The 72,089-nt window shown below is 46.4% G+C and overlaps 2 long non-coding RNA genes across 2 annotated transcripts; both read right to left on the reverse strand.

Moving 5' to 3' along the window:
* Positions 1-24,847: 24,847 nt before the first annotated feature.
* On the reverse strand, positions 24,848-27,278 carry LOC127347411 (uncharacterized). Its single transcript, XR_011756626.1, has 4 exons — positions 27,073-27,278; positions 26,776-26,971; positions 26,045-26,110; positions 24,848-25,071 (listed from the first exon to the last, which is right to left on the reverse strand). It is a non-coding gene; the product is annotated as an uncharacterized lncRNA (long non-coding RNA).
* Positions 27,279-29,780: 2,502 nt separating this feature from the next.
* LOC127294632 (uncharacterized) lies at positions 29,781-31,836 on the reverse strand. The gene is made up of 3 exons (XR_007846852.2): positions 31,627-31,836; positions 31,330-31,525; positions 29,781-30,664 (listed from the first exon to the last, which is right to left on the reverse strand). It is a non-coding gene; the product is annotated as an uncharacterized lncRNA (long non-coding RNA).
* Between the last annotated feature and the right edge of the window lie 40,253 nt (positions 31,837-72,089).

The following is a 72,089-nucleotide window of genomic DNA, read 5'->3' on the forward strand; positions in this document are numbered from 1 at the left end:
CTTTCACAAGCAGCGTGGGACAGAGCCGCGAGAGCTATGAACGGTATAGAACCAATGGCTACCACGGCCACACCAGAGGAATTACAAGCATATCAATATAGGCTCGCACGAGCTGCCAGGGAATTGGAAAAACAGACAGCTGAGTTGAACAGGAGAAAGGAGGCAGCTTCTGCATCCAGCCGGAGAAGGGCAGATCTAAGTCGACAATCTAGAACTTCGGGTGATAGCCACAGGGAGGCGCGGAACAGAGCAAGATCAAGGCTGCAACACATACCCGAAGCAGAAAGAGAACACTTGGTCCAAAACCTCGACATGTCCTTCATGTCGATAGATACAAGAGGAAACATCATCCCTAAGACACCAGAAGCTGGGTATATGGCGACACATGCTTTTATCCTTGCATCTAAACCACCTCCAGGTGATCCAAGGGAAACATTGTACAATATGGCGGTAGCAGGAGTTGGAGCTATGGGGACAGCGTTTGTATCAACGCCTCCCGAAGGAGCGGCAAGGCAAAATAGTCCACGACCTGCAGCAGAAGAACAGCGCAAAGACTTTGAAGGACCAAGTGGAGCAAGAGACACGGCAGCACAAGCAAGGGTCGACGAGCACGGCAAAGCGAAGGGATCATCGGCAATCTCCGAGCTTAACGACGAAGAGATGTGCGGCTTACCATGCTTCACGAGGAGAGTCCGAAAAACTCGAGTCCCCTCGGGATTCAAGTTACCCGATAATTTCAAAAAGTTCGACGGCCTTCAAGATCCAGAGGATTGGCTAGTCGACTATCTGGAGACGGTGAAGCTCACAGGAGGAACCAGGGCAACAGCTATGCAAAGCATCCAGGTGCATTTGAGTGGAGCCGCACGATCTTGGATAAAGAAACTCACTCCAGGATCCATCGACAGCTGGGAAAGTTTCGAGGACGTGTTCGTCAAGAACTTCAGATCCACGTGCAAAAACCTGCGTCGTTAGAGGAGTTGAGAGCATGTCGACAAAAGCCGGACGAGCCAATGAGAAAGTATATCCAAAGGTGGAATATCATCAAAAACTCGGCAGAAAATATATCCGACGAGAGAGCAATAGATGCGTTTGTCGCAGAATTAGGCGTGGAGATTTTGTCGAGGACTTGGGAAGGACCAATCCAAAGACGTATCCGCGTTAATGGAGATAGCAAACAGATGGGCAGATGGAGAAGATGCTGTCCACAACAAACGGCACAGGTCACCAGAGGAGGACCGCGGTCGAAACTATCAACCAAGGCGACGATTTCCTCGGCAGTATCCGAACTATGACGCTCCAGGGCAAATTTCGGCAGGCTTTCGGGCAAACACAGGAGGAAGCAACGAGAGATGATTATCGGAGAAGCAATGAGCAGCGAGGTGATAACAGGGGATGATTCACGCAACGAGGCAAAATAAGCGGGCCTAGATTCCCAAGGCCTTTTGTGTCCCCTGAAGAGATGATGAATGGACCGTGTCAGATGCACTTTTTCCTTGATAGCAACGGTAAAAGACAGTCAGGGCACCTGCAGAAAGACTGTCGAAATTTTTAGGCAATATTGCGGTATGCAGAAAACGCTAACGCGCGAGCAACACAGAGAAATCCTCGGGAACCCAGAAGCGAGATTCACTTGCCGCCTCCTCCCGCGATTACAGACGACAATCGGCATCAGCTCAGAATAGCGGTAGCACCTACACCACCACCTTATGTTGATCCTAACTGCAACGGAGCGGTGTCGATGATTCAGAAGGGGAGGCCGTCCAATAGAGCTCAGAAAGTAATCTCACGACAGGTGTTTATGGCAGAAAAAATGCCTCCACCAACAGTTGAGTATCTTAATTGGTCAGGACAAGATATTGGCTTCACCATAGCAGATCATCCGCAGCAAGTTCCTCGACCAGGGCAGTTAGCACTTATTCTGCCAGCAGTTATCGCGGGATTTGATGTCTCTCGAGTGTTCATAGACGGCGGCAGCAGCCTAAACCTTATGTATGCAGATACATTGAGGAAGATGAACATATCCTTAGCAAACTTGAAACCAACAGACACAAGGTTCCACGGCATCACACCGGAGAAACCAAGTAATCCATTGGGGAAGATCAATCTTGACGTTCAGTTTGGGACCCGAGAAAATTATAGAATCGAGAGGCTCGAATTTGAAGTCGTGGATTTTCCGTCGCAATACAACGCTCTGTTGGGACGACCAGCATATGCTAGGTTTATGGCGGTACCACACTATACATACCTGCTGTGGAGGTTGCCTGGACCAAAGGGACCAATCACAGTCAAAGGAAGCTTTGCCTTAGCCGATAAGTGCGATAAGGACTTTCACCGGTATCGAAACTTTCGGGATGCAAGCTGAGTACTTGGCGTCAAAAAGCATGACCGATTACGACGTCTTGCCCGCGGACGTTGGAAGGCCAAACAAAGAATCAACTTTCAATACCGAGAAAAATTCAAAAGAAGTGCAGATTCACCCGACAGACCCAAAAAAGACGACATCTATCGCAAACGACATGGATATCGCATAGGAAAGTGCGCTCGTCAAGTTCCTCCGTGAGAACTGGAAAATCTTCGCATGGTGTCCAGCTGACATGCCAGGAGTACCCAGGGAACTTGCCGAGCACCACCTAAACTTGGATCCAGTAGCGAGACCAATCAAACAACCTTTGCGGCGTTTTTCGGAACCAAACCGCAAAGCCATGCTATCAGAAATAAATCGACTTGAGGAGGCTGGTTTTATCAAAGAGATATCTCTGAAGCCACATGGGTAGCTAACCCGGTGATGGTGCCGAAGAAACACACGACAGTCCTTCGCATGTGCGTCGACTTTACGTGTCTCAATAAACATTGTCCTAAGGATCACTTTCCCTCCCAAGGATCGATCAAATCATCGATTCCACGGCAGTGTGAACGTCTTTCCTTTTTGGATGCATACTCCGGTTATAACCAGATCAGATTAAAAGAAGATGATGAAGCCAAAACAGCGTTTATTACACCTTACGGCGTGTTCTGCTACAAGACAATGCCCTTTGGTCTAAAAAATGCGGGAGCAACATATCGAGAGGATGATGCGAAGTGTTTAGCGACACGGATCGGGAAAAACGTGCAAGTATACATCGATGATGTCGTCATAACGTCAAAAAGGGGGCAACGCTGATCGAGGACCTCAAAGAAACTTTTGACAACCTCGACAAATTCTGCACGAAGTTGAACCCGACGAAGTGTTCTTTTGGCGTCCCAGCGGAGAACTTCGGGGTTCCTAGTTTCAGCAAGAGGGATTGAAGCAAATCCCGACAAAATACAAGCTATAGTAACAATGAGGAAGCCAACAAAGTTGAAAGAGATACAGCAGCTAATCGGGCGAGTCGCAGCTTTGAGCAGATTCGTCGCAGACCGGGAGAAAAAGCGTTACCATTTTACGCTCGATAAAGCAAGGAGATAAATTCCAATGGAACGAAGAGGCCGACGTAGCTTTCGAGGATTTGAAGCGCACAATTTCGACACCACCAATTTTGGTGGCGCCAAAGGAAAAGGAACCTCTCCTGCTGTATATTGCAGCCACACCCCAAGTGGTTAGCACGGTGTTAGTTGTTGAAAGAGAAGAAGAAGGGAAAATCCATGGAGTGCAGAGGCCAGTATACTTCGTGAGCGAAGTTTTGTCGCCCTCAAAACAAAGGTACCCTCAGTACCAAAAGCTAGCATATGGAGTGTTCACAACAGCACGAAAATTGCGCCACTATTTTTCGGCACACCCGATCATAGTGGTCAATGAAGCTCCCTTGTCAAATATACTAAACAATCCGGAAGCTACGGGTCGTGTCTCCCTTTGGGGAATAGAACTTTCCCCTCGGGACATCACGTATGAAAAAAAAAAGCAATCAAGTCGCAAGTTTTGCCAGACTTCATCGCAGAGTGGATGGAGTTGCAAAACACAGGACCTCCAGACTTGTCGAGAACCTGGACCATGAACTTTGATGGGTCCAAAAGACTAGAAGGGGCTGGCGCGGGAGTAGTACTCATATCACTGAAGGCGACAAGTTGAAGTACATCCTTCGGATGACGTTCCCTAACGCATCTAACAATGAAGCGAGAATATGAGGCTCTCATACACGGGATGAAGATGGCGAAAGCTGCGGTGCAACTCGACTAAAAATCTTTGGCGACTCACAATTGGTGGCTCAACAAGTTATGAACCAATGTGACGCAGTCAATGATAGCATGATGGCATACAAGGAGGTGTACAACGAGCTCGAGAAGTTGTTCGATGGATGCGAAGTAAATCATATTAGTAGGTTGAGCAACGACGAAGCCGATGTTCTTGCAAACATCGGGTCGCAATGCCTTGCGATCCCGCAGTGTATTCGGGAAGAGATAACGAGAGAGATCCACCAAATCGACAAAATCAAAAAGAAGGAGAAGAAACCCTCGGGGGCTACCAAGGAAAAGCAAGAGGAAGAAGAAGAAGATCAGGACCTGGTCATGGTGATACAGATACCATGGATGCAGACGTACATATCGTACATCCTCAGGAAAGAAATACCCGATGATCCAGTTGAGGCAAGGCGAGTAATTCGACGCTCCAAAGCTTTCACGGTAGTCAAAGGGGAATTGTACAAGCGGAGTATTTCAGGCATCCTGCAAAGATGTGTCACACCCGAAGAAGGAAGAATAATTCTGAAGGATGTACACGAAGGAATATGTGGCCACCACGCAAGTAGTCGAGCTATTGCAGCCAAGGTTTTTCGGGCAGGATTCTACTGGTTGACAGCAATCGAGGACGCCAATGACATAGTAAGAACTTTCGACGCGTGTCAAAGGTTTGCCGCAAATCCCCACTCTCCAGCCAGAGAGCTAGCACCAATACCATTGTCATGGCCCTTTGCCCAATGGGGACTTGATATGGTGGGAAAGTTACACAAATCCTGGCCAGGAGGAAAGGAGTATATGCTAGTAGCTGTCGACAAATTTACAAAGTGGATAGAAGCAAAGCCGATAAATTCACCAGACGGAGCATCCGCAGTAAAATTCATAAAAGGCCTCGTCTTCAGATTTGGAGTGCCCCACAGCATCGTCACAGACAACGGCAGTAACTTCACATCCCACGAATTCAAAGATTATTGCGAAGAGGTGGGTATCAAGTTGCACTTTGCGTCAGTTGCACATCCTCAAACCAATGGGCAAGTCGAGAAAGCCAATGGCATCATCTGCAATGGCATCAAGAAACGCTTGTTAGGACCACTGGAAAAAGCTCGACATACCTGGCTAGAAGAACTACCAAGTGTATTGTGGAGCATCCGAACAACACCAAACACAGCAACACAGGAAACTTCGTTTTTCTTGGTTCATGGAGCAGAAGCAGTATTACCAATCGAGATAGAGCACAACTCTCCACGCGTCGTCGAATATGACGAAGAAGTGTCGAGAAAAGCGCTAGAAGATGATGTCGACGCACTTGATGAAGCTCGAGATTAAGTCTTGTCTCGGGTAACCAAATACCAACAGGACTTGAAGAATTACCACGATCGACGTTTGCGGCCAAGATCTTTTCGGTGGGAGACCTAGTTCTTCGGCTCACGCAAAAAAGTCATGAAAAACTCGAGTCACCATGGCTTGGCCCTTACATTGTCACGAAAGTAATCGGAGGAGGAGCATACAGGATAAAGGACAAGAAGACAGGGGTGGAGGAGCCAAACCCCTGGAACGTGGCGCAACTCAGGCGGTTCTACGCCTAGAGTTGAAATATAGTCCTTGTAAAACTTCAATGTACTGAAACGCCTGCGAGTTTTCAGACGCACTCTTTTCCTTTTTCGGGGCACCGAGTGGGGCCGGGAAAGGTTTTTAATGAGGCGGGCTCGCGGTGCTGCAATATAATAAAGATAGTGTCAATATAACCTTTTCTTTATCGACATGCTTAAAGTCTCTGCTCCGACGAATTTCAATATAGTTCATCGAAAAAGAAAAGCCTTGCCTTGGTATTAAAATACCTCGTGAGTCAATAAAAACACAAAATAGTACTCAATAAAGAAGCTTGGGGGCTCATATTCGCCATAAATACATAAATGCCTTGGTTCAAAACCTCGCAATATACAAATACAGTAAAGAGTCACCAAAACACTCGGGGGCTAGACAAACATAGAAATATAATGATTGCTTCACAATATAATCATAGTCATGGGTCACAAAGAAGAATTATCTACAAGGGGAAAACAGCTAGCCTTGATTCAATATGTCATCAAGGGTAACTCTGTTTTCTTCAGGAGCAGCGCCAAGAAAATCAGCATAATGACCATCGGCAAAAAAATCGGCGTCCATCCGAAGAAGGTCTTCAATCATTTCTTCGGCTACAGGCGAAACCTTCGTGTTAATTCGGTCAACACCAACTCTTCGACGTTTTACCTTCTGATGAACTTTCGCGACAACTTGGGTAAGGTCAAGATTTGAGTGGCAGATCTGGAGCATGATAAGAGCAAATCTGGCGCCAGCTACCAATTGAGCTTTGACGAAGTCATGGATCCTGTGAGCTTCTTTGAATTTCTCCATTAACTCAGGAAGAGTTTTTGGTTGAATGTTCCGAGGAAACATGGAGTTATAAACCATAGACAAGGTCTTGGTACAGAAGTCAAGGAAGTCGCGAGTTTGAGAGGTGCGATCCTGAAACCTGACGATTTGGCGGGTCCTCTCCGGAGTAGCCCAAAATAGAGAACCATGGTCAAGGGAAAGGTTAACAAGGAGGTTCGTCCTAGTATTTACCCTCTCTTCCTCGGCAGCAGCATCAATAAAGGAACCTATCAAAACAACGAAGTAGAAACCTTTAAGAGACATAGCATGAAGATGAAAGATATCGGAGGATGAAACAAGCATACCCGACATATCTGTACTGGCTTCATTCATTAACTCGAGCATGAAATTTTCTCGAGTAGTCGCCTTTTCAGCCTCGGAAGCAGCAATTTCCTTAGCAGCCACGGCCTCGCGAGCTTGCTGAAGTGCAATTTTTTCGGCTTCAGATGACTTATGAGACTTCTCCATCATCACAAGTGTTTGTTTCTTCGCATACTGAAGTTGTTGTCGAAGTTCATCCAGTTCTTGCGACAAGGTATCTTCGACAGGTGCAGTATCAGCAAAAGCTCTCCTCGAGCGAGAAGAAGAAGGCGAAATATTGGAAGGAGCGGAAGACGGAGTATAGTTATCAAATATCAACTGAAATTTAGACAAGACAACATCAAACAACAAGCTCTCGGAATAATTACAAAGGCATTACAGTGGAGCTAAGGAAGTACGTGTCGCCAAATGACTACTTTGGCGACAAGAGCAAAAGAAACATAGAAAGAAAAATAGAGGCATGCAACTAGACCTCCGGCCTTGATGAGCTAGGAGTCGACGCTGGTTTGATCCCGAGATAGGCCAAGATCTTCTTCGTGTTGGGCTTGGCTGCCTTAATCAGCGACCTCCATCTTGATTGCTCTATCTGCTCGGTGTCGCCAACTTTCGTCCAATCAATAGCCTGTTGACTGTCAGCAACCAAAGCAACAGTGCTTTCGACGGCAATTTTCATATTTTCTTGGCGCATCTTCAGTCCAAGGTCTTCTGGTGAATTGAACATCTTGGCAAGGTTAAGGAAAGTCGAGGGCTCCTCTTTCTTCGGGAAGAAGTAGGGGAACAACGCCGACAATCCTGCATTAGCATTTGCCACGCCTTCACGAATTTCGGACCCATGCAGCTCCAGATAGGAAAGTGCGTCAAGGAGAGGGTCATCGACAGGATTCGCCAGATCAAAATCTTGGTTTGTTTGATCTGTCAAGAAAACAAAGCGTTGGTCAAACAATAAGAAACAACGGCTCTCATAAAAATAGAAGAAATCAATAATATTACTGAAAGTGCGGCGACTTTGTGTTTTCGTGCGCTTGAGAATCCCTCGTTCACGAGAAGCTTGTGCAGCTTTGTGCTCGTTTAAAGGCGGATGCGGTATCCTCAAGTTTTTCTGCAGTTCCTCGACACTAGCAGCTTTTGCCTTGGCTTCATCAGCCTCGGCCTTGGCTTCGTTAGCAACAAGTTCGGCTTTCTTACGAGCCGCCTCACTTTGCTCAAGTTTTTGAGCAAGTGCGTCGGCACGTTTGTTGGCCTCTGCAAGTTTCTCCGTCGAGATATAAAAAAGAGAGAGAAGAAAGATCAAAAATCCCCACAACCAACAGCAGCCAAAAGTCAAGGAAAAACGGCAAGTATAAAAGTTGTTACCTTCGGCTCTGCTAGCATACTCACGGTACCCAATAAATTGGGATCCGATGCGGAGAAGCTCTTTGATCATGGGCTGTTAAAGAAGAACACAGCAAGAGAAACATAGGCATGAAAAAGAGAGTGAAGGCGCGAAGAAGTAAAATAGCGGAAATATAGATATCGACAAACTTACATCATCTAAGAGCAGAGTCGACGAGCTGCCCAATTGAAGGGCAGGTTCAAGATTTGTTTCAATCCTTGTCCTTTTTGGTGAAGGAGCAAGGGGGCTTGCTGGTGGAGTTGTGGTGACGACGTTTTTGCCGAGGAGGCGAGGATTCTTCTCCTTCAACTAGCGTGTCCGAGGCAAGTACGTATATGACGTGCTTGTCCGAGGAGCTACGTCAACAGTTGGTACTTCTTCCTCGTCATCACTGTTGATCAAAAAATCGGCAGCATAAAAAGCAAGACAAGATAAATATTTCAAGTACAAACATAGGAAGAAATAAAGACGACTTACGAGCTGACGAAGGATTCAATATAAGGATCATAAGCTGCCTTCGGATGAGAAGGAACAACTTTTTCAGCCTTAGAAGTGCCAGAATCCTCGGCATCATTCCTTTTCCTTTTGTTCCTTGGGGAAACAGCAGGAGGAAGGGATTGCGTCGACTCACCGGCTTCGATTCAACTTCTTTTTCATGGGAAGCCGCAGATTTGTGAGAACCTGCGACTTCACTTTCAGGAATAGAAGAACCTTGGATGTCTTCGGCAACGATAGCCTGTTCTTCGACTTCTCCATCCTCAGGAAGAGGAGGAAGGGAAGTCATAGTAGGATGGTTCTGTAAGAAAATAGCGACAAACGAAAAATTAGAGCGATACCAATACAATGAGATGCAGGGAAAATTCGGAACAAGATAGAAACTCGAGAAGACAAAATACCTCGGGGAGAGGATTGGCGGAGCTGTATGGTTCCACGCGACAAGAGGAGGGAATAGGATCCTTCTTGGCCAGGCGGGAAACTCTTCGAATCAATTTCTCCAAGTCCTTTGCGTAAAGATCATCGGAGATTCTATTGGCGTCGTTTTCACCGTAATACGTCCAAAGGGGATTTTTGCGAGCACGAAGAGGCTGCACTCTAATCCTAAGAAAGTAGGCAGTGATTTGAACACCAGACAGCTCTTTGCCTCGAGTGTTTTGAAGCTGATGAATACGAGACATGAGTGCCTCTGTCGCCTTTTTCTCTTCATCGGAAGCTTCGGCATCCCAGGAGCGGCGGCGCTGAATTTTGGCACTTCCGTCGAAAGGATATATGTTGTGTTCAATAGAGTTGGCGCTTTCTTCGTGAATGTAGAGCCACCTTTTGCGCCATCCTTGGACAGAATCAGGAAATTTGACGTCGAAGTAATCGACATCAGTTCGGACACAGATAACAACGCCGCCTATGTTATAGGTGGCGTTGTGGGAGCCATTGCGGCGGAGGCAGAAAATGCGTTTCCACAGAGCCCAATTAGGAGGGATTCCGAGGAAGCATTCGCAAAGTGTGATAAAAATGGAAATGTGAAGGATGGAATTGGGGGTCAACTGGTGCAGTTGAATCCCGTAAACAAAAAGAAGGCCGCGGAGGAAATCGTGAATTGGGGCCGAAAGGCCGCGGATGAGGTGATCAACGAAACTAACCCGATACTCCATTGGAGGGTTGGGGTAGCTTTCTTCGCTGGGAAAGCGGATGGCGTCTTCCTTCTTCATGAGGCCAAGCCTCTTCAGAGTGTTGACGTCCTGGTTGGAGATTTTAGATCTCTCCCACTCAAGATCTTCGGCGGCCATCTTGGATTCTGGAGTGCTGTGGCGAGTGAGTCGCGTACGCGGTGGCATCAACGGCAATGGGCAAAGCAATGTTCGTGAGTGCAGAAGATCAGAGAGAGTTGGGTGCAGGGGAAGCTTTTGCGAAGAGGAACAGATGTGCGGCACAAGCGAGGGAGTGAACGGAGGTTGAAGAAAGGTTTATATAAGAATCGGGTGAAGCAATGCACCATTGGATGAAGAAATCGTGTGGTGACAACAAATCTTCTAGATAAAAGGGTAAAAAGGTATTTTTACTGAGATAAGCGTTACCGTACGTGCGCCAGGAAAAGCGGAGGACGTGTGTCCCCCACTTGCACGACGTGTCAACGTGGTAGAAGCAATGGACCCACAGGGCAGAAAAATCACGACTATTAAACAGAGATGAAGTAAATTTGATTAAGGGAAGCATGCCGACAAGAAAATAAAAGAAGATTGGCGACAGGAGGAGTTATTTGAATACTTCGGGAGCCTTTGATCAAATACAAGTTTTTGCCCAAATGCTCGGGGGCTACTTCGACAAAAAGTAAAATTTCGAGTATGGCAGTATAGAAATTGCGGGAGCCTACAACCAAGCACAAGTCCTTGGCTGTAGCCTCGGGGGCTACTCCCATCGGGAGCGCTGTTCGCGCACCCGAGAGATAAAAAGAAGATCATATTGGAACATAATGACAATATAGTGACAAGGTGGACTAAAATGTTGAGCCTACAACCAAGCACAAGTTCTTGGCTGTAGCCTCGGGGGCTACTCCCATCGGCAACCCAGATCGCGAACCCGATGAAGTTCAAAAATAAAAGATAGAAAAGCAAGAGAGTATATTTCGAGTTATAATTAACTCTACATATACTCCCATCGAGAAAGCAATATAAGTCATATTTGACTCGATAAAATGTGCCATTCCAACAGCCGGAAAAGCACTCGACAATATATTCTCAGAACGCCAAAGTTGCGATCAATTTCTGAATGCCGCAAATTTGCGAAGGTAAGACCCCAGATCCGTTCTGTGAGACGTGGCATCGCCAAAGACTGCGCTCTGCTACTTTTATCCGTATCAACAGATACGAAGAAAAATCCTAACGGACGCGTTAGGTACCCGATAAATTTGATCGGGACTCGACGAATGGTAAGACCTTAAGCGGCACTCGTCGAAGTTTACACCCGATATCCCGAGATCATGTCCAGGGACGTGATCTTGAAGTAGGTTTTTGCGGATTGCCACTAGAGCAGTTAACTAGTACCTGATCCGTCAGATGAACTAGCCCCAACTACCATTATCCCTGTACAATATAGAATTTTATGTGAAGAAGTATAAAAAGGTTAAAGCTTTCGAATAAAAATAAACAGTGGAGATTTTCCCTGACTCTACGATTCAAGCAAAATCTCGGGGGCTACTGACATAGGCATCCCAAATGGGCCTGCCGAAGATAGTACCCGGGGTTTACTGAAGGCCCACTACCCGAAGAATAAGAAGATTCGGGAGCCCAAGATATATTAAGGAAAGTTAAGAGTTGTAGTAGGAAGTGTTATTTGTAATCTGGCGGGATGAGTTAGAAACCGTCCCGAACTCTGTAACTTGTATAGCACGAATCCCTCGGCTCCACCTCCTATATAAAGGGGGAGTCGAGGGACGAAGAGATAATCGAATCATTGTCTACAAACCCTAGTCTTCACAATCGTCGAGTACTTTTCGGCTGAAACCTTCGAGATCTACTTACCCTCTACTTCCAACTAAACCCTAGCCTACAATCAATAGGCATTGACAAGTTGATACCTTGTCACCATGCGTCCTAAGTGAAGATAGTCTGTACAACCTCCATTAGCAGATTGCGCCCAATTTTCATAGGCGCCGTTGATCCGTTGGAAGTAGGTAATACCTACTTTTGTAAATATCTATTTGTTTTGTCATAAGCTCTCTATGTATTAATGTGGCGGGTGTCATGCTAGATAAGTGTCATATCGGGGAATTTTAGTGAGGTTTATTTTAGAGCATGGGATACTATAATTTATTTTGGATTCAAAACAAAATATACTTACATCTGTTTCTCCAAATTACATATCATTTTGAAAGTTGCATTCCTCTCATGAACCATATAAAATATTCATATGTTTCGACAGATTTTTCATACTCGGTAACTAATGTAGTTATACTTGGTGGAGTAGTGCATTTTTTAGTGCACGTGTACCCCTGGTTATCTGCACTTAAGACTAGATGCATGATGCATTGCATCGCTGTGTGCAAGCGTGCTCCACTTGTTAGAACATGCAGTGCATTGGTAATTGCACGTACACTGCACTTTTTTTTTTTTTTTGAACAGGGGAACGGTCCCGAAGGACCGAGAGCTTCATTGATTATCATCGGTGGAAGTACATTTTACAGATAGGGACTCAAGTGAAAAGGAAACTACAAACAACCCCTTACATTTTGCACAAAGGACCTCAGAAGAAAAACAAGGAAAGCAATCAGGTCCCGCTCCTTCTCCACCGCGATTCAGCAGCTCAACACAGTCAACCTCGACGTCGCCGGGGACAGAACCACTTGGGACGGGGAGGTGGGAGCACACTGTGTTGTAGCCAAAGGGCCTCCGATATGGCATAGTAGCCTGGAGGTTGAAGATGACCATCTGACGCCGGCCGGGAGAAGCAACCGTCACCAACGTCGGAGGTGGGAGTGGCCGCCTTTCGACCTTGAAGAATGACGACAGATTCGTCGCCGTGAGGAGACTCCCAAGAGAAGCACTTCTGCTCCCCATCTGCAGCTCCGGCCACCAAAAGTCACAGCCACTGGAACACCCTTCTTCCTCGTCTCCATGACGAACAAGAATAGGAGATCTGGAAACTTGACCTTGGCCGCCGAAACTACCAGGAACTTCACCCAATCTTTGTGCCTCCGCTCTCCTTCCGCCACCTCGGCGACTAGGAAGAACAGGACCACCAAAATCAGGAGCTCCATCTTTATTGAAGGAACAGAAAAGGAGAATCGTGGGAGCAACCGCCTCCGAAGAAGCAGGTCGCCATGGATCAGACATGCTGGTTCTGGCATAAGATTCACCTACAATCCTGCTCCATCCCTCAACCTCGTTACCTCCATGGCCTTGAAGGGGAGAGGATAGAGAAAACTGAGAGGTGGATCCGGATCCAGACGCCGATTTATTCGCCAAGGAGAAGAAGAAGACAAGCAAACCTACTACTACAGAAAACCGGGCCCCCCTCCCACACGACGCCGACCACCATGGCCGCCGGCGCCGGCGGGGAGAGAGGCCGGCGATGGGATCTGGAAGGAGGGTCAAGGAAGAGGAGACCACACGGGTCTATTCGCCACAGGGGCAAGTCTCTACGGGAGTAAACTCCACCTACGTATCCTACACCGTACACTGCACTTGTAAGTAAGTATATGCAGTGCGCCGGTAATTACACGCACACCGCACTTGGAAGTACACATAGTGCACTGGTAAGTATTTGAAGGGTGCACTTGTATTTCTCATATTTTGTGTGTACTTTTAATGTTTGTTCGTGTTCCATGTGCCATGGTTTTTGTATGTACCCCTATTTTGTGCATGTGTACTTGTTTTTGTCCTCCTCTCTGCGATTCATATTAAAACCCCCTCAGTAACTAATCTTTTGTATTGGGCTTTGGGAGAGCACCCCGTCCATAAATTTATGCGAATGGCGTGGCGTTGATGCCCATAATATCCATATTTGTGTTAGCATTAAGGATATCAGTCCCTACAATTTTGGACATTCTGTGTGGCAAGAAAATGATCATTCCCACTGAATGCACTGTAACCGGAAGCCAACGCTGGTATTAATTTTCACTGGTCTCCATACTTTTGAGTTCTTTATTGGTGAAATGTTTCATAATGGTTTGATGATGAATCAGAGCATTAATGGGTTCTTTGTGGATGCAATGTTTAAAAAGGAGACGATGCCAAGTTGGCAATGGCATCTAATATTTGAGATGAGGGGCTCTCTCATTTCCCCTTCCCCCCTCTCTCTCTGTGTCGGGGGGTGCTCCTCGACAATGCTCTCCGATTGGGGCTTAGGGTTGATGGAATCCTGTAGGCTGATACGAACCATCGGTTAACAGACAAGCGCGGAGAGCAATTTACCCAGGTTCAGGGCCCTCGATGAGGTAACACCCCTACGTCCTGCCTGTCTGATCTTGATTATGAAAATATCGGGTTACAATGGGGTGCCGAAGGTTTCGGCTATGATCTCGTCGAGAGGCTAAGTGCTACGGCGACCTAGCTCTAGACTTCTGGTGGCTAAAGTTGCTAAGATTGATTGTGCCCCTCGGCAGCCCCTCTCCCGGCCTTTATATAGGAGGCCAGGTCTCAAGAGATCTGTCCGGGTACGACTAGGTTTACAAGAGACCTAGCACTAAACTTTCCTTGTTCGGCTCTTCGTCTTGTACTTCAAGGAATCTTCTCCAGCACCGTCCTAGTGGCCCACCTTGCCATCGGGTATCTTCATGGGCCTCCAGTTGGGCCGTACAGGATAGGGCAATGTCGGTTATCCGAAGGGTAATGCCCACGTCAGTAGTCCCCGAGTGTCTAGCCGAAGATTTTTCGGGTAGAGACTAAAGCATGCTTCCACTGAACGTTCTTCTCCCATGATTGTTCTTGTCCATCTTGTAACAACTTCATCTTCTTTTATCGGGGGCGCGTCCAGCGCTCCCGATGGGAGTATCCCCCGAGTCTAGATACGGATGCTTGCAATTCATGTGTAGACTCAAGTTGTGCCACTCGAATGTCTTCTTCTGCCGAAGTTTCTTGCAAGTCTTCATAGGTCATCCGATACACGCATATCAGGGCTTGTACTTTTCAGTAAAGTTTGGACGCGTAAAAGATATTGAGTAACGTGCCCAGCTTTGCTGGTTAACTGCCAATGGCAAAACAACATTACCCTACATAGAATCAAGTCCCCGGGCATGATCCTGGAATGCAAAAAAGTTTTATCGGGTGCGCGTCCAGCGCTCCCGATAGGAGTAGCCCTTGAGTCTGGGCATGGGCGCTTGTGACCGGGTGCAGACTCGAGCTGAGGATACCGCTCTTTTGTTTAAATACTTCTTCACGCCCTTCTTTCTGGAAAAATCTTCGAGTCTTCGTTTATCGGGTGCGCGTCCAGCGTTCCCGATAGGAGTAGCCCCCGAGTCTAGGTGCAGATGCTTGCAATCCGTGCGTAGACTCAAGTTGACCACTCGACAGTTTCATTTCTTCGACTCCTCAATCAAAATTTTATGACGTCAGTGATGACTTCACCACTGTCGCAGTCCTGACATGACAGGACACGACCTGTTGGGCCCATCTTACTTCTGTGTGGTCCTATTTTTAAGAAATGACCGCTTCTCGCGTGCGGTTACCAAAGCGTCTCCTCGATTCCCGTGATTTGTTGATGAAAAAGAGACTATTTCAGTAAATTGGGGACGCGTGCCCGTTCGATCCTTGGCTTTGCATCTTATAATCTCTCGTTGCAAATCTTCTCCTCTTCACACTCCATCATTGCATCCTTTTCTTCCTCATTCATCTCCTGCACTCAAAACTACTGCGCCGCCGCCGCCGAATCCAGATCTCTCGTGAATCTGCAAGATGGGGAAGAAGAATATCTCCAACCTTGCTACTAGTGCTGCGAGCAGCGGCGCCGCCGCCAGATCTTCTCCAAACCCTCCGAAAAGGAGCGCCTCCCACGCTCCTCCTCTAGCTCCGGCGCCGCCAGCGCCATCAAGTTCTGCCGCTGGGTCCATCCCCGGCGATTGGCCTGCTTCCACCACCACGAAGCGTGATGAGAAGAAGGCTAAAAGCCTCGGATATATTCCTTCTGAAGAGGGGAATGTTATTCTCCCAAGTGCGATTTCACGGCCAATCCCCCTTCTGGTTTTACCGTGATGTTCTTATCTTTTTTGCATCGAGGTCTTTCGCTTCCTGCTCACAAATTCCTTCGCCATCTTCTCCGAGTTTACGAGATCCAACTATGGCAGTTAACTCCCAACTCAATCCTCCATCTTGCTATCTTTATAACTCTATGCGAATCATTCCTGGGCATCGAGCCACACTTTGGCCTATGGAAGAAAATCTTCTTCGTGAAAAGGTACAATAGCAGTGGCGGTTCCTTCGTTATCGGCGGAGTTGGTTTCGTTGCTCGTAAAAAAGTTAATTACTTCAATTTTCCGATGAGGGAGTCTGTGCAAGGATGGAGGCTGAAGTGGTTCTATATTAGAGACTCTCCAACAGCCGAACTCCAACTTCCTCGTTTTCCCGATGTCCTTGAAGCCAAGCCTAAACAATCTTGGAAAAATACCCTTTCTCACGACGAAAAACCAGCAGTCGATAGGTTATTTGCTAGATTCCTTCGGATCAAGGAAGCCGATGGCCAAACCATGATAGGTACAGAGGTAGCCTCCGTGTTCTTGAGACGTCGAGTTCATCCGATCATGGCCAGAGCCCACCCGATGTGGTTGTATTCGGGTCCTAAGGACGAGACTAGGATAAATGCTGCCGAATTATCCAAAAAAGAGCTACTTGACGAAGTTCTTCATCTTACTCACTTCAGTCAGGAAGATTCGATCCCTCTTACATCTTCCCATGTACCTTTTGACGTTGATCACCCGCCAACCGAGGTAATTTCTTTCTTTCACACTCTCATTGTGTTGTTTTTGTTGATTAACACGACTGCCATTGTACTTACTTGTTTTACCTTCGACAGAATCTCATAGATCCTGATTACTTGCAAGACCTGCCGAACGATATTTCCAAGAGAGGAGACTCCTCAGTCCCCGTGGGGTCTCACATTGAGAGAAATGCAAGCTCGGAAGCCGAACATGTTGACCTAATAAACCCTGAAGCCATCCTTATTGATCCCAAATTTGCAGCCAACGATATTAGCGACACAACGGGATCAATGCACGATGACGATGCTGATCACGCTGCCTTTGTTGATGCAGCTGCGGAGGAGGCCGAAGCGTTGCCTTCGAAGAGGTCATCCGGCGGCTTTGCCGATGAAGATGATCTTTGGGATCTGTAAGTCCTTGCTTTTTCTTCAAAACCTACATTTTTGCCTTTGCTATCCTCTGTTTTGACTTCGTCAACCATTTACTTCTGTAGTGATGAAGACTTCATCGAGCCTCCACCCAAAAAGTCTAAAACCGGCGCTGCCCCGTCGGATCTTGCAGCTTCCGAGGCTTCGGCCCCTGCTACAATCCCCGTAGCCCAAATATCGACTGCTTCTTCCCTTTCCAAGGGGAAAAATATTCCTTCAGCTGCCGCTGCCGCAATTCCTCCTTCAGGAAAACCCGTAAGTCTTTTCTTTTTTGAATCCAATAGCTCTTAAGATAAATCTTGAGTATTTCAGCCAATAAAACTTTTCCTTTAAGGACTTGCAAGCTGTTATATCTTCCTTGGAATCTTTCGCCTCCCAATACGCTTCTTTGGAGGTCGACAAGGCTCAGCTGCAGAAGGAGGTCGAGTCCTCCTCCTCGAAATTGGAAGGCGCAATTAAAATTGCTGCCGAAGCTCGTACAGAAATTGACGCTTTGAAAGAGGAACTGGGGGAGCTGAAGAGGAGGCTGAAGGATGAAGAAACAACCAGGCTCACTGCCGAAGCTCGGGCGATGGAGAAGGATGATCTTCTCCGCCAATCCTCCCTGGCTTTGCTCAGTAATCCTCTTTTTGTGCCCTTCTCGATTATTGCTTTTGCAAACATTGATTCTTTTGTTAATGTCTTTCTTCATGCCTCATCCTTCTCAGGAGCTGCTGATATCCCTGTTCAGGCTCTGGACGAACTCTCGAACAATTCTCCATCAAACACTCTATCGATGACGCTTGCGTCTCATTAGCTTGTTCAGGACCTTCTTCAGAAGGGCAAGGGAGCCATGGCGCGGATCCATTTGATGATTTTCCCCAAGATTAGTCAAGATAAGACTTTGGGGCAGCTGATCGACGCTTTTGCCGTCAACACCAAGGAGGTTATCGAGGTATTCAAACGTACTTCGCGTACCTATGGTGCCCTCCTAGCCTTCCAACTTATGATGGGTCATGGCTTCAAAGCTAATATTGAAGAGATGTCCAAGGAGCTGCCGAAGGGACCCGACGGAAAATTCGTCGATCTGAGTACCTTTAAAGCTTCGGCTCTTACATGTGCTCGCCAGCTGCTTGAGTTAGTCGAGGCAAAGAAATCATCAACAGGTCCCAGTTTATCAAACCAGACCCAAGCCCCCTTAGCCTTGTAACTTTGCTTGATCAAAATGATGTCTTGTCATAAAACTTTATGCAGTTGTAATGAACTTCATGCTGGCATTGTTGCCAGCATATCCTTGCTATAATATTTGTATTCCTACGCTCCCGATGGGAGTAATTTCCAATGTTGACTCCATGTAATCTGTCGCGCCTTTGAACGACATTTTGCAGGTTTACCCTGTGCCTGCTTTTGTCGATGACTCCTCGGGTGCTGTCCCTGAAAGTGATCGACTCCAACGCATGAAGGACCGGATCGTGCAGATGGAGAAAGATATGCGCAGCACTTATGCCTTAGCCGCCATTATCAATAAGAAAAATGAGATTGCCGCAGATGCTGAGCGCTACGCGCTTACTGAATTGTACAAGGCTACCGAAAGTTTGAACTGTAAGTGCCCCGGCTCTCTTGCTCTTTGTTGTTTCGTGAAAATCACTTTCTCATCTTCTGCTGGTTCCTTTGCTAGTCATAGCTCTGAACAAGGCTGAAGAAAGTAAGCGTATACATGAGCTTGTATCCGCACTGACCCAACTATCATCAGCAGACGAAGTTTTCTAGAGGGAACAGTCGAAGGCTTCGACTGTCGCGAAGTTCCAAGACCGGGTCCGACAAGTGCATCGTTTCTTCGACAAGTGCTACAAGGGCTAAGAGTAATATGGAAGACGATGTTTCCTTTGAACGCGGTCCCTCCCACGCTGTTGACTTTAATGTCAGAATTCAGCAATGCCAAGAAGATCCGAGACTTGGTGCAAGCTCAAGTTTTTGCGGGAGCTAGATTTACACTTGCCCTCGTCCTTGCGCGTTATCCTTCTGCAAACCTGCTGTCCATCACCAATGCAGTGGGTGATTTGGAGCCTCTGTACCCGAAGGTGATACTGCCTGCCAATATAATTGTCGACAGGCTAGAAAAGGACTCAAAGGCACCTGAAGAAAAAGAGACTCCGCAAGGGTAATTCAGGGTCATGCTCCTACTGTAAATAGAAGACTTTGGTTTCTTACTACATCCGAGTATTTTGGGTTTTTAAGTTTAAACTACTTTTATTGGTACGTGCATGTACATGCATTTTTACCATCTTAATGCTGTTGGCAAATTTTGAAGGAGCAAATCTTAACTACTCGTTTAAGCGTATGTGTATTCGTTGGTCAGTAAATTGTTTGAGTGATCAGCTCATGTTGCGGGTCTTGCTAAACGAGTTGTATGTGCAACTTTGCTTTCAACCGATGCATGGCTTGACAGCAGCTCCCGAATATACCGGGAACACTAATTCTGCTGATGACTTCATCGTTCTTTGGTACTTCCATAAGCAAAGTGCCGAACGTGGGTCGTTAGTATATGTGTTTCACGTCCCTTGCTATTTACGGCACTCGTTGAGGCATATTATAGCGAAAAGACAAGAGTTGGGTCCTCGTTTTTTTCGCATCCTTTAGCACTCATAATTTCAGAGGCTTTTTTGGGGTGCAATCTTTGGACGTGTTCTTCATTGCCCCAACGTTCGCCGAAATATACAAACGAGGCTCATGATGATGTGGTTCGGGTGTTCCGAACTTAAGTTCTCATTAATAAAGTAAGCAAGGGACTAAGGGGCGAAAAGGAGCCCTGTTGAAAAGAAAAGGAAAACTAAATGCTACCCATCCGCTTAAGCAAGAGGAGGGTTCTTCTTATCTTCTGGCTTGATCACCGCGTCAGGGATTTCGGAAGCGTCATTGGTTTTGCTAGGGGTCCCGGCAGTGGTTGCCAGCGTTTTGTGTTCTTCTAAGGCCGCTGTACCATCGGCTGCCGAAGTTTACACTGTCGAAGCTTCTAAAGTAAGATCGACTGGCTTCTTCTTCGTCTTCCTGACGCGTTCATCTTCCTTGCTATCACGTGCCGATGATTTTGAAGTGAGATCGACAGCCTTCATGAGCCCAAACTTTGCAGCGATCCTCTGGAAATCGCGATCACAATTATCCGAGCGTGAAAAACTTCCATAGACTGTGATGTTTGTCCCGTTGTTCCCAGGCATTTTTAGCTTGAGGTATGCATAGTGCGGCACAACCATGAACTTGGCATAAGCTGATCTTCCGAGTATAGCATGGTACTGTGATTCCCAATTGACCACCTCGAACTCGATCTTTTCTTTCCTGATGTTGTCGGGTTTACCAAAGACGATGTTCATGTACACTTCACCAATAGAGTACGCCGGTGAGGCGGGGAGGATCCCATGAAAACAGGTATCTGTCTCTTCTAGCATCCTCATCGTAATTCCCATAGTTTTAATCGTGTCGAGGAATATCAGGTTTAGCCCGCTTCCACTGTCCATAAAAACTTTGCTCATCTTAAATCCTCCAATTTGCGCCTCGACTACTAGCGCAGCATGTCCTGGCTTCGGGATTGTCATCGGGTGATCTGCCCTACTGAACGTGATACTCTGAGATGACCAGTCTATATACTCAGGGATATTGGCCATGATGCTTTCCGCCAGGTTGGTTTCTTGGGTGAGCTTCTTCATCTTCCTCCTCGAAACACCAGTCCTGTGAATCATGCTCATTTGCCCACGAGGTGGTGGAAAGGACTCGTTAGGGCTGTGGGGCTGAACCTGCTGGACCTGATGCTGAGGTGGAGGTGGTGGTGGTGGCGGTTGCTACTGCTGAATGAGGTCCTGCATCTCGATGAACTGTCGACAATCTCTGAGCAAGTGGCTTGACTTCTTTTTATTGTCTTTGGCGTCGATGTACGCGTGCAGATAGCAAGGTGCGTTTATCTGTTCAGCGAAGGGTAGGTCGGGGGTCCTCTGAGGTCGTGGCTTGTAGTTGCTACGGTTCCCAGAGTTGCTCCGATTGCCGTCCTGTTGATCATCTCGCCTATCGTCATACCGATAATCTTGCCGATCGGAATATCCAGCGGCTACCAAGTTGCTGTCGTCGTAGCTGCGGTCCTTCCTCTTCTTGCGACAATCCCTGCGACCACCCGAATCATTCTTTGGCTGATCGTCGTCCTCGTCGTCACTGCGCTGTCGCGGTCTTCGTACATTGTCTTCGCCATCGGCCCAGCTGTTGGCGATTTCCATTAACTTGGTTATGGTTTTCGGCTTCTTGCGCCCGAGTTCTTCTATGTACGTTTCACGTCGGATGCCGTCGCTGAAAGCATCGATTGCTCTATCAACAGAAACGTCTTCGGCAGCATTCAGGAGTTTGGTGAACCTGCCGATGTATGCACGCATCGACTCCTTCTGTTTCTGCTGGCAATGCCGTAGCTCCTCGATCCCAACTGGCCTTTTGTACGTCGCTTGAAAGTTGGCGACGAAAGCGTCCACCAGGTCGTCCCATGATTTGATGGATCCCTTCGGCAGACCTCTCAGCCAGGCCCGTGCCGAATCTTTCAGGTAAAGCTGCAGGCATTGCATTGCTGCTATCTGGTTTCCTTTGTGTAAGATCACAGTCTGCAGGTAACCGTCTATCCATGACCTTGGCTCCTGCTGCCCGTCATACTTCGTGGCGTCAGTAGGGGTAGGTTTGAACTTCTTGGGTGTCATTGTTTCGCGAATCTTGTAGCTCAAGCAATCAGCCCCCCTCAGTTCACCGTCGTATTCCTCGCTTTCTTCCAAGGCGTCGCTATCGTCTTCTCCCCTCGCGGCTCGCCGTCTCCTAGCTTTGTCGATTCTGCTCTGGGTAATCTCGTCTCGGGCGTCCCTTGAACGGTGCTTCGAACCTCCAACTTGGGGCGAGGCTTTTTCTTTTCGTGGAACCAGTTTGTCTCCCAGGATTGCGAGGCTTTCCAACGCGCCCCGGTGAGCTTGAACCATGGAACCTTCGGGTCGTTGGTTAACAAGGTACGCCGCGAGGTTGGCAGTTTCTCCCTCGACGGTTTTTGGCCTCAGCATCCCCGCGGTATCCGTGGTCATGAATGATCCAGATAAGTTTGATGTTATTTCCCTAGCATCGTCTTCCGTTAATCTGGATAACCTTGATCGATGTTTCCCCGCGCCTTGACTGCTTCGGGAAGCGCTTCCTCGCGAGCCCCTTCGCCGCTCGCTAGATTGTTCTGCCGCAAGCAGGCGTTTCTCGAGGGTGGTTTGCTCAACTAACAACCGCTCCCGATTCTTGTCCAATATCTCGCGATAGGCATTGAGGGTCCCAACTGAAGTTCCAGCGGGGAGCGATGTGTTATTAAGCACGGCTGCCCTGGCAGCTGCCCATTCTTCCTCCGCGATGGTGTAATCGCTACTATTGTTACTGGCACTGTTTTGAAAGCTTTGTCGCCTGCTAGAGCGAGGAGTGTGCTCTCCGCCTCCCCCGTTCCTTGCGTTTCCTGTGTTGTTGGCAGCGTAGACTTGATGGTGCGCCGCTTTCCAGATGACTTCCTTGGTGACGATGTCTTCTCCCGATGAATACTGGGCGCTGCAGATGAACGGCGTGTCGCTCGATCCCAGCCCGTGCCTGGTGTCGCAGTTCAAGCAGTAGTACGAGGTCATCTCTGACGGTGCGGGGTTATCAGATCCGACTGACATTGAAGACGTCGACCGAGGGGTCGATGGCGGGGAGGAGTTTGTCGAGTCAGTCAGGCCAGCCGAAAGATCGACTGACGACGACAGGCTTGGTCCCATGGCCAATGGTGGTGATTTTCTTGCTGATCTGGGAGCGCACGACTCCAGCAGTCGAAGGACTCCTTCTGCGTTGACGTTGTAGTGGACGCTGCCAAACGTCATCTCCATGTTCCCTTGTAGATCTGAAAAAGTCGAGCGAGACGTGTCGCTGTGCGGGGTGAACTCGTAGGAGCCGAATCGAATCGGACTTCCCAAGATCGGTGATGATGATGATGATGGCATCGACGAAGCTGTCGACGACATGACTGGATCTGCCGATGACGGATCTTGTGCCGACAGGGTCCCCACAGACGGCGCCAATTGTTGGGGGTGCTCCTCGACAATGCCCTCCGATTGGGGCTTAGGGTTGATGGAATCCTGTAGGCTGATACGAACCATCGGTTAACAGACAAGCGGGAGAGCAATTTACCCAGGTTCAGGGCCCTCGATGAGGTAACACCCCTACGTCCTGCCTGTCTGATCTTGATTATGAAAATATCGGGTTACAATGGGGTGACGAAGGTTTCGGCTATGATCTCGTCAAGAGGCTAAGTGCTATGGCGACCTAGCTCTAGACTTCTGGTGGTTAAAGTTGCTAAGATTGATTGTGTCCCTCGGTAGCCCCTCTCCCGGCCTTTATATAGGAGGCCATGTCTCAAGAGATCTGTCCGGGTACGACTAGGTTTACAAGAGACCTAGCACTAAACTTTCCTTGTTCGGCTCTTCGTCTTGTACTTCAAGGAATCTTCTCCAGCACCGTCCTAGTGGCCCACCTTGCCATCGGGTATCTTCATGGGCCTCCAGTTGGGCCGTACAGGATAGGGCAATGTCGGTTACCCGAAGGGTAATGCCCACGTCACTCTCTCTCTCCTCTCGTCTCTTGAGAGTCGCCTCCTCTGCCCCAGCTCCTCTCTCTCCCTCCTCCGGCGGTCTCGCCGGTCGGAGTTGAGGAGAGAGAGGAGGCCAGCCTCACTCTGTACATAGAAGTTCAGGTTTCCCTTGCCTTACCCATGTGCAGAATGGCTTCATGCCGGTAGTATGGGGCAGACGAGCTCTTGGCAGCCAAATTTGGAGTCTAGGGTTCTTCCTTCTTGCAGCCATGCTTCTCTGGTCGGAGCTGGTAGTGAACGAAAGGCCACCGTCTCTTCCAATAAAGCTGCATTTTGGTTTGGTGGTGGGTGTGATCTGGAGGGTTGGAGCACCAGATCATCTTCTTCTACGTCCTGCCGTGGTGGCGAGGGGAAAGGAGGCGATGGTGTTGTGATCTTCTTCAGGTGGCGCCGATCTATGTTGCGGTGGCGTAGAGATTTCGAGCTCATCCACGCAGACGGCATCATCGCCTCCGTGATCTTCGGCCGGCAGGGTGGCCCCTGTTCAACCTCTGATGTGGAGGCCTTTCACCGCGTGTGCTGCTGGAGCTCGGCGCGTCTTCGCCGCCAAGTGGTTCATCCCCGGCAGCTTGGAGGTGCCCAGCGACGGCGTTTCTTCACCGGAAGAGGGCTTCCGAGCATCCTTCCCTTGTTCCTCGGCGGCGGCGCCTTGAGGACGCCGGCGATCTGTGGCGGAGATGCCCGAGGACCTGATTGCTTTTTCAACTTTTGTTCTAGGGTGTTTTATGTAAATGTGCATGCCTTATCTTCAAATACTAGGTTTTTTAGGGCGAGTGTTGGCAGGGCCTGCTTGGAATTTGTACATGTCATGTGATATCGGAATGAAATGCCACTGGGGTCTCCTAGACCCCTCTGTTGTTCAAAAAATTGTTCCAGATGAGAAACAACATTAAGGAACACCCCCTTTAGCCTGTGCTTGGCGGTTAGTAGTCCCCCCAACAAAGATTGTTTCTTTTGGTATCTATGATTCGATGTGGACATCACATGGGGGGTCTTGATGGGATTGTGCCTCTGTCCCCTCAGGATCAGAACCTGTAGCGACCTCACCTTTTTCCGGTGCCGATCTCCATGCGTATCTGTGCTAGTCCCTGGATCGAACTGCTAGCACACACAGTTTAAGATGAAATACCAAGTAGCAAAGGTCTTCATTACAACCTAAGATCCAGCGGAAATAAAATAGTTTGATACAACTTGCATAGCTCAAGGGCTAGCATAAACATAAATCAGAGTTCAACATCAAGCGGAAAGCAAATAGCATGGAGTCCTCTTCCTTCACGGATGCCACAGGCAGACATGTTGGGCAAAGACTCGTGATCCTAACATCTTCTTCAGCAGCTAGGGATACCTACAACATCAAACGTTGTAGCCCGAAGGAATCAATACATTTGGAATTGTATTGGCAAGGACACTTTTGTGGACTCAAAAGGCATCCTACACCTACGTGCACATCTGGCAAGTAGAGCTCAGGTTCATTTTGCATAAAGCCAATTTTTCCCTATCATTTATCAAAACATTTTCTTTCAATCTAATTAGCAGTAACATTGGTAAAACCCCAATGTACCAAATTAACAGTAGCATTGGTAAAGCCCCAATGTACCTTCCTACCCTTGTTCACCCATTCAAATTTTTATTTAAGAAATTGGGATGAGGAGATCTTCGAACAAGGACTTGTCAGTTCGCTCAAGTTGTCCATAACCGGGGACACGGCTAAGTACTTAGATTTTACACCCTCGAGAGGTTGTACACCTTTACCCACATGGCCAGGTCAATCCTTCTACCTCGTTGCACATTTTGCTTAAGGACAGGTGTAGACCGTGGCCGAGACCTTCTGTGTGTAATCGCCCGAACCATTCCCTAAGGGCCACGCCCCCACCTACAGTATCCCTCTACCACCACCTGGCCCCTAGGATCCGGGTTCATACAACATACTTTGTCAAGCCAGAGCCATAGTAGCATGTGGTTGTACGGAAAGCTAATGAGCAAGATATGTCTACAATCTCTTTAAGCCTGGGTGACTTTCCGCAAGTGTGCACTAGCACCAGGGTCTTGCCCCCTGATACAGCCACCCTCTCCATAACTCCACCATTCACCCAGGTAATTCATTAAACTTAGTTGTTTTTCCTTAACCTCTATCAAAACCTTTTCCATGGCATAGTAGGTAACAAATAAATTTAATGGCGGCTAAGGGAGTCTAGGAGTGGTGTAGCTAAACTACTAGGATTTAATAGCAAGCAAAAAGCATAAACCCTAGACATGTCTACTATAAAAACACTACTGTGCAAGAATTAAAACTGGGACTTTTGGTGTGTGTCACTTGCCTTGGTGAGAGGAGGAGTTGGTACACTCTTCGCAGAAACACTCGTTGCAATCAACACAATCACAATCTACAAATAAAATTTTCACTCCATAAACACATAGCAACATATAGACAACCACAAATAAAATATGTATGCAATATGTGGATTAAACATGAACGGCACACTTAACATGTTCTCTGGTTTTCAACTATATGCATGATGCCATGGCAAAATTTTAGTGTTGAATTAATAATTAAAAACATTTTCTATCATTAGAAAAGATCTACAACACTAAACAAATACTACAAAGAAATTATATAGGTCGTGTTTTTATTTTCCAATGCTACTGTACAGAGGGTTCAATTCTCTGCTAATATCAAAAGGAATTACTCAAAAATAATTTGTAGAACTATTTATATGGCCAAAATACTCTATTTGAGTTTCTGCAAAAACTGTGTAAAAATATGATGCACAAGTGCAATATTATGTGTCTACTGTATTCTACACGTTTTTACGAATTCATGGATATAAAGTTTGCTAAATTTGGATAAACGAAACTAAAGATATGATTTTCCGAAGTTTCTATGTTTCTCTGTCCAAAATTCGAAAATTAGAACACATATGATAGATGGCTGATTCTGATTGGTGCATACCCCTTCATCTAAGTGATCTACTACCAGCCTTAGGATATAGATCCTGTGGTAGCAAGGAAAGAGAATAAAAGGAAAATAAAACAAGGATTGCTCACGTACTGGAGGAGAGGTTGCTCCCTGGATCGTGGATGAACTCGCGTTTGGTCCTCGACGTCCGTGAGGTAATCGACGAGCTGAAGACAATGATGGAGGGTCGATGGTGTGTTCTACTCCCTGGTTCACGCGCAGTCGCTCGCCGGAAACTCGCCGAAAAACTTCCCCGCGGATGTGCTCACAGATGAATATGGCTTGGTCGCTTTGGTGCACCAAAAATTGCGAAATGAAATCTGAGAGATGCGCCATCAAAAGATAGGAAGTTTGTAAGAAACTAGAGATCAAAAGATGGACTGTGCTCACCGAATTTGTCCCGGGAACTCGCCGGTACAGTGAATTTGCGAGCTAAAATTCAAGCAGCCTGGGGCTCTCGGGATGTTCCGTTTGGAGGGAAATAGAGAGGAGAGAATGGATTTAAGTAGGAAGAAACGGTGCGTCAATTGGTGGCTTAAATCGCCCGAAATCAATTTGGGTGTAAACTCCCGAAACTGAAACTGCGTGCGTTTCTCTCTGGCTACGGCTTGAAGATGGTGACGTGGCCATGGGTCCCACCTATATCAAGTAAAAGAGAAACCAGACACGGACCTGGAACGCACGCGCGCAGGAGTTGGCCAAGACTCGTTGCTTTTTCCTGGACGTGCACACATGCAATCATACGGTCGTGTGGCTTGGCTGGTACCTGCCCCGCTCCATCTCTTGTTTTTTTTTCTTTACTTCTTTGCTGTATTGTTTTCTGACTTAATATTTAGAACTGATTTGAAAACCATTTTACTTAAAAAGTGACTCAAACCAAGTCTGAAAATTTTAAATAAAATACCGATAGATTTCTTTTTGAATGTAGAATATTTTGGAACCACTTTTAGTTTAAAATAAAAACATTTTAATAAACTCAAATTTTGCACATAAGCCTATATGGCTTACTTTCGGTTTAAGATTTATTTATAGACTCAAGGTTTATTCAAATTTTCCTAGAGAATGCAAAAATGCCATGATGCTTATGAATGCAATGCATGCATTTTGAAAACTCCATTTTTGGAAAATAGTTTTAAGTAACACCAAAAGATCTATTTCATTGTAAATTTTAAATCAAGACAACCAATCAAGCTTAAATTTTATTTTTATTTTACATTCCAAAATTTAGAAAATTTTGGGATGTGACAAACTACCACCCTTATAAGAAATCTCGTCCCCGAGATTTGAAGAGGCTAGAAAGAAAATAGGTTTGGCATATGTCGAGGTGGGCTACCACCCTTAAAAGAAACTTTTGTAGCTAGACTAGGTCTTGGGTTTAGGCTAAGTTCATCTTAGGTATGACTTGGCACATCCGAGGATATGACTTGACACTCGGTCATCTTTTCAAACATCTATGGCTTCCGACTTCATATCCAGTAGTTGGTTGTTTATTCACATCTAGTGAACGACATATAACTTCAAGGTAACTTGAGTAGGATTTTCCTCACATTTGGGATTCTAATCCATATAGGATGGTGGTTGATATAATTAGGACAATAAGGGGTCACTCTTTGGGTCAATCAGGAGGCCAAGATGTGAAAACTTCATGACATCCTTCATCTTTTCCTTCTTGGTGTCTTTGACATCCTTCCACCACTCTAAACTAGTGGTTGGATCTTCGATCTCGTTGTAGTCCTACGCTTGGCAGCACTTGCCTACTATAAAGGTATAATATTTATCCATCCTAAGGTTCAGGTTTATCAGCGACGTCTCACTTGTAGGTATGTCTCTCTAGATTCACAAAGTCAATATTACGAAAGCGAATAATAAGAGTAGTAGGAATGGTGATCAATCCATTCTGCACCCAGATCATTACTTCGCATTTGATTTATTGAATCTCGTATCCTAACACTTGGTCAACCTCACAAGTTTGATAAAAATATTCCATGGAGAATTGTGTCAATGTTTCAATCCCCATTATTGAACTATTTTGAAAACCTTTCTATCGATCCTAACTAGGGTTTTGCGTATCTCACATCCTATGCTTCTTCATCTTGATGGGAACCATCATGGTTGGTCTCACTAATGATGTCTTCATGGCGATTTGCCGAGAAAACATTTTCTAGGTTGGGTATAGATGAGAACATATAGAAAGATTCTAAAGAAGTTTCCTACCCAAACATGGCAAATCAAGCAATTTAGCAAACAACAATCATCTAACAAGCATCAAGCAACATAGCTCAAACACAAACAATCTAGTTGGTCATACCACAATTTGGTAAGATCAATACTTTGTTACGTTATCGTTGGTTCGATAAAAGAGAACTAATGGTGGCCCAGTCTATTTCTATTTTGGATGCGTCAAGCTTCTCTTCCACTTCCTTGAGGTCTTCAAAGATTGGATGCCTAAAAGATGAAGATTTGTTTTGAAGATGGAATAGGTGAGAATACAAGAAAACCAATTTGCAAACATTTCTTTTCAATAGAAAATGGATTAGATAGATAAGATAGAATTTCATCCTAAGGTCTTCCTATTTCTAATCCAAACCTAGGGTCACGAACCTATGGGCAACACAGTGCTCTGATACCATCTGTAGCGACCTCACCTTTTTACGGTGCCGATCTCTGTGCGTATCTGTGCTAGTCCCTGGATCGAACTGCTAGCACACACAGTTTAAGATGAAATACCAAGTAGCAAAGGTCTTCATTACAACCTAAGATCCAACAGAAATAAAATAGTTTGATACAACTTGCATAGCTCAAGGGCTAGCATAAACATAAATCAGAGTTCAACATCAAGCGGAAAGCAAATAGCATGGAGTCCTCTTCCTTCACGGATGCCACAGGCAGACATGTTGGGCAAAGACTCGTGATCCTAACATCTTCTTCTGCAGCTAGGGATACCTGCAACATCAAACGTTGCAGCCCGAAGGAATCAATACATTTGGAATTGTATTGGCAAGGACACTTTTGTGGACTCAAAAGGCATCCTACACCTACGTGCACATCTGGCAAGTAGAGCTCAGGTTCATTTTGCATAAAGCCAATTTTCCCCTGTCGTTTATCAAAACATTTTCTTTCAATCTAATTAGCAGTAACATTGGTAAAACCCCAATGTACCAAATTAACAGTAGCATTGGTAAAGCCCCAATGTACCTTCCTACCCTTGTTCACCCATTCAAATTTTTATTTAAGAAATTGGGATGAGGAGATCTTCGAACAAGGACTTGTCAGTTCGCTCAAGTTGTCCATAACCGGGGACACGGCTAAGTACTTAGATTTTACACTCTCGAGAGGTTGTACACCTTTACCCACATGGCCAGGTCAATCCTTCTACCTCGTTGCACATTTTGCTTAAGGACAGGTGTAGACCGTGGCCGAGACCTTCTGTGTGTAATCGCCCGAACCATTCCCTAAGGGCCACGCCCCCACCTACAGTATCCCTCTACCACCACCCGGCCCCTAGGATCCGGGTTCATACAACATACTTTGTCAAGCCAGAGCCATAGTAGCATGTGGTTGTACGGAAAGCTAATGAGCAAGATTTGTCTACAATCTCTTTAAGCCTGGGTGACTTTCCGCAAGTGTGCACTAGCACCAGGGTCTTGCCCCCTGATACAGCCACCCTCTCCATAACTCCACCATTCACCCAGGTAATTCATTAAACTTAGTTGTTTTTCCTTAACCTCTATCAAAACCTTTTCCATGGCATAGTAGGTAACAAATAAATTTAATGGCGGCTAAGGGAGTCTAGGAGTGGTGTAGCTAAACTACTAGGATTTAATAGCAAGCAAAAAGCATAAACCCTAGACATGTCTACTATAAAAACACTACTGTGCAAGAATTAAAACTGGGACTTTTGGTGTGTGTCACTTGCCTTGGTGAGAGGAGGAGTTGGTACACTCTTCCCAGAAACACTCGTTGCAATCAACACAATCACAATCTACAAATAAAATTTTCACTCCATAAACACATAGCAACATATAGACAACCACAAATAAAATATGTATGCAATATGTGGATTAAACATGAACGGCACACTTAACATGTTCTCTGGTTTTCAACTATATGCATGATGCCATGGCAAAATTTTAGTGTTGAATTAATAATTAAAAACATTTTCTATCATTAGAAAAGATCTACAACACTAAACAAATACTACAAAGAAATTATATAGGTCGTGTTTTTCTTTTCCAATGCTACTGTACAGAGGGTTCAATTCTCTGCTAATAGCAAAAGGAATTACTCAAAAATAATTTGTAGAACTATTTATATGGCCAAACTACTCTATTTGAGTTTCTGCAAAAACTGTGTAAAAATATGATGCACAAGTGCAATATTATGTGTCTACTGTATTCTACACGTTTTTACGAATTCATGGATATAAAGTTTGCTAAATTTGGATAAACGAAACTAAAGATATGATTTTCCGAAGTTTCTATGTTTCTCTGTCCAAAATTCGAAAATTAGAACACATATGATAGATGGCTGATTCTGATTGGTGCATACCCCTTCATCTAAGTGATCTACTACCAGCCTTAGGATATAGATCCTGTGGTAGCAAGGAAAGAGAATAAAAGGAAAATAAAACAAGGATTGCTCACGTACTGGAGGAGAGGTTGCTCCCTGGATCGTGGATGAACTCGCGTTTGGTCCTCGACGTCCGTGAGGTAATCGACGAGCTGAAGACAATGATGGAGGGTCGATGGTGTGTTCTACTCCCTGGTTCACGCGCAGTCGCTCGCCGGAAACTCGCCGAAAAACTTCGCCGCGGGTGTGCTCACAGATGAATATGGCTTGGTCGCTTTGGTGCACCAAAAATTGCGAAATGAAATCTGAGAGATGCGCCATGAAAAGATAGGAAGTTTGTAAGAAACTAGAGATCAAAAGATGGACTGTGCTCACCGAATTTGTCCCGGGAACTCGCCGGTACAGTGAATTTGCGAGCTAAAATTCAAGCAGCCTGGGGGCTCTCGGGATGTTCCGTTTGGGGGGAAATAGAGAGGAGAGAATGGAGTTAAGTAGGAAGAAACGGTGCGTCAATTGGTGGCTTAAATCGCCCGAAATCAATTTGGGTGTAAACTCCCGAAACTGAAACTACGTGCGTTTCTCTCTGGCTACGGCTTGAAGATGGTGACGTGGCCATGGGTCCCACCTATATCAAGTAAAAGAGAAACCAGACACGGACCTGGAACGCACGCGCGCAGGAGTTGGCCAAGACTCGTTGCTTTTTCCTGGACGTGCACACATGCAATCATACGGTCGTGTGGCTTGGCTGGTACCTGCCCCGCTCCATCTCTTGTTTTTTTTTTCTTTACTTCTTTGCTGTATTGTTTTCTGACTTAATATTTAGAACTGATTTGAAAACCATTTTACTTAAAAAGTGACTCAAACCAAGTCTGAAAATTTTAAATAAAATACCGATAGATTTCTTTTTGAATGTAGAATATTTTGGAACCACTTTTAGTTTAAAATAAAAACATTTTAATAAACTCAAATTTTGCACATAGGCCTATATGGCTTACTTTTGGTTTAAGATTTATTTATAGACTCAAGGTTTATTCAAATTTTCCTAGAGAATGCAAAAATGCCATGATGCTTATGAATGCAATGCATGCATTTTGAAAACTCCATTTTTGGAAAATAGTTTTAAGTAACACCAAAAGATCTATTTCATTGTAAATTTTAAATCAAGACAACCAATCAAGCTTAAATTTTATTTTTATTTTACATTCCAAAATTTAGAAAATTTTGGGATGTGACAGAACCATCTGAGCAAGCTAACCAACCGCATTATCAATGCCCTCAGTTGTCTTTCTTTTTCTTTTTTTGGAGAAACCGTCAGGAGTGCCTCTGCCTTTTCATTAAGTAAAGGTAAATTAGCTAGTTTAGAAGGGAATTTACCGAAAACCGATACAAATGCGACACATGTATCCAATATATAAGGGAAACTAGACAAGGAAAACCGACACGACGCAATATTTCAGGAAAAACTGGCGATAAGTGCACATATGGCCACACAACCTAGCTCGACTAGGTCTGGAGCACCTTCGAATGTCACAAGCTGAAGCCAACGGCCAACATCACGACTTCTTGGTCCACGAAAGGAAGTCAGAGGTGAAGCAAATGGTTAGGCCTTTCAAGCTTCGAGGGGCGAGGAAGGTCGCAAGACGCAAGCTAGCGACACTCGCGCACCGACAGGACCCAAAGACGTCGACACAACCAGTAGCCCAAGCATTGCCATAAGTGGCTCCCAACATTCCAAAAAATGATGCCTCTAAGGAGGTCAAAACATCCAACGATGTCACGGCCATCCAATCCAACAAACCGGATTTGGGGTTTCACCCTGGAATGATGGGTAGAGGGGTGTCGGGACTTGACGACAATGCCTCCAAGGAGGAAAAACACAGCCCTCGAGCGCCGTTGTTGCTGGCATTGACCAAGTCGCCTAAGCATTTTGTCCGGAGACCCACACCTCCTCCACTTGACTATCAGGATGACAACCCAAACACCAGATGAGCATAGACTACTGGCAAGAGGGGCGCCGACTGATGGTGCTCCGGTGATGGCGCCAGAAAATCTTGCTGACCGTTGTTCTGGAAGCGGTTGGGAAACCCCAAGAGGAAGGTGTGATGAGCAAAGCAACAAGTTTTCCCTCAGTACGAAACCAAGGTTTAATCGACCAGTAGGAGAATGGCGTGACTTCTGAAGGTGTTGCTAGCTGACTAGTGGCAGGGCGCACTACCGGCGTCAGCAACAACATGGAACCTGCACACAACACAACCAAAGTATTTTGCCCCAACTTGCAGTGAGGTTGTCAATCTCACCGGTTTGCTGAGAACAAGGATTAGACGTATCGAGTGGAAAGAGATGTTTGCAGAAAGTAAACAGAACATGATTGTAGTGGTTGAATTTATCAGTGTATAGGAAAGGATCGGGGTCCACAGTTCACTAGAGGTGTCTCTCCATAAAGATAAATAACATTTTGGGTGAACAAATTACAGCTGGGCAATTGACATAATATCAACCATACATGACAATATGATTACTATGAGATTTGATTGGGCATTACAACATAATACATAGACCGTAATCCAACTGCGTCTATGACTAATAATCCACCTTCCGGTTATCATCCGAACCCCTTTCAGTATTAAGTTGCAAGCAACAGATTATCGCATTAAGCAATGTGTGTAAAGTAAACAATAGAATTACCCTCGGATAAAACATTGTTGTTTTATCCCTAGTAGCAACAACACATCTACAATCTTAGAAGTTACTGTCACTCTCCCAGATTACTAGAGGCATGAACCTAGTATCGAGCATAAATACCCCCTCTTGGAGTCACAAGCATCTACTTGGCCAGAGTCTCTACTAGCAACGGAGAGCATGCAAGATCACAAATAACATATGACAAGAATATATAATCGACCTCAACATAGTATACAATATTCATCGGATCCCAGCAAACACAACATGTAGGATTACATAAGGATGATCTTGATTATGTAGGGCAGCTCACAAGATCTATACATGAAGCACAAATTGGAGAAGACAACCATCTAACTACACTATGGACCCATAGTCCAGGGATGAACTACTCACGCATCACTCCGGAGGCGGGCATGGCGATGTATATGCATCCGGCGATGATTTCCCCCTCCGGAAGGGTGCCTGGAAGAGCTTCAGAACCCCCCGAGATGGGTTCTGCGATGGCGGCCGCGACGGAACTTTTCATGGATGGAGGGTATCCAGGGTTTTCCAGAGAAGATGTATAAATAGGCAGAGGATTTAGGTCGGTGGGGTGCCTGGAGGGCCCACACCAGCCCTAGGTGTTGGGGGGATGACCCCCGGTATGCCAAAGGCATGCCAAACCAGATGGTTTGAGCCATCAAGATACCGGTTTGATATTCATTCCGGGGAGCAAAGTTAAACGTTTGGCTAAGTAAATCTTACCGGTATCCCCAAGGAGGGGCATACCGGTATGAGCTAAGAAGACACCGGGCTGCCCGTAAGAAGTGCACTGTAGCACGTCGGCAGGACTGGTCAAAGATTCTCTCAAGAGGTAGAGGACAAGGGTGACCTAAGCAAAGTAGCTTTAAACGAAGCCCTGACGCCAAAGAAGAAGGTGACGCCAAAAGCAACCGGAGGACGTCAGCCTCCCTGATTAAAGAAGATACCGGCATCACCTATGATTAAAGTAGCTTTGTAAAGTAGTTTGTCTGTTCAAAAATGCCATTAGGGTTTCTTCCCCTGTAAGCCACCCTCTCCCCTATATAAGGAGAGGGGGCATACCCCCATCGCGGGCATGTGGTAGGTGAGACCTTGTATCCGGAAAACCTGTAACTTGTTGATATCAATGAGGAGAAAGATCTAGAGCAGAGTTCTTCCTTGTGTATTTCTTCTTCTACCTCTGGCCTTGGCCAAGTTCTTGAGGAAAGCATCCGGAAGTTCGTCCAATCTAATCACAAACCCTCCCCCGAATCCTCTAGCGCCCATTCGGCCCCAACTTAAGCCATCCTATGGCATCTGTCTGTTCACCACGACAACAGTTGGCGCCCACCGTGGGGCATGAAGCGGCGCTTGCTGGAGTTCACATTCGGGCGGGTCTCCTTGACGTCGCCGGCGAGCGAACGGTGTCTGCCCTCGTGTAGCGCATCTACTCCATGGACTTCATCAACGACAACGCGGGCTGCTTCGCCAACGGCGGTATCTTCCCCAAGAACGGCCGCATCATCGAGTTCGGCAGCCACCGCGTCTACTTCGGCACCGTCCCCGTGCGCCAGCGCCTCTCGCCGGTGCTGGTGGCACCGGACCCACCAAGATAGCTATGTACTGGCCGCGCCGCAGGCAGCGTGGAGGTCATGATGGCTGGCGCGGTTGATGGTGGCAAAGAAGCTATGGATGAAGGTGCTGGCCGTGCGGCATCAACCCGTGCGGCCAAGCCTCCGCTGGAGCGCGACGCAGGCGCTGCGGGAGCATCTTCCGCACCTCTGGAGACACCACTTCAAGCGGCGATGAACGTGCTGGCGACGCCCATTGCGCAGAACATCGACCCGACAACGGCTCAGGCGGAGCTGAAGGCAACGCGCAAGAAGCTGCTCGTGAACGGCGCCGACATCGTCCGGGCGCAGCGCGAGCTGAACCTAACCCTACGTGAGTATAACGCTGCCCATGGCTTTGCTTCTGTTAGTGCTCATGCTGCTAGGATGCCGGAAAACCGGCTTAAGGCTCGCAATCTAGATCAGGATTTGCGTAAGGAGATTCTTGCCGGCAAGAGCACATCTGTGTCGTTGAGCATCGTAGAGAAACCTAAGTACAGTAGCCCGGATAAAACTATAAAAGCTGCTAAGGCTGCAGTAGAGCTGTGCGAGTCGCTTTCCGGAGAGGCTTTGGCAAAACAGCAAGAGCGTGTTAGAGAGCTGCTCGAAACCATCGAGCGGCAAAATGCTGAGCAGCTTGCTATGCTGAACAAGGCTGCGGCTTCAAAATCCGCGCGTTCAACAAAGAATGCCGGAAGCAAGTCCCATGGGCAGGCATCCTCCCCCCATCCGGATAGAAGAAAAGAAAAAGAGATGAATGCGCAGCAGATGACTGTGTACGATCCGGTACTTGCCGGAAAACAACAAGCAGGGCAACATGATGCCGGTAGAAAAAGCCAAGGGGCAGAACGAGGCTACGCCAGAAGAGGCTATGCCGGAAACAATCATGCCGGTAGACACGAAACCGGGCAAAATTATCGAGCTGCAAGGGCAGTGTATGAAGAGGAGGAAATGCTTCCCCCAAGGTACCGGTAGGCAAGAGCCACGGTACCGGAACATTACGATGAAGCTGATTCAACAACAGAGAGACTCACAGAATACTGGAACCCGTTGGGGGAACGCGTGGGAGAAAGACACCTGCCAGAACGGGATGCGAGGCACCGTCTGGATAGAGTGTATTTGTCTGAAATGATCGAGGCAGAAGGTCCTCCGGGCCCAAAATGTTTTGGTCCAAGGATCATGAAAGAGGAACCACCAGTTCGCAACTTCCAGTTGCCCCGTGACACAAAAACGTATGACGAAACCACTAAGCCGGAGGATTGGCTCACGGATTACGTAACCGCGGTATACGTCGCTGGTGGCGGAGGAACCGTAACTGGCGGAGGAAATAGGCGTTGGGCCGTGAGAATTGTACCATCATTCCTGGTGGGACCGGCACGAATCTGGCTAAACAACTTGTCGGCAGGAAGCATAAACGGCTGGTTGGACTTTGAGGAAGCTTTTGTGAGTAACTTCAGCAGCACATACCGGAGGCCCAACAGGCCGCAGCAGCTCGCCTTGTGCGTGCAGCGTCCAAATGAAACAGACCGGGATTACCTAACCCGGTGGAACTCCACAAGAAACTCCTGTGAAGGGGTGATAGAGGCGCAAGCTATTGCTTGGTTCTGCAATGGATGCCGCAGAGGTTCGCCGTTGTGGCAGAAGCTACAGCGGAACATGCCGGTAACTCTGGCGGAAATGATACGTGTGGCAGATAGCTACGCGTTGGGAGACCCGATGCAACCGGCAGTGCAAGCTGATCCGGTGCAGACAAGCCAACAGGCGCCAAACCAACCGCGCCAAGATCAATACCGGGACAACCGGCACAACAAAAGAAGGGAAGATTTTCCGGATCGAAGGTATGGTCCACAGCAAGTAGCCGCGGTGCAGGACAACTCCAGCCCCGGCGGAAGCCAAAGCCAAAAAACCGGATCGCAGCCATGGGCGGGTCCTAAAAAACAATGGGTTGAAAAGAAAAAGTGGGGAGAGAAAAAAGACTGGCAAGAACATATGAGATACACCATGGAAGCTGCAATGGAGCAACCATGCCGGTTTCACACTCCGAACCCGACGAGGCCGGCAAACCATTTGACAAAAGATTGTTCTTGGATCAAGCACTTGATGCTGAGAGGTGCGGCAAAAGATGCGCAAGTAGAAGGCTGTTCCACAATATTGCCACCCTCGCATGACATGTTGCATCAGCACCCATTACCACCACCGCCACCGCTTACTGGGGCAAATGCGCTACCGGTACAGCCTCAGCCGAACCGTCAGCATCAGGTTCATCATGTGGGAGAAGGCAATGACCATGATCAGCCACCACCACCGGCACCTTTGGGCCGGAATGTTTACAAGGACCCACACTTGTGCTGTGTTGTCTTTGTCACTGAGCCAACTGACAGGCAGAGCGTGCATCGCCGTTCCATGGAAGTGAACGCCGTGATGCCGGCAATTCCCAGATACATGGTGTGGTCAGATCAGGAAATCACCTGGTCGTTCAAGGATCACCCCAAAATCATGCCGAATCCGGGTGGTTATGCTCTTGTGGTAGACCCAATCATGCATGGGCCCACGACTCGAGTCAAGTTCAGCAAAGTGCTGATAGACAATGGAAGCAGCATAAATATCATGTACAAGCATACCATGCACACACTGGGGATAACAGAAAACATGCTACAGCCAACTCACACAACGTTCCACGGGATCGTTCCGGGCTTGTCCTGTGCACCGGCAGGAAAAGTAAGGGTGGATGTGTCATTCGGAGGACGTGACAACTGCCGGGTGGAAAACATTCTGTTTGAGGTTGTGGACTTGGACAGTCCTTACCATGCATTGCTAGGGAGACTGGCATTGGCAGCTTTCATGGCCTCAACTCACACGGCTTACCTCAAGATGAAGATGCTGGCACCTCGTGGACCCTTAACTGTGGTGGGAAACTACAAATCTGGCAGAATCGCTGGTGATCGCAGAGGAAAAAAGAAGGATGCAAACTGCGGTTGCGCTGGCTCAGTCCTCACAGTTGAGCTTAGCGGCAATGAGTGGAAACTTGGGCGCACCGGCATTCAAGCCGACAAATGAAACAAAGGACATTGTGCTGGATCCGGCTTACCCAGAGCGCACCGTTCGTATCGGTGCCGGCCTGAACCAGGCATAGGAAAGCGCGCTCGTCAGCTTCCTCCGTGAGAATCGAAATATATTTGCCTGGTCTACTGATGACTTGGTAGGTGTTCCGAGGGAGCTGGCTGAGCACTCTCTGAATGTCCGGAAGGATGCTAAGCCGGTGCGGCAACCTCTGCGCCGGTTCGCTGAAGATAGGAGAAAGATCATCGGAGAAGAAGTAACAAAGCTGTTGGTTGCCGGTTTCATCGTGGAAGTAATGCATACTGAGTGGCTGGCTAATCCGGTGCTGGTCGAGAAGAAAAAAGAGGAAAACCTAGAAGCAAAAGCTCCAAAGGTGTGGCGCATGTGCATCGACTACACCAACCTAAACAAGACCTGCCCAAAGGATCCTTTCCCACTGCCCCGGATCGATCAGGTGATTGATTCTACTGCTGGGTGTGAGTTGTTGTCTTTTCTGGATGCTTATTCCGGTTTCCACCAGATTCCCCTGAAAAAGGAAGATCAAATAAAAACTGCGTTCATTACCCCGCACAGGGCTTATTGCTATGTTACTATGCCTTTTGGTTTGCGCAACGCTGGTGCAACGTACCAGCGCTGTATGCAAAAATGCTTGTTTGATCAAATCGGAAAAAATGTGCAAGTCTATGTGGACGATGTCGTGATAAAAACTAAGGTAAAAGAAACCTTAATCGACGATATCTGGCAAACATTTGATAACTTAAGAAGGTTCCGGATGAAACTCAATCCGGCAAAATGCACCTTCGGTGTCCCTGCCGGTAAGCTGCTTGGTTTCCTTGTATCAAGCCGGGGCATTGAAGTGAATCCGGTAAAAATCCGGGCAATAGAAAGAATGACTATCCCGCAGGAACTAAAGGATGTGCAAAAGTTTACCGGAAGCTTGGCATCGCTAAGCCGGTTCATAAGCAGGTTGGGGGAAAAGGCTCTGCCTCTCTATGCTTTAATGAAAAAATCCGATACCTTCGTCTGGACCCCACAGGCAGACACAGCGTTCAAAGAGCTGAAAACAATGCTAGCCACCACACCGGTATTGGCCTCGCCTTTGGAAAGGGAGCCCATGTTGTTGTACATAGCAGCAACTAACCGGGTTGTGAGTGTTGTGGTTGTGGTAGAAAGAGAGGAAGAAGAAAAAATCGTGCAGAGGCCGGTATACTACTTGAGCGAGGTGCTCTCCCTCTCAAAACAAAACTACCCCCACTTCCAAAAAATGACCTATGGCGTGTTCATGGCCGCCACCAAGCTCAAGCACTATTTCGAGGAGCACCCCATGAAAGTGGTGAGTGAAGCACCCATTTCAGATATCATGGGCAACAAAGATGCCATCGGCAGGATTGCAAAATGGGCAATTCAATTGTCACCATACGTGCCGGTATACGAAAGAAGAGATGCCATAAAATCACAAGCCTTGGCTGATTTCCTGGTTGATTGGGCGGAAATGCAATACAAGCCGCCGGAACATAAAGTAGAATACTGGAAGATGCACTTTGACGGATCCAAACTCAAAGAGGGTCTTGGTGCCGGTGTGGTACTTACCTCACCAAAGGGAGATCATCTCCGGTATGTTTTGCAAGTGCATTTCAGGGCATCATATAATGTCGCTGAATATGAGGCTCTGATCCATGGGCTTAAGGTCGCAAAAGAAATCGGTGCACACCGGATCATTTGCTACGGCGATTCGAATCTTGTGGTACAGCAGTGTTCCGGAGATTGGGATGCAAAAGATGCCAACATGGCCTCATACCGGTTTCATGTGCAAAAGATTGCTGGCTTCTTCGAAGGGTGTGAGTTTCACCATGTGCCGCGGGCTGAAAATGAAGCCGCGGATGCTTTATCCAAGCTAGGCTCATCTAGGCAAGAAATTCCTCCCGGAATAGCCTTGGCACACTTAAGAACACCATCGATCAAGCCAAGTCCGGAATCAGAATCAATTTTCGTACCGGAATCACATGTGGTGCCAATGGATATTGATGAAGGAAACCCGGGGACTGTTCCGGCACACCCGGGGACTGCTCCGACAAACTCGGGGACTGCTCCGGCAAACTCGGGGACTGCGATGCCCATACCGGAGGAAGCAATGCTTGTGGATAGCATGGAGATAGACGTGCCGGTATTTGTGGTTAGAGAGGCACCATCTTGGGTTAAACCTATTAAGGAATTCCTGATCAACGGCACCTTGCCGGTTGACAAAAATGAATCTAGGAGGGTCTAGAGAAGGTCCAAGGCATACACCATCATCAATGGCGAGGTGTACAAGAGAAGTGTTGCCGGTGTCCTTCAAAGGTGTGTGGAACCAGAGGAAGGAAAAGAAATGCTGGCAGAGATTCACCAAGGGGAATGTGGGCACCACGCTTCGTCAAGGGCGCTGGTAGCAAAAGTATTCCGGCATGGGTTCTATTGGCCCACTGCTTTGGAAAATGCTGAGGATTTGGTAAGAAAATGCAACGGGTGCCAGAGATACGCCAAGCAAAATCATACCCCAGCATCCGGTCTAAAGACTATACCGCTAACTTGGCTGTTTGCTGTTTGGTGCCTTGACATGGTTGGCCCATTCAAAACTGCAAGGAGCAGCATGACCCACATTCTAGTAATGGTGGATAAGTTCACTAAATGGCTCGAGGTGAAACCTATCGCAAAGTGTGATGGACGCACAGCGGTGAAATTCCTAAAAGATGTCATCTTGCGGTATGGGTACCTGCACAGTATCATAACTGACAATGGCTCAAACTTCGCTCAAGGTGAGTTCAAAAGATTTTGTGAGGATAACAACATCCAGTTGGATTTGTGCTCAGTGGCACACCCACAGGGCAATGGCCAAGTGGAAAGAACAAATGCTTTGGTGCTTTCCGATATCAAACCAAGACTCATCGATGCGGTGGAAAAGTCACCGGGATGTTGGCTCGATGAGCTGCCATCAGTGCTGTGGAGCATAAGAACGACTCCAAACCGGTCTACCGGATACACTCCATTCTTCATGGTTTACGGAGCAGAAGCGGTCATACCAACCGACATTCTCCATGACTCACCAAGGGTGCAACTCTATACCAAACAAGAGGTTAAAGAGGCCCGAGAAAATGATGTGGACTTGCTAGAAGAAGCAAGAGAGTTGGCTTTGGCAAGAATAGCCATTTACCAGCAAAACCTCAGACGCTATCACAGCCGAAAGGTTAACCCGAGGGTGTTCCGGGAAGGAGATCTGGTGTTACGCCTAGTGCAACGCACTAAAGGCCGGCATAAGCTTTCACCCCCATGGGAGGGACCTTTCATTGTGAGCAAAGCTCTCCACAATGATGCCTACTACCTAATTGATGCACAGGAATGGAAAGAAGGAAAGGCAGACAGATCCGGAGATGAGACCAAGCGTCCATGGAACATAGCTTTGTTGCGTCCTTTCTACTCCTGAAGTTGTGGTGTAAGAAGTTCCTTTTTGTACCTTATCTACTATGAATAAAAGATGTCGGAACCTCGAATGAATCTCGGGGACTACCCCCACTAAGTTGCATCCAATATGTTTATTTTTTCAGTTTACCGGTTGCTTGTTGAACATTTTTTCTTTCTGGTTTAGTAACGTGCTAAACCTACCGGAGTCTTCGACTCTGCTGCTGTCCGCAACCCGGCTTCATGGCAAGCAAGATAAACCGGTAGGAATTAAGCACGCGAACTATGAAAAGAGAGAGTGGGAACGAACAATCCGAAAAAGTTTATCTAACCCCGGTTAAATCGGTTTTTTGTGAAAATTTCGAATTATTTCTAAGTTCGAGAAAGTGCTTGCTTGGTAAAAGAACTTTGTGCCTCATACGCCACAACACCCAAAAGAGGTAGGCAGAGCCAAAGCAAAAGAGCCAAGTATGCATCGGATTGGATGCGGAAACGATTCCAGAATCTTTGCAGTGCAAGATCAAGGCAAACAATAAACAAAATGCTAAGTCAACAGATAAGCATAACTTAATAACCTACCAGTAAAACATACCGGCAGACAACATGATACCATAGCCAAAAGAGCAGCTAAGTTTTATATTACATCATAAACCCCGGCATACCGGGGTAGAATTTAATGAGCATTGTTTTGAGGTAAGCAGGGGCACGCAAACATATCACAGGAGATAGTTAAGGAACAGGAGCTTCAGGAGGAGCAGAACCGGCCTCTGGAGCTTCCGGAACGGCATCACCTTCTCCGGCGTCCTCATCTTCCTCATCCTCCCCTTCTTCTTCGTCGCTGAGGTAGTCCTTGACGTCGGAAGGAGGGGGGATGAAGGTGCGGACCGAGGCGTACTCAGCAATCCGATAGGCGCGATCCTGCCGCTTCGCGGTGAGGACCGGATCCGTATCGGTGGGAGCATTTTCACGCACGCCGTGGAGGGCGTCCAGATCCAAGTCCTCGTACCAGGAGCACGCGCAGCGCTGCATCCGCTCCGGCGCGAGCGTCTGAGCATTGCCACTCGCGGATTCTCCGGCCGGCACCCTTCAGGCATTCAGAGGTAAGCGTCAGGCTTGCTGGCACCTCCTCCTCAGGCCATAGCACCTTGAAGAGATGGATCGCCACGTTGGGCAGATCCGCGAGATTCCAGTCCACCGCGCGCATATGAGCGACCCGCGCAGAAAGTGCGACCAGATGATCATAAGGGTCCCACGGCGCGTCCGGGTTCTTGAATTCTTGCTGAGCCCGGCGCTCGGCCACCTTCTTCTGCGCGTGAAGCTGCTAATCCGGAAAAAGCCCTGCGAGGCAAAGAAAAAAGATAAGGACATGAAACCGGAAAATATAAGCTTATAAGCGAAAATCGGAAAAGAAAAGAGAAAAACTTACTGAAGGCAAGCGCGTCGGTCTGCATGACCAGCTGGTCATACTCCTTTTGCTCCGCCTCTAGGAGGGCGGCCCGATCCTCGGCTGCTTTCCGCGCCTTGCCTCCCTCCTCCAGCTCTGCCCGCAGCACCGCGGTGGAGTTGTTGGCATCCTCCAGGGCATCATTTAGCCTAGCCTCAGCAGCAGCTTTGGCAGCCTTCATCTCCTCGTTGTGCTTGAGCCCAAGTTGGATGAGCTGGTCCTTCAGCCCCCTGGAAACAAGTTCCTGGGCGTCCAGAGCCTCGCGATGCTCCCGGATAAGCTGCTCTTTTTCACCTAGAGTCCGGAAAGGAAATCTTAACAAAACTATAGTTGGTACAACGCAGAAAAGCAAGTTAACCAAAAAAGAAAGAGTACCTTGAAGTGCGGTGAGCTGAGTCTTGAGGGCTTCGATGGAAGCTTCCGGGATGTATATCATGCAAAAAATTATAAGTACTAGAAGAGAAAAGTTTCCGATAAGAAGATACCGGAGGCAGGAAAGCTCACCTTGGCATTTGCTATGCGCCTCAGAAAGATCCCGGTGCTCCCACAGAAGCTCCTCGAAGAGGTGCTTCCGAGCGTCCGCGGTGCTCTGTTCAAGAAAAAGTGACTATAAGAAGAAGCCGGTTTCTCTATGTTCTTAACTAAGTTCCGCGCTAAGAGCTGCGCTCTCAACACGAAACTCAGGGACTGGGAGGATATATGTAAATCCGGAAACAATAAAACCGGAATCAATAGAAAAGTTGCAAAGAGTTTGGTGAAACTTACCACCACGTTGTTGGTGGCGTCATGCCACGCATTGTCAAATTCCTTCACTGCGCGCCGAAGCCGCATGAAGTGCTCTTCAGTGCACCGGGGGCCAGCGGGGTCAATGGCAGGAAGCCGGTCCTTCCCCAGGCCGCACGTAGCCGCGGACACATCTGTCTGATTCCACTTTTTAGCGTAATTAAGCAAGTGCCCCAACTCGCGGCCCTCGCGCTTCAGCTCCGTGATCCGGCCTAGCAGGCCGGTAGCTTTTTCTCCAGCCACAGCAGCGGTGGGGCCGACATGCAGCACCAAGGACCGCGGGCCGGCGGCTGAAGTACCGGAAGCCGTGGCCTTCCCCTTGAAAGGTTCCGACACGCGGAGCTTGGTGCCTTCTGGCGGCGGCGTCGGCTTAGCCGCAGAGGGTCCTTGGCTTGGCGGCGGCGTTGGCACGACACCAGTGGGCTTGGCGGTAGGAGCTTCTGGCGGAGGCGCAGGCGAGGTCTTGGGCGACGAGTGGGCGTCAGGAGCGTCCTGGATCGGAGTAGAGCTTGCCGGCGCGGAAGAGTCCGGCACGGACTTGGTGGGGGAAGAATGCGAGGTCTTCTTCTTCTTTCTTTTCAGGACGGGAGGAACCTGAGGTTCCGCCCGCCCGGCAGCTTCAGAGTTGGCGCCGATGTTGCTGGCGCCGGTATCTTGTGTGTCTGGAGGGCAGATGAGGTCCTCCTCCGCGCGGTGATCAGGAGGTGTAGGGGCCGCGCGCCCTGCACTTGGAGTGCCTCCCAGAGGGGAGGCAGAAGGGTTGCCGGTACCAGGAGGTACCGGGCTTGAGCGAGGAGGAGGTGAGGTCCTGGCTGTTCCCTCGGAGCTCTCCGGCCTCGCGCCGGTAGCGCTCTTGGAGAGCTTGAGCGCATGGCTGAAAAAGAAAAAAGAGAAGAGATAAGAAAAAACAACCGGAAGGAAAAGTTTGTGAAACAAAGCAAACAGAGAAATAAAAACTTACCCGGAAGAGACCGACATCGTTTTCCCTTTGTAGTGCCTCTTGCCTACTTCTTTCCCTCCAAGGACTTCCGTCCGGGAGCGTTTGGCGGGAGGGGCCTGGCTTGAACCGGCATCTGGTGCTGGGGCCTTGTTCTTCTTGCCTTGGGAGGTGAGCTTCTCCAGGAACTCGTGGCCAACCTCGGCCTACAGAGGAGCCACATGCTCATGAACCTGTGGTTGGGGGCCAGCTGAGGGAGCATCTACAGAAGGAAAATAACAATAAAGCATGAGAGACCGGAAGAGAAAACTACCTCAAGCACAGTGAGATCATCACTGGAACCGGGAGCTTCAGACGAGAAGTTACCGGGGCGCGAGGTGTGCGTGCGGCCCATCTTGAGGTCGGTCCAATGAATATAAGGGTCAGGGTCCACCTTGTACAGAGGCTGTTTCCGGCAAGGGCCTCGCTGATCCGCTGTGATGCGGGGGAAGCGCTGCTTTGCCTGGAAGGAAATAGAAAGACAGTTAGCTACAACACAAAAGTTACCGGTACAGCAACCCGGATTGCCTAATCTCTTACTTCTTCAGTCGGAGGGTTGGTGGAGCTGAGAGGCAGGAAGCCCCACTCCCAGTCCATCGGCATGGCAGTCTGGCAGATCTGCCTTGCCTTAAGAACTATGTCCTCTTTGCTTAGAGGGAGGCCGGTGATCTTGGTGGGATCGCCAGGGCCATACATTTCGCTTATCTTGTGAGCCCGACGCTTGAGGGGAAGCACCCGGCGTGAGATGAAAGTGCGGATGATGTCGTCAGAGCAAATGTTGGTTTCTTTCATCAGCTTCTCCGTGAAGCGTACAACCCGGTTTGTCTCAATATGATTCGTCCCAGGAAAGAAGCCCCAATTGACCTTCGCGGGCGGCGCCGGGTTGAAAGCCGGCAGATTAATGAGATCTGGGGCGCCAGTGTTCTTCACGTAGAAGAAGGTCCCTTGCCATAACCGGCATGATTCGAGACCGGAGAACTTAAAAAAGGGGCTCCCTTGGCGGGAGCCAATGATGCAAGACCCGCATTGAACGAGGGATTTGGGCTTAGGAATTTCCTTGCCCTGAACGGAATTAATCTGAAGGGAAAAGAAGCGAGCGAAAGTCTCGCGAGTGGGACGGACACCGATATATCCCTCCATGAAAGTAGCATAACAAGAAAGGTAAAAAACGGCATTGCCGGGAAGGTGGTGAGGCTGGAGTTGGTAAAAATCCAAGATTTGGCGGAAGAAGTCAGAGGCAGGGAGGCCGAAACCGCGCTTGAAGTGAGCAAGGAAGACAACGAACTCACCGGGTTCAAGTACCGGCTCGATCTCGTCGCCCGGAAGACGGCATGATACTCCTTCTGGTATCCTTCTAGACCGGTACAGCCAGTCGATCTCGTGCTGTGTCACGTCGGACCCTTTCCAGGCCCCGTGGGTGATGCCGGATAAATCTACTCCGGAAGCTTGGCTAGAGCTACCGGCCTCTTGACCTTTACCGGTATCGGATTCCATCCGGGCAAGCTCGGCTGAGAGTCCGTCGGAAGATTCACTCTGATGGCTAGTGGAGGAGGATTCGGAAAGAAGATCCTCGCTAGACATACGAATCTGAAAGGTGCCGGATTCTACTCGAAAAACTGATTTCCCAAGATCTACCCTTGCACGAAGATCTACGAGTAAGAGAAAAAAGCAAAAGAAAAGGGAAAGTAAATACCCTACCGGCCCAAGATCTGGAAAGCAAAGAAGAGAGAGGTAAATGCGCATCGGGCCTAACCTGAGGCGGCGGAGGCGCTTAGGAAGAAGGTCACCGGAGCAGCGGCAAGCTCATGAGCGCCGACGGAGGCTGGCGACGGAGAAGGGTGAAAACCGCCGAAGAAAGCTCGAAGCAGCGGCGGCGAAGAAGCACCGGTGGATCTCTCTGCGGCGAAGATCTTCAGCGCAACAAGAGCGACGGGGCAAGTTCGTCGGGAGCAGGGCTCTGGCGGCGACCGGCGGCGACGAGGTTGCACGAGGCGAAGGGCTCGAAGCACTAGGAAGTAGGCGAATGCGGGGAAAGAGATGAAGTGGAACCGCACCCCCTCTTTATAGGAGAAGGAGTTAATGGGCTGACAACCGTTGGGCCGCGGCGGTTCAGTTCATGGGCCGCCACGTGGCGCAAGGATACACGCGCGGAAAATAGCGTGCCACAGGGAGGCCGCACGGATCCGGAACGGCAGCGCGGATCCGGTGCGGCGCCATAAATACTGGCGCAGAAGCCGAAGGGAAGTGACCCCTGACACTGGCGCGTCCGATACAGTGCGCATGTCTCTGATAGGCACTGTACCCGAGAAATTCTCGACTTCACCGAGGAGGAGTTTAATGTCATAAGATACCGGAAAAATCCGGAAGGTAACAGAAAAAGCTAAGGCAAAGACGCCGGAAGAGCAGAGCAGGGTGCCGGAATGATTAAACCGGTACCTTGTAATATGGAAAACTGGCATGGTCCGTCGGATAAAATCCACCGGACTATACCAGCTTCGGGGACTAATGTTGTGGGGATGACCCCCGGTATGCCAAAGGCATGCCAAACCGGATGGTTTGAGCCATCAAGATACCGGTTTGATATTTATTTCGGGGAGCAAAGTTAAACGTTTTGCTAAGTAAATCTTACCGGTATCCCCAAAGAGGGGCATACCGGTATGAGCTAAGAAGACACCGGGCTGCCGGTAAGAAGTGCACTGTAGCACGTCGGCAGGACTGGTCAAAGATTCTCTTAAGAGCTAGAGGACAAGGGTGACCTAAGCAAAGTAGCTTTAAACGAAGCCCTGACGCCAAAGAAGAAGGTGACGCCAAAAGCAACCGGAGGACGTCAGCCTCCCTGATTAAAGAAGATACCGGCGTCACCTATGATTAAAGTAGCTTTGCAAAGTAGTTTGTCTGTTCAAAGATGCCATTAGGGTTTCTTCCCCTGTAAGCCACCCTCTCCCCTATATAAGGAGAGGGGGCACACCCCCATCGCGGGCATGTGGTAGGTGAGACCTGGTATCCGGAAAACCTGTAACTTGTTGATATCAATGAAGAGAAAGATCGAGAGCAGAGTTCTTCCTTGTGTATTTCTTCTTCTACCTCTGGCCTTGGCCAAGTTCTTGAGGAAAGCATCCGGAAGTTCGTCCAATCTAATCACAAACCCTCCCCCGAATCCTCTAGCGCCCATTCGGCCCCAACTTAAGCCATCCTATGGCATCTGTCTGTTCACCACGACGACACTAGGCGCGTGCCACACCCAGGCTGCGCCGTGGGTTGGTCTGGCCGCCCTGTGGCGCCTCTTCGACCCCCTTTGGACTTCGTCTTTGTTTCGGTAAAATATTGACTTCGGGTTTTGTTTCGTCCAATTTCGAGAATATTTCTGTACAACTTATCTGAAATACAAAAACAGCAGAAAACAGGGAACTGGCACTGTGGCATCTTGTTAATAGGTTAGTGCCGGAAATCATGTAAAAGTGCAACGAAGTGTGTCAACACCCGGATTTTTAAGTCCAGATGCCTATTATGCCGTACATCGCAATCCCAGGAATATTTTTTTTGCGAGACATAACAGTTGATATCATAGAGTCATCATTCATTACAAACCATAGTCTTCTTACAACAATAGATCACATGATCCACACTTACAATAATAGTTGATCTAATGATCAACAAACACAACACATAGCGGAAGCGAAGTAGTAGTAGTCCATCTAATCCACATGCAACGCTTGACGTTAGGAGATGATCCTAATTATCGTAGACGTTTGAATAGCCAGGGACACAACCATGGGTACTTTAAAGTACTCGCAAACTAATACTAGTGTAAGTACTTATCAATTCTAGTAAGGGGGTGCTAAGCTCTAAGTTTAATTCCATAAAGCCAATTTTATTTCATAAGAAAGTTTAAATGAAAGACTCCTCATTTGCCTAACTTAACTCAAGTGGGTACATTAGTGTCATTCCCACAACCATGTTGTGTTCAAGTTAAATTCCCCATTCAATTCACCATTCATTTTTAGAAACATCTGACAACGGAACAGTATGGCCTTTCCAATCGTCCGTAACCGTGGACACGGCTATTCGAATAGGTTTACACTCTGCAGAGGTTGCACACTTGTGCCACAACTTTTGATTACATCCGTCAGGGATAACCCTGAATAATCATAACTCAGTATGCGGATCATCAACCATAACCTTTCACTTATAAACTCTAGTATAGGCACCTCTCCCCATGAGTTTGGCCTCCCGGTGATAGCCAACTGTTATCCCGGGAACTGCACAGGGCTTGGGTCGTACATTCACCTCATTTCACGTCATTTCACTTTCAATGGAGGCAGCCTCGGCATAACCTCTATGACGCTTGTTTAGAGGGAACCCATACTAAAGCGCATAAGTTTCTAGTTAAGCCTTACCCATAATCAGGTATTGTAGGGGGTACTCTAAAATTGGAATGGTATCGCATCCGAACCCAATCATCAGTTTTTGTCAAAGTCACCATGTCATTCATGTCATATTCACCTTCAAAATCTTTCAATAGAATGACTCATCATTCCAAGGTTTTCAAAGTCATTGGTTTTCACATGTTCCTATCTAGAGTAGTCATTTTTAGTTTAGCACTAGCAACTAGTCATGAGGGGTGCTAATCTAGCTTGTATTTCTCTAGGCTACTTTTGATGTTCTTGTAACACTCTATACTTAGACCAAGATTAATTATAAAGTAAGCTTGGATAAAATAAAGTAAAAGCTTGCAAGTAATAAAACTTGGGATTGGATCCTTAAACAAAAATAGAAGTGTAATGGTGCCTTGCTCTAATAGAGCTTTGCACTTGTGAGCTTGCAAGAGTATAGCTTGCCTTGAGTGGTGTATTGATCAAAGTGTTCTTCTTCCTCCTCGTAGACCTCCTCCTCCTGGTATTCCTCGGTACTAGCGTCTATAAACGGATACGAGGTATACAATCACCAAACAATTCTTAAGGGCTAGACTAAGCACACACATGGTTCACACAAACTATTCTAGCATCACATCCTTATTAACATGGTGGTTGACTTTGTTTTCTTTTTAAGAAAAATAATTTCCTCTCATTAAAATATTTATTATATTTTCTATTTATTATCTTGGAGAAGTAATTTCCTCTCATTATATCTTGTTAAGATTTAATCTCCTCAACTAATAAAGTATGAACACATGTTGACCAAGGTCAACACTTCATAATTATCATTTGGGAAAATGATTTAAATGAGATACTCCATCTCATGCAATTTAAATACTAAGATTTAAATCCTCAAATAAGAAAGTATAAGGCAATGTAGCTAAGGTCATCACTTTACCTTAATTTACTTGGGAATGTGATTTAAATGAAGTGCTATACCTCATAGATTTAAATCCTAACTTTGAAAATAAAATAAATGGGCTAGTATTGACTACATAGCCAATTTTTGATTCTAGCCCATGATCATTTACAACAACTATATCATGTTTTTGCATAAATAAATAGAGTGTTTGAAATGTGATTTATGAGAATTGAAATCACCTCAAAAATCATTATGATTGATTTTTAATAATTGTTTGAAGTTGGAAAAGTTACTGACTTGTTATTTTTGTTACACTTGATCTACAAAGAACTAGGGTTTGAAACCAGTGGAGTTTGTTAGAGCATTTCATAAGCTTTCAGGCAAAAGTGGAACTACTCAATTTGGGTGTCTGGATTTGAAGTTATTCAATTTTTAGTGTAGCACCAGTATTGAAATTAGAACTAAACGAATAATTCGAATTCAAACGAACGGGCTCGCGCGGGAAAACGACATGGCCCAGGGAAGAAAAAGAAGTGGGCCGGCTGACGTGGGCATTACCCTTCGGGTAACCGACATTGCCCATCCTGTACGGCCCAACTGGAGGCCCATGAAGATACCCGATGGCAAGGTGGGCCACTAGGACGGTGCTGTGGAGAAGATTCCTTGAAGTACAAGACGAAGAGCCGAACAAGGAAAGTTTAGTGCTAGGTCTCTTGTAAACCTAGTCGTACCCGGACAGATCTCTTGAGACCTAGCCTCCTATATAAAGGCCGGGAGAGGGGCTGCCGAGGGACACAATCAATCTTAGCAACTTTAGCCACCAAAAATCTAGAGCTAGGTCGCCGTAGCACTTAGCCTCTCGACGAGATCATAGCCGAAACCTTCGGCACCCCATTGTAACCCAATATTTTCATAATCAAGATCAGACAGGCAGGACGTAGGGGTGTTACCTCATCGAGGGCCCTGAACCTGGGTAAATTGCTCTCCCCGTTTGTCTGTTAACCGATGGTTCGTATCAGCCTACAGGATTCCATCAACCCTAAGCCCCTATCGAAGGGCATTGTCGAGGAGCACCCCCGACGATTGGTGCCGTCTGTGGGAACCCTGTCGGCACAAGATCCGTCATCGGCAGATCCAGTCATGTCATCGACAGCTTCGTCGACGCCATCATCATCATCATCACCGATCTTGGGAAGTCCGATTCGATTCGGCTCCCACGAGTTCTCCCCGCACAGCGACTCGTCTCGCTCGACTTTTTCAGATCTACAAGGGAACATGGAGATGACGTTTGGAAGCGTCCACTACAACGTCAACGCAGAAGGAGTCCTCCGACTGCTGGAGTCGTGCGCTCCCAGATCAGCAAGAAAATCACCACCATTGGCCATGGGACCAAGCCTGTCGTCGTCAGTCGATCTTTCGGCTAGCCTGACGGACTCGACAAACTCCTCCCCGCCATCGACCCCTCGGTCGACTGATGACCCACAAGTATAGGGGGTGTATCGTAGTATTTTCGATAAGTAAGAATGTCGATCCCAACGAGGAGCAGAAGGTGTTCACAAGCAGTTTCGATGAAGGATTCACTGTAAATGCTCACAGACAAGTATTCAGGGGTTTTTGATGTAACAGTTGAATAAAGTACGAGTAAGTAAAGTGCGAGAGTAACAATTGCAGCGAGTGGCCCAATCCTTTTTAGCACAAAGGACAAGCCGGTTTGTTTACTTATAATGACCAAACGTTCTCGAGGACACACAGGATTTTAGTCTAGTGCTTTCGCTACATACGGCTAAATAATCTTCATTGTTATGATAAGTGTTGTGTGGGTGAACCTATGCTAATGTACCGCCCTTCCTAGGACTAATACATACTTGTGATTATACCCCTTGCAAGCATCCGCAACTACAAGAAAGTAATTAAGAATAAATCTAACCACAGTCTTAAACTCTGAGATCCTGCTATCCCTCCTGCATCGATATACCAACGGGGGTTTAGGTTTCTGTCACTCCGGCAACCCCGCAATTGGCAAACGAATACAAGATGCATTCCCCTAGGCCCATAAATGGTGAAGTGTCATGTAGTCGACGTTCACATGACACCACTAGAAGAATAACACCACAACTTAAATATCATACCATTGAATATTACTCAACCATAGTTCACTACTAACATTTAGACTTCACCCATGTCCTCAAGAACTAAACGAACTACTCACGAGACATCATATGGAACATGATCAGAGGTGATATGATGATGAATAACAATCTGAACATAAACTTGGTTCAATGGTTTCACTCAATAGCATCAACAACAAGTAGAGATCGATACCGGGAGAGTTTCCCCTATCAAACAATCAAGATCAAACCCAAATTGCTACAGCGGTGACGGTGTCCAGCGGTGGAGACGGCGGTGATGATGGTGGAGATGATGATGATGGTGATGGAGATGATGTCCAGCTTGATGACGGTGACGATGGCGTCGATTTCCCCCTCCCGGAGGGAATTTCCCCGGCGGATTCCTGCCCGCCGGAGAGCTCTTTTCTCTCTGGTGTTCTCCGCCCCGCAGAGGCGGCTGTAACTCTTCGCGAGGTACCCTCTGTGGCTTAGGTTTTCGGGACGAAGGATTTCGCGAAGAAAAGGAGGCGAAAGGGGCTGTGGGGCCCCCACACCACATGGTGGCGCGGCCAGGCCATGGGCCGCGCCGCCTATGGTGTGGGCCCACCCCGGGTCCAGCTGGCTCCTCCTTCGGCTTCCTTCGTCATCTTGAAAAATAGGATTTTTGGTATAATTTCCTTCCACAGTTGATCTTCCGAAATATTGCGTTACGACGGTGCTTTTTCCAAAGAATTCGGCTCCGGTGCTTGATCCTCCAATAATGATGAAACATGCAAAATAGATGAAATAACATAAGTATTGTGTCCCAATATGAAATATATCAATGAATAACAGCAAATTATGATATAAAATAGTGATGCAAATTGGACGTATCAACTCCCCCCAAGCTTAGACTTCGCTTGTCCCCAAGCGAAACTGAGCTCGATAAACAGGACCACATGTTTATGGAGTGAAGAGTCGATAAATAAAATACGGACAAGAAGCATTATATTCATTCGCACAAGGCATTATAGTGGACAACTTCCTCTTACAACTCAACTTGAAACAAGTATAAGGTAATCACAAACAAAGGTGCATAAGAAATCATAATTGGTGATGGCAAACTTCGTTCTTGGTCAGAGAACAATTAACAGATTATACTTATCTCATTGAGCAGCGCTCTCATGTTAAAGTTTATAAGGCACAACTTGCATACTCAATCATAAAGGTCCCTTCATGATCATTGATAACTTGCAAAGCTATATTCATTCAGATAAAACTTGTACTAAACTAGGAAGAATAAAAGACATGATGAAGCAAATCACAATATAATGGTTTGATCACAACTACTCAAATGCTTGCTTGAAATGGAGGGAAATAGGTTTGCTGACTCAGCATAAAGTAAAAGACAGGCCCTTCGCAGAGGGAAGCAGGGATTAAATCATGTGCTAGAGCTTTTTTCAGTTTTGAAATCATATAAAGAGAATAAAAGTAACATTTTGAGAGGTGTTTGTTGTTGTCAACGACTGGTAGCGGGTACTCTAACCCCCTTGCCAGACAACCTTCAAAGAGCGGCTCCCATTTTATTTTTATTTTGTGTGGCACTCCTTCCAACCTTTCTTTCACAAACCATGGCTAACCGAATCCTCGGGTGCCTGCCAACAATCTCATACCATGAAGGAGTGCCTTTTTATTTTAGTTTTATTATGATGATGACACTCCCCCCAACCTTTGCTTACACAAGCCATGGCTAACCGAATCCTTCGGGTGCCGTCCATCAATCACATACCATGGAGGAGTGTCTATTTAGTTTAATTAATTTGGGACTGGGAATCCCATTGCCAGCTCTTTTTGCAAAATTATTGGATAAGCGGATGAAGCCACTAGTCCATTGGTGAAAGTTGCCCAACAAGATTGAAAGATAAAACACCACATACTTCCTCATGAGCTATAAAACATTGACACAAATAAGAGATACTAAGTTTTGAATTGTTTAAAGGTAGCACATGAAGTATTTACTTGGAATGGCAGAAAATACCATGTAGTAGGTAGGTATGGTGGACACAAATGGCATAGGTTTGGGCTAAGGTTTGGATGCACGAGAAGTATTCCCTCTCAGTACAGGTCTTTGGCTAGCAAGGTTAATTAGCAAGCATAAGAGTCGAAGGAAACAAACAAATATACATGTGATAGAAACAATCATGCATCTTCCTTGTAAGCACAAACAGTTTTAACTTCAGAATAAAAAGCTATGAGCTAACAAGAAAGAAAGACAATGAAACATCTACATGTATTTCTCTTTTCTACTTAAACCTCAAAGTGTTGTTGCTATTGACCAATGCTAAGTTTGCCAAAACCAAATAGATTTATTCAATGCTCCCAAAGTGATACCAATACTAATGACAAGGTAAATCATATAATAGAGATTGCAAACTAAAATGAGATGTGCAATATGTAAATGATAAGACTTCTCATTAATATTCCATAACGATAACTCACACCAAGGGATACATAGATAACCAACTAAAGGAGAGATACTTCCAAACTGCAACCCATCTTATATGATAACTTCCCTACTCATGATATGACACTACTTGACAATAAAAAGTAAAAGGTAGTGATAATGTGATACCGCGGCACTCCCCCAAGCTTGGAACAAACCAAGGGGATGCCAATACCGATGATGAATTACTCCTTCGGTGATGGTGGTGATGAATTCCTGACAAGCTTCTCAATAAGCTCCTGAAGCTCATCAATCCTGTATGTGAGATTGCGAATCATCTCTGAATTGTGCTCGACGCGGTTAAGGAGTCTGTCCGACGGCGAGTCCCAGCTCTTGGAGTTATTTCCCCACTCTTCAGCCTCAGGCTCCTTCCCTCCTGCAGTGTTAGAACGATCTATATCCCACTGGCTAGGCAATGCTGCCTTTGGAGTCCCTTCAATTTGATTATTGAAAATTAGATTGTGGAAGGGATGGTGAATGCCTGATAGAGATGTTTTCGGAGCTAGGTAATGATGTGGAACCGCTCCTCCAGTGTGAATTCTTGCGCTCTTGTTTGCACTAAAAGGGTTGTCCACCACCTTGATGCTTGCGATGGTAGCACGCGGGTGTGCGCGCGAATCTTCCTCCACCTCTTCTTCATCCTCTTCCTTGACGTCCTTGTCTTCCTCTTTCCACCCAAGATCTCGATCATCTTCATCCGGAAACTCCTTGCCCTTGTTCTTGGAGACCATGGTGCTTCTAAACTGAAAACAGATCCTGGCAGAAACAGCTCGAAACAAAACACGTCGAGAGAACGATATACGGACCTCCAGGGGTCCGGGGGATTATATAGCAAAAATTTTCACGACAAAAGGGAAGTACCAGATCGAACCAGAGTCGGAAAGGGGCGACGAGGCGGCCAGACCATAGGTTGGCGCGGGCCCAGGTCAGGCCGCGCCGCCCTATGGTGGCACCCCCTCGTGCGTCCTTTCCACTCCGTTTCGAACTCGTAATTTTTCATATTTTCCAAAAACAGCAAAAATATTATTCGGAAAGTAAATTGCGTACTTTTCATTACCAGTACTGTTACCTATTCAAAGTCGAGTTCTGGCGGACTGTCAATTTGCCCTTTGATGAAAGCCTCCGGTGTTTCCACTTGAATAATATCAACATCAACATTATAAGAATCACCCGAGATATAATGCTTGAGTCTTTGTCCATTCACCACTTGCGTAGCATTGCCTTGGAGAGAGCTAATTTTGATTGCTCCTGAACGATACACCTCCTCGACAACATATGGTCCTTCCCATTTCGAGAGTAATTTCCCTGCAAAGAATCTGAGGCGAGACCGATACAATAGGACTTTATCCCCAATATTAAATTCTCTTTTGATAATCCTTCTATCATGCCATTTTTTAACTTTCTCTTTAAAGAGTTTAGCATTTTCATAAGCTTCACTTCTCCATTCATCTAGAGAACTTAATTGCAACAACCTCTTATCACCGGCAAGTTTAGGATCTTTATTTAATTCTCTAACAGCCCAATAAGCTTTGTGCTCTAGTTCTAAAGGTAAATGACAAGCTTTCCCATAAACCATTTTATAAGGTGACATTCCCATGGGATTTTTATAAGCAGTTCTATAAGCCCATAGTGCATCCTTCAATTTACTAGCCCAATTCTTTCTAGTTTTATTAACGGTCTTTCCCAAAATAGATTTAATCTCTCTATTTGATAATTCCACTTGACCACTAGTTTGAGGATGATAAGCGGAAGCAATTCTATGATTAATACCATACTTAGCAAGAGTTTTTCTAAAACCTCCATGAATAAAATTAGAACCTCCATCAGTCATAATATATCTAGGCACTCCAAATCTAGGAAAAATAATATCTAAAAGCATTCTTAAAGAGGTCTCACCATCAGCACTTTTTGTAGGTATAGCTTCCACCCATTTAGTAACATAATCAACAGCAACAAGTATGTGAGTGTTACCTTCTGAAGACGGAAAAGGTCCCATGAAGTCAAATCCCCAACAATCAAACGGTTCAATAACAAGAGTATAATTCATAGGCATTTCATTACGTCTGGAGATATTACCAACCCTTTGGCATTCATCACAAGATAAAATAAACTTCCTTGCATCTTTGAAGAGAGTTGGCCAATAAAAACCTGATTGTAGAACCTTTTGCGCGGTTCTTTCTCCGGCGTGATGTCCTCCATAAGCACTACCATGACATTTACTCAATATCTCTTGTTGTTCATATTCGGGAACACACCTTCGCATAATACCATCCACCCCTTCTTTATATAAGTGTGGGTCATCCCAGAAATAGTGCCTCAAGTCATAAAAGAATTTCCTCCTTTGCTGAGCTGAAAAGGTTGGAGGCAAGTACTTGGAAACAATAAAGTTAGCGTAATCAGCATACCAAGGACTGTCTCGCGAGCTCACCTTTATTACAGCCAATTGTTCATTTGGAAAACTATCATTAACAGGAACAGGATTATAAGCAATATTTTCCAATCTAGACAAATTATCAGCAACAGGATTATCAGCACCTTTCCTATCTACAATATGTAAATCAAATTCTTGCAAAAGAAGCACCCATCTAATAAGCCTCGGCTTAGCATCTTTCTTTGTCATAAGGTATCTAATTGCAGCATGATCAGTATGAATAGTAACTTTTGAATCAACAATATAAGATCTAAATTTATCGCAAGCAAAGACTACAGCTAATAATTCTTTTTCAGTTGTGGCATAATTTCTTTGAGCAGCATCAAGAGTTTTACTAGCATAATGAATAACATTCAGTTTTTTATCTACTCACTGTCCAAGAACAGCGCCTACAGCAAAATCACTAGCATCACACATAATCTCAAAGGGTAAATTCCAATCAGGAGGTTCAACTATAGGAGCAGTTGTTAAGGCTTTCTTTAGAGTTTCAAAATCTTCCTTACAATCATCATCAAAAACAAATGGTACATCTTTTTGAAGAAGATTAGTAAGAGGTTTTGAAATCTTGGAGAAATCTTTAATAAATCTCCTATAAAACCCAGCATGACCAAGAACACTACGAATACCTTTAACATCCCTTGGATAGGGCATCTTCTCAATTGCTTCAACTTTAGCTCTATCAACTTCAATACCTCTCTCAGAAATTTTATGTCCCAATACAATTCCTTCATTAACCATAAAGTGGCATTTCTCCCAATTAAGAACAAGGTTAGTTTCTTCACATCTCTGCAAAACTTTATCAAGGTTTCGCAAGCAACTATCAAAAGAATTCCCATAGACGGAAAAATCATCCATGAATACCTCTACAATACTCTCACAAAAACCATGAAAAATAGCAGACATGCATCTTTGAAAAGTAGCAGGAGCATTACATAAACCAAAAGGCATACGTCTATAAGCATAAGTTCCATAGGGACAAGTGAAAGTGGTTTTCTCTTGATCTTTAGCTTTAACAGCAATTTGTGAAAACCCAGAATAACCATCAAGAAAACAAAAATGAGTATTTTTAGACAATCTTTCTAGCATTTGATCAATAAATGGTAAAGGGTAATGATCTTTCTTAGTAACTTTATTAACTTTTCGAAAATCAATGCACATTCTATACCCTACAACTACTCTTTGAGGGATGAGCTCATCATTATCATTAGGCACAACAGTCATTCCTCCTTTCTTGGGAACGCAATGCACAGGACTAACCCATCTACTATCAGTAATAGGATATATAATACCAGCTTCAAGAAGTCTTAATACCTCATTCCTTACCACTTCCTTCATCTTCGGAATTAGACGACGCTGATGTTCAACAACAGGCTTTGCATCATCTTCCATATTAATAGCATGTTGGCAAATAGAAGGAGAAATCCCTTTCAAATCATCAAGAGTGTAGCCAATAGCGCCTCGGTGCTTCTTCAATATTTCCAATAACCTTTCTTCCTCAATCTCTGAAAGCTTAGAACTAATAATAACAGGATATATTTTCTTATCATCAATATGAGCATATTTAAGATTATCAGGCAAAGGCTTTAATTCAAAAACAGGATCTTCCTTTGGTGGCGGTGTTGTACCCAAATCTTCCACCGGTAAATCATGCTTAAGAATAGGTTGGCGAAGAAAAATTTCCTCAAGCTCATCTCTTTCTTTCCTAAAAACTTCACTCTCGCTATCCTCCAAATGTTGCTGCAAAGGATTGTTAGGAACAAGAACAATAGATGCACACTGTTCCATTTTAAAATCATCACTAGGCAAAACAGCTTTATAAGGAGTTTTGGTAAATTTAGAGAAGTTAAGCTCATAAGATTCACCAGCAAATTTAGTCAAAATTTTCTCTTTCTTGCAATCTATAATAGCTCCACAAGTATTTAGAAAAGGTCTACCAAAAATAATAGGACAATAATCACTAGCAGCAGAACCAAGTACCAAAAAGTCAGCAGGATATTTAATCTTACCGCATAAAACTTCCACATCTCGAACAATACCAATTGGAGAAATAGTTTCTCTATTAGCCAGCTGAATAACCACATTAATATCTTCAAGTTCACAAGAATCAATTTCGTGCATAATCTCCGTGTAAAGCTCATAAGGAATAGCACTAACACTTGCACCAATATCACATAATCCATAATAGCAATGATCACCAATTCTAACAGATAGCATAGGAACACTAGCTTGTTTGGGTTTATTAGGATGTGAAACAATATTAGAAGCATCTTCACAGAAAATAATATGACCATCCTCCACATTTTCAGTCACAAGATCTTTAACTATTGCAACAGCAGGTTCAACTTTTATTTGCTCTTCAGGTTCTACAGGTTTCTTTTCACTTTTATGAACCGCACTATTTATAACAGAGTACTCCTTCATTTTAGCAGGGAAAGGAGTTTTTTCAATATACGCTTCAGGAATAACATGATCAGCAGTTTCAACTACAACGCATTTATTAATAGATGAATCAATTTTATCTTTATACGGTTCATGATACTTATCAAAATTCTTCTTTGGCAATTCATAATGAGAGGCAAAAGCTTTAAAAAGATTTGCAGCAACTTGAGAATCAAGACCATATGTAGCACTCATATTACGAAATTTATCAGTATCCATAAAAGCTTCAATGCATTTATAATCATAAATTATACCTGATTCTCTATCCTTGTCGTTCTCCCAACCTTCAGTATTTTCTTGGATCCGATCAAGAAGGTCCCTTTTAAACTCTTCTTTGTTGCGTGTAAATGATCCAGAACAAGAAGTATCCAGCAAGGTCTTGTCTTGAAAAGAAAGTCTTGCATAGAAATTATCAATAATAACATTACCAGGAAGCTCATGAATGGGGCATTTGAGCATTAAAGACTTCAATCTCCCCCAAGCTTGGGCAATACTCTCTCCATCATGAGGCCAAAAATTATATATGCGATTCCGATCCTTGTGAATTTCACTTGGAGGATAGAACTTAGAATAAAACCGGGGCACAATATCATTCCATTCAAGAGAATCCCCATTATCCAGTAATTTATACCAATGCGCCGCTTTACCAGACAGCGATAAAGAGAATAGTTTCTTCCTCACTTCATCCATAGCAATACCTGCACACTTGAATAAACCGCATAATTCATGCAAGAACAATAAATGATCTCCAGGGTGGACAGTTCCATCCCCTTCATAGCGGTTATCCATAACACGTTCAATAATTTTTATAGGTATTTTATATGGTATCACTTCCTCACCTGGCGCCTCATCCACTACCGTTGCAGTAGTAGTAGATTTCCCAAATAAAAATTGAAGAGAAGATCTCTCCATAATGACTTATAGCAACAGGCAGAAATAAAATCAGCACAAACAGTAAAGGTTTTCCTTACCAATTCCACTTACCAATAGCGCTTCACTCCCCGGCAACGGCGCCAGAAAATAGTCTTGATGACCCACAAGTATAGGGGGTGTATCGTAGTATTTTCGATAAGTAAGAATGTCGATCCCAACGAGGAGCAGAAGGTGTTGACAAGCAGTTTCGATGAAGGATTCACTGTAAATGCTCACAGACAAGTATTCAGGGGTTTTTGATGTAACAGTTGAATAAAGTACGAGTAAGTAAAGTGCGAGAGTAACAATTGCAGCGAGTGGCCCAATCCTTTTTAGCACAAAGGACAAGCCGGTTTGTTTACTTATAATGACCAAACGTTCTCGAGGACACACGGGATTTTAGTCTAGTGCTTTCGCTACATACGGCTAAATAATCTTCATTGTTATGATAAGTATTGTGTGGGTGAACCTATGCTAATGTACCGCCCTTCCAAGGACTAATACATACTTGTGATTATACCCCTTGCAAGCATCCGCAACTACAAGAAAGTAATTGAGAATAAATCTAACCACAGCCTTAAACTCTGAGATCCTGCTATCCCTCCTGCATCGATATACCAACGGGGGTTTAGGTTTCTGTCACTCCGGCAACCCCGCAATTGGCAAACGAATACAAGATGCATTCCCCTAGGCCCATAAATGGTGAAGTGTCATGTAGTCGACGTTCACATGACACCACTAGAAGAATAACACCACAACTTAAATATCATACCATTGAATATTACTCAACCATAGTTCACTACTAACATTTAGACTTCACCCATGTCCTCAAGAACTAAACGAACTACTCACGAGACATCATATGGAACATGATCAGAGGTGATATGATGATGAATAACAATCTGAACATAAACTTGGTTCAATGGTTTCACTCAATAGCATCAACAACAAGTAGAGATCGACACCGGGAGAGTTTCCCCTATCAAACAATCAAGATCAAACCCAAATTGCTACGGCGGTGACGGTGTCCAGCGGTGGAGACGGCGGTGATGATGGTGGAGATGATGATGATGGTGATGGAGATGATGTCCAGCTTGATGACGGTGACGATGGCGTCGATTTCCCCCTCCCGGAGGGAATTTCCCCGGCGGATTCCTGCCCGCCGGAGAGCTCTTTTCTCTCTGGTGTTCTCCGCCCCGCAGAGGCGGCTGTAACTCTTCGCGAGGTACCCTCTGTGGCTTAGGTTTTCGGGACGAAGGATTTCGCGAAGAAAAGGAGGCGAAAGGGGCTGTGGGGCCCCCACACCACATGGTGGCGCGGCCAGGCCATGGGCAGCGCCGCCCTATGGTGTGGGCCCACCCTGGGTCCAGCTGGCTCCTCCTTCTGGCTTCCTTCGTCATCTTGAAAAATAGGATTTTTGGTATAATTTCCTTCCACAGTTGATCTTCCGAAATATTGCGTTCTGACGGTGCTTTTTCCAGCAGAATTCTGGCTCCGGTGCTTGATCCTCCAATAATGATGAAACATGCAAAATAGATGAAATAACATAAGTATTGTGTCCCAATATGAAATATATCAATGAATAACAGCAAATTATGATATAAAATAGTGATGCAAATTGGACGTATCATCGACGTCTTCAATGTCAGTCGGATCTGATAACCCCGCACCGTCAGAGATGACCTCGTACTACTGCTTGAACTGCGACAGCAGGCACGGGCTGGGATCGAGCGACACGCCGTTCATCTGCAGCGCCCAGTATTCGTCGGGAGAAGACATCGTCGCCAAGGAAGTCATCTGGAAAGCGGCGCACCATCAAGTCTACGCTGCCAACAACACAGGAAACGCAAGGAACGGGGGAGGCGGAGAGCACACTCCTCGCTCCAGCAGGCGACGAAGCTTTCAAAACAGTGCCAGTAACAATAGTAGCGATTACACCATCGCGGAGGAAGAATGGGCAGCTGCCAGGGCAGCCGTGCTTAATAACACATCGCTCCCCGCTGGAACTTCAGTTGGGACCCTCAATGCCTATCGCGAGATATTGGACAAGAATCGGGAGCGGTTGTTAGTTGAGCAAACCACCCTCGAGAAACGCCTGCTTGCGGCAGAACAATCTAGCGAGCGGCGAAGGGGCTCGCGAGGAAGCGCTTCCCGAAGCAGTCAAGGCGCGGGGAAACATCGATCAAGGTTATCCAGATTAACGGAAGACGATGCTAGGGAAATAACATCAAACTTATCTGGATCATTCATGACCACGGATACCGTGGGGATGCTGAGGCCAAAAACCGTCGAGGGAGAAACTGCCAACCTCGCGGCGTACCTTGTTAACCAAAGACCCGAAGGTTCCATGGTTCAAGCTCACCGGGGCGCGTTGGAAAGCCTCGCAATCCTGGGAGACAAACTGGTTCCACGAAAAGAAAAAGCCTCGCCCCAAGTTGGAGGTTCGAAGCACCGTTCAAGGGACGCCCGAGACGAGATTACCCAGAGCAGAATCGACAAAGCTAGGAGACGGCGAGCCGCGAGGGGAGAAGACGATAGCGACGCCTCGGAAGAAAGCGAGGAATACGACGGTGAACTGAGGGGGGCTGATTGCTTGAGCTACAAGATCCGCGAAACAATGACACCCAAGAAGTTCAAACCTACCCCTACTGACGCCGCGAAGTATGACGGGCAGCAGGAGCCAAGGTCATGGATAGACGGTTACCTGCAGACTGTGATCTTACACAAAGGAAACCAGATAGCAGCAATGCAGTGCCTGCAGCTTTACCTGAAAGATTCGGCACGGGCCTGGCTGAGAGGTCTGCCGAAGGGATCCATCAAATCATGGGACAACCTGGTGGACGCTTTCGTCGCCAACTTTCAAGCGACGTACAAAAGGCCAGTTGGGATCGAGCAGCTACGACATTGCCAGCAGAAACAGAAGGAGTCGATGCGTGCATACATCGGCATGTTCACCAAACTCCTGAACGCTGCCGAAGACGTTTCTATTGACAGAGCAATCGATGCTTTCAGCGACGGCATCCGACGTGAAACGTACATAGAAGAACTCGGGTGCAAGAAGCCGAAAACCATAACCAAGTTAATGGAAATCGCCAACAGCTGGGCCGACGGCGAAGACAATGTACGAAGACCGCGACAGCGCAGTGACGACGAGGATGACGATCAGCCGAAGAATGATTCGGGTGGTCGCAGGGATTGTCGTGGGAAGAGGAAGGACCGCAGCTACGACGACAACAACTTGGTAGCCGCTGGATATTCCGATCGGCAAGATGATCGGTATGACGATAGGCGAGATGATCGACAGGATGACAATCAGAGCAACTCTGGGAAAGGTAGCAACTACAAGCCACGACCTCAGAGGACCCCCGAGCTACCCTTCGCTGAGCAGATAACCGCACCTTGCTATCTGCACGCGTACATCGACTCCAAAGACAATAAAAAGAAGTCAAGCCACTTGCTCAGAGATTGTCGACAGTTCATCGAGATGCAGAAGCTCATTCAGCAGCAGCAACCGCCACCACCACCAGCTCCACCTCAGCATCAGGTCCAGCAGGTTCAGCCCCACAACCCTAACAAGTCCTTTCCACCACCTCGTGGGCAAATGAGCATGATTCACAGGACTGGTGTTTCGAGGAGGGAGATGAAGAAGCTCACCCAAGAAATCAACCTGGCGGAAAGCATCATGGCCAATATCCCTGAGTATATCGACTAGTCATCTCAGAGTATCACGTTCAGTAGGGCAGATCACCCGATGACAATCCCAAAGCCAGGACATGCTGCGCTAGCAGTCGAGGCGCAAATTGGAGGATTTAAGATGAGCAAAGTTTTTATGGACGGTGGAAGCGAGCTAAACCTGATATTGCTTGACACAATTAAAACTATGGGAATTACGATGAGGATGCTAGAAGAGACAGATACCTGTTTTCATGGGATCCTCCCCACCTCACCGGCGTACTCTATTAGCAAAGTGTACCTGAACATCGTCTTTGGTAAACCCGACAACTTCAGGAAAGAAAAGATCGAGTTCGAGGTGGTCAATTGGGAATCACAGTACCATGCTATACTCGGAAGATCAGCTTATGCCAAGTTCATGGCTGTGCCGCACTATGCATACCTCAAGCTGAAAATGCCTGGGAACAACGGGACAAACATCACAGTCTATGGAAGTTTTTCACGCTCGGATAATTGTGATCGCGATTTCCAGAAGATCGCTGCAAAGTTTGGGCTCATGCAGGAGGCTGTCGATCTCCCTTCAAAATCGTCGGCACGTGATAGCAAGGAAGATGAATGCGTCAGGAAGACGAAGAAGAAGCCAGCCGATCTTACTTTAGAAGCTTCGACAGTGAAAACTTCGGCAGCCGATGGTACAACGGCCTTAGAAGAACACAAAATGCTGGCAATCACTGCCGGGACCCATGGTGAAACCAATGACGCTTCCGAAATCGCTGACGCGGTGATCAAGCCAGAAGATAAGAAGAACCCTCCTCTTGCTTAAGCGGATGGGTAGCATTTAGTTTTCCTTTTCTTTTCAACAGGGCTCCTTTTCGCCCCTTAGTCCCTTGCTTACTTTATTAATGAGAACTTAAGTTTTGTTTCCTTGAAAAGCATTGAAGTAGTTCGGAACACCCGAACCACATCATCATGAGCCTCGGTTGCATATTTCGGCGAACGTTGGGGCAATGAAGAACACGTCCAAAGATTGCACCCCAAAAAAGCCTCTGAAATTACGAGTGCTAAAGGATGCGAAAACAACGAGGACCCAACTCTTGTCTTTTCGCTATAAGATGCCTCAACGAGTGTTGTAAATAGCAAGGGACGTGAAACACATATACTAACGACCCACGTTCGGCGCTTTGCTTATGGAAGTACCAAAGAACGACGGTGTCATCGGCAGAATTAGTGTTCCTGGTATATTCGGGAGCTGCTGTCAAGACATGCATCGGTTGAAAGCAAATTTGCACATACAACGGGTTTAGCAAGACCCGCAACACGAGCTGATCACTCAAACAATTTGCTGACCAATGAATACACATACGCTTAAACGAGTAATTAAGATTTGCTCCTTCAAAATTTGCCAACGGCATTAAGATGGTAAAAATGCATGTACATGCACGTACCAATAAAAGTAGTTTAAACTTAAAACCCAAAATACTCGGATGTAGTAAGAAACCAAAGTCTTCTGTTTACAGTAGGAGCATGACCCTGAATTACCCTTGCGGAGTCTCTTTTTCTTCAGGTGCCTTCGAGTCCTTTTCTAGCATGTCGACAATTATATTGGCAGGCAGTATCACCTTCGGGTACAGAGGATCCAAATCACCCACTGCATTGGCGATGGACAGCAGGTTTGCAGAAGGATAACGCGCAAGGACGAGCGCAAGTGTAAATCTAGCTCCCGCAAAAACTTGAGCTCGCACCAAGTCTCGGATCTTCTTAGCATTGCTGAATTCTGACATTAAAGTCAACAGCGTGGGAGGGACCGCGTTCAAAGGAAACATCATCTTCCATATTACTCTCAGCCCCGTGTAGCACTTGTCGAAGAAACAATGCACTTGTTGGACCCGGTCTTGGAACTTCGCGACAGTCGAAGCCTTCGACTGTTCCCTCCAGAAAACTTCGTCTGCTGATGATAGCTGGGTCAGTGCGTTTACACGCTCATGTATACGCTTGCTTTCTTCAGCCTTGTTCAGAGCTATGACTAGCAAAGGAACCAGCAGAAGATGAGAAAGTGCTTTTCACGAAATAGCAAAGAGCAAGAGAGCCGGGGCACTTACAGTTCAAACTTTTGGTAGCCTTGTACAATTCAGTAAGCGCGTAGCGCTCAGCATCTGCGGCAATCTCATTTTTCTTATTGATAATGGCGGCTAAGGCATAAGTGCTGCGCATATCTTTCTCCATCTGCATGATCCGGTCCTTCATGCGTTGGAGTCGATCACTTTCAGGGACAGCACCCGAGGAGTCATCGACAAAAGCAGGCACAGGGTAAACCTACAAAATGTTGTTCAAAGGCGCGACGGATTACATGGAGTCAACATTGGAAATTACTCCCATCGGGAGTGTAGGAATACAAATATTATAGCAAGGATACGCTGGCAACATTGCCAGCATGAAGTTCATTACAACTGCGTAAAGTTTTATGACAAGACATCGTTTTGATCAAGCAAAGTTACAAGGCTCAGGGGGCTTGGGTCTGGTTTGATAAACTGGGACCTGTTGACGATTTCTTTGCCTCGACTAACTCAAGGAGCTGGCGAGCACATGTAAGAGCCGAAGCTTTAAAGGTACTCAGATCGACGAATTTTCCGTCGGGTCCCTTCGGCAGCTCCTTGGACATCTCTTCAATATTAGCTTTGAAGCCATGACCCATCATGAGTTGGAAGGCTAGGAGGGCACCATAGGTACGCGAAGTATGTTTGAATACCTCGATAACCTCCTTGGTGTTGACGGCAAAGGCGTCGATCAGCTGCCCCAAAGTCTTATCTTGACTAATCTTGGGGAAAATCATCAAATGGATCCGCGCCATGGCTCCCTTGCCCTTCTGAAGAAGGTCCTGAACAAGCTTATGAGACGCAAGCGTCATCGACAGAGTGTTTGATGGAGAATTATTCGGGACCTCGTCCAAAGCCTCAACAGGGATATCAGCAGCTCCTGAGAAGGATGAGGCGTGAACAAAGACATTAACAAAAGAATCAATGTTTGCAAAAGCAATAATCGAGAAGGGCACAAAAAGAGGATTACTGAGCAAAGCCTGGGAGGATTGGCGGAGAAGATCATCCTTCTCCATCGCCCGAGCTTCGGTAGTGAGCCTAGCTGTTTCTTCGTCCTTCAGCCTCCTCTTCAGCTCCCCCTGTTCCTCTTTCAAAGCGTCAATTTCTGTACGAGCTTCGGCAGCAATTTTAATTGCGCCTTCCAATTTCGAGGAGGAGGACTCGACCTCCTTCTGCAGCTGAGCCTTGTCGACCTCCAAAGAAGCGTATTGGGAGGCGAAAGATTCCAAGGAAGATATAACAGCTTGCAAGTCCTTAAAGGAAAAGTTTTATTGGCTGAAATACTCAAGATTTATCTGAAGAGCTATTGGATTCAAAAAAGAAAAGACTTACGGGTTTTCCTGAAGGAGGAATTGCGGCAGCGGCAGCTGAAGGAATATTTTTCCCCTTGGAAAGGGAAGAAGCAGTCGATATTTGGGCTGCGGGGATTGTAGCAGGGGCCGAAGCCTCGGAAGCTGCAAGATCCAACGGGGTAGCGCCGGTTTTAGACTTTTTGGGTGGAGGCTCGATGAATTCTTCATCACTACAGAAGTAAATGGTTGACGAAGTCAAAACAGAGGATAGCAAAGGCAAAAATGTAGGTTTTGAAGAAAAAGCAAGGACTTACAGATCCCAAAGATCATCTTCATCGGCAAAGCCGCCGGATGACCTCTTCGAAGGTAGCGCTTCGGCCTCCTCCGCAGCTGCATCAACAAAGGCAGCGTGATCAGCGTCATCATCGTGCATTGATACCGCTGTGTCGCTAATATCGTTGGCTGCAAATTTGGGATCAATAAGGATGGCTTCAGGGTTTATTGGGTCAACATGTTCGGCTTCCGAGCTTGCATTTCTCTCAATGTGAGACCCCACGGGGACTGAGGAGTCTCCTCTCTCGGAAATATCGTTCGGCAGGTCTTGCAAGTAATCAAGATCTATGGGATTCTGTCGAAGGTAAAACAAGTAAGTACAATGGCAGTCGTGTTAATCAAAAAAACAACACAATGGGAGTGTGAAAGAAAGTAATTACCTCGGTTGGCGGGTGATCAACGTCAAAAGGTACATGGGAAGATGTAAGAGGGATCGAATCTTCCTGGCTGAAGTGAGTAAGACGATGAACTTCGTCAAGTAGCTCTTTTTCGGATAATTCGGCAGCATTTATCCTAGTCTCGTCCTTAGGACCCGAATACAACCACATCGGGTGGGCTCTGGCCATGATTGGCTGAACTCGACGTCTCAAGAACACAGAGGCTACCTCTGTACCTATCATGGTTTGGCCATCGGCTTCCTTGATCCGAAGGAATCTGGCAAATAACCTATCGACTGCTGGTTTTTCATCAGGAGAAAGGGTATTTTTCCAAGATTGTTTAGGCTTGGCTTCAAGGACATCGGAAAAACGAGGAAGTTGGAGTTCGGCTGTTGGAGAGTCTCTAATATAGAACCACTTCAGCCTCCATCCTTGCACAGACTCCCTCATCGGGAAATTGAAGTAATTAACTTCTTTACGAGCAATGAAACCAACTCCGCCGATGACGAAGGAACCGCCCCTGCTATTATACCTTTTCACGAAGAAGATTTTCTTCCATAGGCCAAAGTGTGGCTCGATGCCCAGGAATGATTCGCATAGCGTTATAAAGATAGCAAGATGGAGGATTGAGTTGGGAGTTAACTACCATAGTTGGATCTCGTAAACTCGGAGAAGATGGCGAAGGAATTTGTGAGCAGGAAGCGAAAGACCTCGATGCAAAAAAGATAAGAACATCACGGTAAAACCAGCAGGGGGATTGGGCCGTGAAATCGCACCTGGGAGAATAACATTCCCCTCTTCAGAAGGAATATATCCGAGGCTTTTAGCCTTCTTCTCATCACGCTTCGTGGTGGTGGATGATGTCTACGCACGCTTCTATTCCTGTAGACAGTGTTGGGCCTCCAAGAGCAGAGTTTGTAGAACAGCAGCAAGTTTCCCTTAAGTGAATCAACCAACGTTTATCGAACTCAGGGAGGTAGAGGTCAGAGATACCCCTCTCAAGCAACCCTGCAATTACGATACAAGAAGTCTCTTGTGTCCCCAACACACCTAATACACTTGTCAGATGTATAGGTGCACTAGTTCGGCGAAGAGATAGTGAAATACAAGTATAATGGATGATTGTAAGTAGTAATTGCAATCTGAAATAAAGATGGCAGCAAGCAAACATGTAACAGAACTTGTTGGAAACGGTGTTTCAATGCTTAGAAACAAGGCCTAGGGATCCTGCTTTCACTAGTGGACACTCTCAACATTGCAATCATAATTGAATATAAATAAGCACTTCATCATACTACTCTCCTGTTGAATAAAGAACTCAAATTCATTGGGCAAGTGTGCAAAAGCACACCTCAAAGGCGTATTCCCAAGTACTAATAAACACCCCACACTGTCACCGTGAGCATTCATAGGAGGTACTAACACACCACAATTCATAAGGGAGTTACACACGGCGCACACACTGTCACCATTACACCGAGGTCACAGTAACTCCAAAGTTCACATAATAAAACACTTGAATAGCATATGACATCTAGATTGCAAAGCCTATGATCACATAGATGAACAAATAAGTGCTACTCTCAAACACTCTCTTGTTGGATAACAAACACCATTCATTGTGTAGGGCTACAAGAGCACACCTCAAGCCGGAGTAAACAAGCTCCACAACATCCGGAGTTCATATTAAAGTAACCTCTAGAGTGCATAATAGACAAGAGTAACATCTACATATTCATAAAGATCACACCATGGGAGAGAGAGAGATGAACCACATAGCTACCGGTAGAGCCCTCAGTCTCGGGGGAGAACTACTCCCTCCTCATCATGGGAGACAGCAACGACGATGAAGATGGCGGTGATGTCGATGGAGATGACTCCGGGGGCAATTCCCCGTCCCGGCGGCGTGCCGGAACAGAGACTTCTATCCCCCGAACTTGGCTTCGCGATGGCGGCGGCTGCGTAACTTTTCTCGTCTCGTGGCTTAACTTTTTAGGGTTTTCGTGACGGAGGTAATATATAGGTGGAAGGGCAGCCTCGGCGGGGTCCCGAGGGACCCACACCATAGGGGGCGCCTCCCCTTGGCCGCGCCGCCATGTGGGGTGGGGCCCCCTTGGCTCCCCTCTGGCCCCTCTTCGGTGCTCTGGAACCTTCCGTGGAAAATAAGGCCTTGGGCTTTTGTTTCGTCCAATTCCGAGAATATTTCCTGTGTAAGATTTCTGGAACCAAAAATAGCAGAAAACAGGAACTGGCACTTCGGCATCTTGTTAATAGGTTAGTCCCGGAAAATGCATAAAAACATTATAAAGTGTGAGCAAAACATGTAGGTATTATCATAAAACTAGCATGGAACATAAGAAATTATAGATACGTTGGAGACGTATCTAGCATCCCCAAGCTTAGTTCCTACTCGCCCTCGAGTAGGTAAACGATAACAAGGATAATTTCTGAAGTGACATGCTATCATAATCTTGATCAATACTATTGTAAAGCATATGAGATGAATGAAGTGATTCAAAGCAATGGTAAAGACAATGACTAAACAACTGAATCATATAGCAAAGACTTTTCATGAATAGTACTTTCAAGACAAGCATCAATAAGACTTGCATAGGAGTTAACTCATAAAGCAATAAATTCTTAGTAGAAAGTTTTGAAGCAACACAAAGGAAGATATAAGTTTCAGCAGTTGCTTTCAACTTCAACATGTATATCTCATGGATAATTGTCAACACAAAGTAATATGATGAGTGCAAATAAGCAAGTATGTAGGAATCAATGCACACAGTTGACACAAGTGTTTGCTTCTAAGATAGAAGGAAGTAGGTAAACTGACTCAACATAAAGTAAAAGAAAGGCCCTTCGCAGAGGGAAGCATGGATTACTATTTTTGTGCTAGAGCTTTTATTTTGAAAACATAGAAACAATTTTGTCAACGGTAGTAATAATTCATATGTGTTATGCATAAGACATCCTATAAGTTGCAAGCCTCATGCATAGAATACCAATAGTGCTCGCACCTTGTCCTAATTAGCTTGGATTTCCATGGATTATCATTGCATTACATATGTTTCAACCAAGTGTCACAAAGGGGTACCTCTATGCCGCCTGTACAAAGGTCCAAGGAGATAGATCGCATTTGATTTCTCGTTTTTGATAGATCTCAACTAAGGACATCCATACCGGGACAACATAGAAAACAGATAATGGACTCCTCTTTAATGCATAAGCATTCAACAACAGATAATATTCTCATAAGAGATTGAGGATTAATGTCCAAACTGAAACTTCCACCATGATACATGGCTTCGGTTAGCGGCCCAATGTTCTTCTCTAACAATATGCATACTCAAACCATTTGATCATGATAAATCACCCTTACTTCAGACAAGACGAACATGCATAGCAACTCACATGATATTCAACAAAAGTGTA

The sequence above is a fragment of the Lolium perenne genome, chromosome 4 (genome assembly GCF_019359855.2).
Source record: "Lolium perenne isolate Kyuss_39 chromosome 4, Kyuss_2.0, whole genome shotgun sequence".
NCBI lineage: Eukaryota > Viridiplantae > Streptophyta > Magnoliopsida > Poales > Poaceae > Lolium > Lolium perenne.